The sequence below is a fragment of the Fundulus heteroclitus genome, chromosome 21 (genome assembly GCF_011125445.2).
Source record: "Fundulus heteroclitus isolate FHET01 chromosome 21, MU-UCD_Fhet_4.1, whole genome shotgun sequence".
NCBI lineage: Eukaryota > Metazoa > Chordata > Actinopteri > Cyprinodontiformes > Fundulidae > Fundulus > Fundulus heteroclitus.
The window spans coordinates 40,728,724-40,800,812 of NC_046381.1; the positions used below are offsets into that span (position 1 = coordinate 40,728,724).

General features: G+C 40.9%; 1 protein-coding gene and 1 long non-coding RNA gene across 2 annotated transcripts; both read left to right on the forward strand.

Moving 5' to 3' along the window:
* The first annotated feature begins 9,935 nt into the window (after positions 1-9,935).
* LOC118556769 lies at positions 9,936-17,356 on the forward strand. Its single transcript, XR_004927351.1, has 4 exons — positions 9,936-10,034; positions 15,150-15,290; positions 16,780-16,926; positions 17,323-17,356. It is a non-coding gene; the product is annotated as an uncharacterized LOC118556769 (long non-coding RNA).
* A 1,256-nt stretch (positions 17,357-18,612) lies between these two features.
* Positions 18,613-45,760, forward strand: LOC105920567 (protein NLRC3; the record flags this gene model as incomplete). Its single annotated transcript, XM_036124976.1, has 6 exons — positions 18,613-20,396; positions 21,883-22,071; positions 29,863-30,039; positions 33,241-33,417; positions 44,621-44,791; positions 45,474-45,760. Coding segments are annotated over 6 exons (2,511 nt in total), but the record flags the coding sequence as incomplete, so codon positions are not given.
* Between the last annotated feature and the right edge of the window lie 26,329 nt (positions 45,761-72,089).

Here is a 72,089-nt window from a genome sequence, read left to right on the forward strand (position 1 = left end):
CACTTATATTTTAAAAGTGTTTTCATGTAGTTTTCTCGTATTTATTTTATCATCTAAGAATTAAGGCTAGGCTCAAAAATTGTGTGATTTCCTTTTTTTTTGTTTAATCATCTATAAATCAAGACATGGTGACATTTACAGTAGAGGTTCCACCTAAAAAATATGTTATTTAATGCCTTTGTGTTACACAACTACTAACATTTACACTCTATAAGTTTGGAGCTGTACTTGATTTATATCCAATATATTTTCAGGCAAAAAATGCTCCTAAAACCCTCTGGGCTTAAGGGGCTAATTGTATGGCAGTAAATCTATTCATATAAACCCACCGACTGACTGATGTTCTCTGCACCATGAATGGCGATTGATTATCTAAAGGCAGCTCTAATCCTCAGCCTGGAAATCTGGGCTGATTTAGGGACTCCAAAGCTCCACAGTGTTGTTCAGCATCATTACTATTTACTGTTTGTAAAAATGCTCTGGGAGCTCAATTCCTGGTCTGACAGAATAACCTAAAATATAATATCTAAACAGGGCTTGAAAGAAATTCTTGTTAATTTTCCAAATCTTACATTTGATGCATTTTTTCCTGTTGCAGAGACTGAAGTGAGCTGTGTTCTCAGTGAGAGCTCCTCCCTGCTGCTGGGAAGAATGAAGGTCACAGTCATTTGTTAACCTAAACGCAGAAGGTAGGAAGCATTTGTCATTAAAATGTCATACATAATAATAACAGAATAAATTTTCCAACTCCTCATATGCAGAAGTTTTAATTGATGAAAAACCTTCATCCCAGAAGGTAAATGGTCCGATTGCTGTTTCTGTCTTAGTGTCACCAGGACTCATTAGGATTGGTTGTCTACAAAAAAGATGAAATGAAAAAAGGTAAAACCCCTATCTGTCTGTCCATTAGAATTTACTGTAACCTTTTCTGTTGATGCTTTTCTCTGACTGTAAATATTTATCTGTTCCCAAATGAAACAGTCCATGAATTAATTTTCTTCAAGTAAATTCTGTTCAATTAAATTTGGTTATATAGCGCCAAGTCACAACACATCATCTCAAGGCACTTAACAAAGTCAAATTCAAATCATATTGCAATCAAATTTCTTGCTTTGTCCTTACAGGGACAGAATCACAGGCAGAGTAAGTACAACACATCATCAAAAATAACTTGTCTCTGTACAGAAACAAGGAGACAGAATTATCATCAAGGTTTTTCATTTTGCCATGAAGTAAAAACCAGATTTTAAATAATCTCAGTTGATCTTCTAAAGATTTTCTGCAATAATGCAGAAAACTTTTTCTGTGTTAACAAAAAACAACTCTGTTTAAATGGAGTAGTGGGACAATTCAATTAAATTTTAAATTCAATTGTATTTATGTAGCGCCAATTTATGAAACATGTCATCTCAAGGCACTTTCCAAAATCAAATTCAATCAGATTATACAGATTGGGTCAGATTATACAAGGAAACAGAAACACAATTCACCCTCCTTTAATTTACCAACTACATTGATATAATCAGTTTAAGCCTCCTTAGATTAGGATGGAAAGAGAAAATGAGACGAGGTCTTTAGAAGTAAGATTGTTTTCTACATATTTTAACTGATCCATGTCGATAATGGATTTTTGCTGGGAATATTAACCTGTATCAATAAGCCTGGAAACATCATATGTTAAAAGAAAGACATGAAGTATAACAGGGAACACAAGGAGGAACTGTGAAAAAAACAGGAAGAAGAACTTGACAATGACTGAGGCAACCAGAGAAGAGATGAACAGACTCCTGGAAAACACAAGAGACATACAGAGTGCTTGAGCTCTTCATAAACATCCAACCTGGGTAACTCTGCAGAAATGGGAATAATAACAAAAAACAACTAATAATAAAGAGAAAGGACCGGTAAAAATAAAAAAATAGAGGTCCTAAAATAGAGGAGTTTTAGATTAAAAATTTTAAATGAAGGAAATAATGCCTGTTAAAACCTGTTTTTCTGTATAGAGTTTGAATTTCGTGTGGAAACTCTTCTTGCTTTCAACGTTTCTTTTAACTTATTTACTTGAAATTTGCTGCAGCTAAACCTAAAAGCAGGAATTTTATTTACTGTCTTTTCAGCTTGGTTTTTATTTTATACAGATTTTTCTTGATAAACGTACTTTTATTGTTCGGTTTTTCTGGTTAGAGCTATTTACAATAAAAAAGTATTGTATAGTCTTAATATAGTTTTTACTTGGTAAACAAAAAATGTCAGAAACTTCTTTACTTATATTTTTTTGTTTTTATTTAGATATAATTATATTTTTATATTTTATTTCTAGTTTTACTTCTGAGTACCAACCATTTTCTAGATGGAGTGAAGAAGACATGTAACAGGTGCAATAACCCTTTTAAGAAGTACCAAAAAAAAGCAAGTCAAGATTCAAGTCAAGTCAAACACAAGTTATAATTTGATTTAAAAAAAACTATATTCTGCTAAAAACTAAGTTCATCAAATTAACTTACTTAAACAAAACAGTTTTTTTAAATATTAACCCAAAACCTGACATTAAGATCTTGAATCATACATGTTAAAAGGAACTTTTTGTTTTATTTTGCAGGTTTTTGAGTCACGTTTATGTGATTTTATTGATTTATTGTTGAGTCTTGTTATGCCATTATGTAGTGACAAACTGCTACTCCCAGCATGCAACACAGTTGGGACAACTTCTCGGGACATCTACAGCTCCAGTTACCACGGAGCAGGTGAATGTCCACAAGTCAAATAAAACACAAGCACTTCCTTCTTCTGTGCAGCGCCGCTGTGTTCAGAAGAGATTTCATCTGAAATTATGAACCAGCCCTCTCAATCGGAATACAATGTCAATCTGATGGTAATCTGTTGATTAAGCTTTAACTTTTAATTTGCTGACAAAGTCTAAGTGAAGGTGCTGTATGGGAGAGGGGAGCAGCGCTTTAAACTAACTTTGAGAATCAAGAGTCTTTACTGTTGTCATGTAACCATAATGAAATTTTGGTGAGACACTCAAAATGATAAGAGGCAGACCCAAATTAAAAACACTAACAGAAAGACGGGACTTAAACATCCCTAAAGGACACTCCCAAAAAGTTTAAAATTCTCCGAAAAAATAAACAGTATTAAATATCTAACGCCCTTTTTGACACTTCAAAGACATTTTTGAAAACCTTATAGAATAAACATTCTTGGAAGTAAAATATGTAGAAGGACAAATGTAGCATGTAGTGTTTACATAAAATGCAGCTTGTGCTGAAACAGCCTGAAATGGGCTGGTGGTTTATTTGATCGTCAGAAGTGGTGGTTTTGCTCTGGTTTCATTGTCGTGATAGAGCACCTAGGGAAAATAACTGGGCATGAGGGTGAGGTTTAAATCAAACTGCATTTGACACCAGTTCTACAGCTTCACTGTTGTTGTGAAGTCGCTGTTCATGTAGGTAACATTGACTATTAAATAATTGACTTACAATCTAGTCAACATAAACTACTATGTTTGAAGAAAAACATTTATTAACTAATATTATTGTAACAAAACACCTAAGTAGTGTAGTGACTTCTGCTGCTACCACACCTGAATATATGTCAATACACACGCGTATAAGCCACAGTGAATGTACAGAAGACATCCTCTGCCTTATTTCTTTTTGTATTTTTTTTCTTTCTTTTTACTTTTTCTTACCTACTCTTTTTGATCCATGGTATAACAAGGACACACTGTGTATATATTTGATGCACCTCGTCCTACTTGACTCCTCTTTACTATGACTACAGATTACTGAACCGATGTGACAGGTGAATTTCTCCAATGTGAGATCAATAAAGCTTATCTTATCTTATCTTAGATAGTAATACCGGCCTGCTCCTGCTTATCTCTGAAGGCCCATCTTACCCTGGTTTAAGATTTGCCAGTAAAGGAAAAACATTTGATCAGAGGCAAACATTAAAATATGCATATTTAATTCATTGGAATTCCAAAGGAGACAAAAATTACATTACCATTGTTACCTACGTGCTTCTCCCAGGCATTGGAGTTTTTGTCTAATCAAAGGTTCGCAAAGACATCCTTTTAATAGGCTGACTGCCCCTCCTGCTTAGGTCGGGAGGGGGTGGTCTCAGATTTGGGGGCTGTTCTCTGTTCTCAAACAAAGAGATGGGCGAGAAACCAATTTATGGATTATTAAAATAATCATTAGTTACAGCCATACTGGTGGCAAAAGCTGAATGCTATGGTCCGTGGAGAGTCCGCACGACTCACACAGCACATCCAGGTATGTGGGAGCTGTAATACTGTGTATTTATAAGTAAAGCACACTGAGAGACAACTTTAGCTTTACACCTAGTCTATTAGTTCTTCTCCTGGCCTGAGACCTCAGCAGGGCAAAAACAAAACAAAGCGCCACACTCCACCTAGTGGTCGGGGGCATGGATGCAGCATACATTAAAGGAGCCTTCACACTCCAGTCCGGGAGGGAATTTAAAATGTCATATTTTTAATAATGCGCCAGGTTAGTGTATAAAATTCTTTTCATTTTTGGTTTAATAAAGTGTTATTGAACTGAATAGAAATAGCATCTCTGGTGTCTCTGTTTTCTACTTTTGATCTGCTCAGGTTTTCTGTCCCCCAGCATGTTTATGAAAGCAATTGTTTTAACATTCAGGGAGAGGCTTTGGTCCTTACAGCCGCCATTACCTCCTATTACTTTATCAATTTGCAGTTAAATGTTAATATGATGATACTAGTATGAATATGTACATCAGGAGCCGCCACACACAGATGGATCCTCCACCTGAGGATGTTTTATCACCTTGACCTCTATCAGTAGGTCCCTTTACTGTAGAGAGTTAGGATCAATGATCATCTCCTCTGTTTTCCTGGCATTGATACCAAGGTGGTGGTCATCACACCATTGAACAAAGGACTGCACCTCCTTAAAATATAATGAGGTGTCCATATTTTCATGCAGCAAGCCGAGAATAGCGGTATCGTCAGAGAACTTAAAAACATAATTTTCGGGGCAGCAGCTGATGCAGTCATTTGTGTAAAAAATAAAAAGCACCGCATAGGTAACATAACTCTAAAGAACCTCAGTACTGATGGACCTTTGCTCTGACAGGATGCTGTTAACTCTTACAAGCTAAATGCTAAATGGACTGAACTTATGTAGCGCTTTTCCAGTCTGACTGACCACTCAAAGCGCTGTACTCTACAGCCACATTCACCCAGTCACACTCACTAACGCGCACACATTTATACACCAATACGCAGCTCGGTAGGCAGCTTGGGGTTAGGTGCCTTGCCCAGGGGCACATCCACATGTGACAAGGGGAAGCTGGAATCAAACTCAGACCCAGCATTTATCGCTGATTTTAAGAGGGACACAATATATTTCTCTAGGCACTTTATTACTACTGATGTTAGAGCCACTGGCCTAAGTCATTATTATCAGATGGGCTTGATTTCTTTAGAACCGGGATGATTATTGACCTTTTCTAAGGAGAAGGAGCAGTGTGTTGATTCAGTCATTGCTGGAAAATAGGGCACCAGACTGGAGTGAGCTCTTCAGCACAGGTTTTTAAAAGAAAAGGAGAAATACCAACTAGGCCATTTATTTTGACTAACCTCATATAAAAGTGACTGGAATTTGAAAGGATTAACTTTCAGCCTGGGATAGGAATCAGCAGAATCAATGGACTGTAGGAATTTGTCACACTCTTAAGAGAGATCCTGTGTTTCAAAGTTCATAAAAGTTATTGAGCTCATCAGCTCTTTTAAGATAATTTTTGTGTGGTTATTCCTGGCCTCCATCAGCCTTTGGCTGAGTCTTTTTTGCACTATTTTCAAATCTGTACCATTCTTGTTTTTAAAAGCTATTTTTTTTACAGTTAATAAAGTTCTTAATTTCTTTACTGATATACAGTTTGTCGTTTGGATCTACTTTAACCACTTTTTGGGGAACCACACAATCAACACAGAACTTTAGATGGTCTGTTATTGTTTCCAAAGCAATATTAATTTCCAACTTATGAAAAATGTCCCAGTTTCTGCATAAAATGAGTCCTTCAGAGTCTCAATAGTTTCCTCAGACCACGCAGATACTGTGTTGAAGTGTGGTTTGCTCCTTTTAAGCATATCTCTGTGTATGAGGATTAAATGCATGGTGCTGTAGTCAGAATTAGAGAGAGGAGGTTTCGCTTTAGCATTTTTTATGTGTCTGTAGCATTTGTCCAGAACTATGCTGTCACGGTGGCACAGCTGACATATTGTTCATAGCCAGGGAGGATAGCTCCAGTTGAAATCCCCCTTTATGAAAATTGTGGCTCCAAGTGAGCGAGTTAGCGTCACATGATGCTGGACACAGTCAGAAATTTGAGCTGCTGTACTGCAGCGTTGCTGCTTGGAGGGACGTAAACAGGGCAAATTAGAAAACTGTTGAACTGCCTCAGAAGATAATGTGGTGCCAAGGAGAGACACAGCAGCTCCACATCTGAGCTGCATACGGTTTCCCTCACTGAGTAATTCCTACACCAGGATTCACTGATGTACCCAAAAATGCCCGTGTTCATATTAGGCCTGAACAGCAGAGAAGCCATACAGCTCCATAACAGAGTGAGGTACGTCAGAGTTGAGCCAGGTCTCCCTGATCACCAGCATGCTGCACCCCCGGTACTCAAAGCAAACCTTGGCGTTGATACAGAGCTTCTCCACTTTCCACTTCAGAGACAACGCGTTGCAGAGCAAGATGCTGCGCAAAGGTGGACGGTTTCCTCGTCGGTGGATCCGCTGCCGTACTCCTCCCCTTCTACCTGTCCTTGGTCCAAGCCGTCCTGATGATTGTCCTTTCACCAGTTCAGGCAGGTTTGCAGGCGCTATAGTTGAAGCAGGGCCAGGGGAAAGATGTGATCACTGGAATAAGAGAGTAGAAACCCACCTTCTGCATGTGGAAAAGTTTGAGGCGTATGCAGAAATTTTAAGATGATGAGCGCCAGAATCTTTATACAAATCATGCCATAGTGGACCAAAAATACACAAACACAATCACTCCAAAATACTGTCAGGGTTCAGTTTTTTCCTGCCTCACCCTGGACAGTTTTCTGGCACCCTCCTCCTCCCATACAGCCCCAGTCTCACTCCACCACTGATTCCTGTCACCTGCCGCTGCTCATTCGTTGGACTCAATCCACCTGTCAACACACCAATATAGACTCACCTCAGTCTGCTTTTCCCTGCTGGTTCGTCATCGTCCTTCACACGTCTGCTCACGCCTCTTATCTCCCAGCGCCCTTCGTCCCTCATCGTCTTCCTCACCGCCTTCCTCCGCCTCAAGCCAGCTGCTCTTCCCTTCCTCTGTGTCTGCCTACCTGCCTGTGTTCCCTCACATCTGCCAGCTCCAGTCATCACCTCACATCTACTCCCGCTTGGTACAGTTTACGGCTGTCATCCTCCACAATCCATCACCTTCAATTAAAATTCTTGAAACAAAGCTCTGTGTGTGGCTGAATTTGGGCTCAATAACCAACTCCTGCAAAAGACAAGCTGCAAAAACAGCAAAAAATAAAATAAAAAACAATTAAAACAGCAGCAGCAGTAGAACAGGAGTCTGGGTCACCAGCAGAGCAGTGCAATAATTTTGCCTGAACTGCCTGAACTTTTAAACACAAATATCCTCCTTAGCTTTGAACAGATTCAGAACCGATCAGAATAAAAGCAGATTCAGACCCATGAGCTCAGCTTTTAGCTACTTTGTAGACATGATTCTGGGAGGAAGATTTTTTAATAAAGTTCATTTTTTTTCCAGTGTTGCTGCTCATGTGCATTTAAGAAGCTAAATGAGAGACGAGGGGAACCGGTTCTGCTGCTCAGACGGACTCTGGACTCCCCAGCAGAAGAGAAAACAGAGCAATAGTTAGAAAAGCAGTTCTCACTAACTTTACAGCTGCAGACCTTGCAGAGGGAAAAAGTCCAAGTGGTGGAGTGATGAAAAAAGAGGCAAAGCAGCGACTTGTTCCATCCTCTGATGATTAGAAATGAAAGCAGGAAAATCTGCAAAGTGCTTCTTTAGGATCCTGTTCTACGGCTGCAGCTTCTATCTGCTAAATATCTGACAGTTTGGCTTCTAAAGCTTTTGTAGACGAGGTCTAAAGGAAACTTTCTCACTTCTGTGGCTTTATTTTCTGGTTGAACTTTGCTGGTTTTAGGCAGGTTTCTTTCCTCCAACACTTGATGCTCAGACCAGAAGGTTAGCTCTGGTTGCTCAGAGCTCGCTGAGGATCAAGGACGTTTGAAGGTGAAGACGTGACTTTATTGACATGTTGATGGAAATAAATGACTATTCTGAATTAACAAGGAGGAGATGGGTGGTCTTCATTAATCAGCATTTATTGTATCCTTGCAGGGAGAACAGAACCAGTCTGTGGAAGATGTTCAATCTGCTCTAACTAGACAGAGAAATGTTCTTTTCTAGATCTGGCTCACTAGAGGCAGCCTTCAAGAGCGACTCCCCGACGCCTGCAGCTTTCCTTTCTGCCTACCACTATCTGTGCTCCTCAACCTTGGCTCTCTCTCTGAGACTAAACACAATCAGGCCTTCAACCGCGCAACATAGATTGAATCCTTTTGTCAGGCTGTTGGCATTTAGAAAGCAAGGATAGGAGAGAAACTTTACTCAACATAACAGTTTGAACTTTTCTATCTGAGCAACAGATGATTGATTTGCTCGTTTAAATAGTGACAGGGATGGTGGAGAAGATCCTCCAGGCTGGGCTCTGTGAGGTCAAAGGTCAGGTAGGTTACAGCAGGGAAATCATGATCCCCAAGTTGCTGAATATTTGCAGCTTTTCCATCTTTTTCTGACTGCGTTCAGTTCAGATGATCTTTTAGTTCCTTCCTGCAGAGATCTGAACTTTCCACCATGATTCCTGTCTGATTCCAGCAGAGCAGCAGCACAGATGATGGTTTAAAGACAAACTGAAGCAGATGCAGACAGGAAGGATTGATGGCTGCAGTTAGTTGGTGTGGACAGCAGGTGGCGCTGCTGCATGGCACACAGAGGGAGAGCAGCAGCTTCCTGCAGGGACACATGAAGAGCAGCATGAAGCTGAGCTGGGAGACATGAAGCTTTAACATCTGCTGAACTCTTCAGCTCCTCTTTCCCTCACATCTGCCCTGAAGCAGCTTTAAGGTGGAAAACTGCTGCAGCTGGAGGAGATTCAGCAAAACCAACATGTTGCTTTGCTTTCTGTTCCAGAAGCTCCAGAGGAGGGTTGGCAGCATGAAGGTGGATGGAAGAAGAAGTGACAGCAGTCACCTCCACACAGGCTCTGCTTCCTTCCTGAACATCTCCAAGCAACACGTTTCCTCAGCTGTGCTGTTAGGATCCTGCTCTGAAACATCTCAGGAGGACAGGACACTTGGAGACACTTTGGAGAGGAGATCTCCTGGAATCAGACTCACCTAAAGCTGCTGAGAGCCTCAACATCTCCAGATCCTCAGCAGACTGATCTGAGCTGCTTCTCAGTCTGATGACCAGAACTTTACTGGACCTGGAGCTCTGACTGGGATCTGCTTCCAATTTGGATTTCAATAAAAACATCAGGAGAAGATTCCCAGTCAGAGATGAAATTAATCTTTTCTTTGACTCCAAGCTGGGAGAAAGTGAAGCTGACTGTGTGAACATTTGCTGAACACTTCCAGACGATTTCAGGGAGAAAATGATCCACGTAGAAACAGGACTGAATGTTTTACAGCGTAGAAATAAAGAAAGATTAGAGTCCAGCTAAAGCTGTCAGATCTCCTCCCAGAGTTTCTGCTGATCACTTCCTGGTTTACAGAGAACAAAACTACTGAATGCAATAAAATGTTGACTGGAAATTAGCTGAAAACTGAGAAGAAACCTGAATCTCATGACTCACCTGAGGCGGAGCCTCAGGTGAGTCAGTTACAGTCAGGTATCAGATCAGGAGAAACAGGTTTTGACTCCATTTAGCAGCAGAACAGAACAAAGAGAAGACTCTGGATCAGGGTGAGTGTTAACTTGTTCTGGTTTTCCCCTCAGTGGGTTTTCTCTCTGTGGACTGTGAACAGAACCAGCAGCAGAACTCAGTCTGGTTCTCCTTCAGAACCAAGCTGCTGCTTCATGTAACCGTGGTGCTGGTCAGGCTCTGATTTCCTGGTTATCAGCACCAACAAATGCTCAGTTTCCTTCGTTTGTTTCTTTTCTTCAGACAAAAACTGAATTTAAAAAAATGGGAGAAAATAATTCTAAAAACTATTTTAAAGCTGCTTGTGTTCTAGTTGAATAGTCACTGGTTCTGTTACTGCTCTGCTGTTTTATACTCTAATAATAATAATAATAATAATAATAATAATAATAATAAAAATAAAAAAACAATATTGCATTTTATTTAGAAGCGCCTTTCAAAACACTCAAGGTCACTTTACAAATGAAGATAGAACAACAACAATAAAGCAAATAAAATATCATCAATAAAAGTTAAAATCACAGAGAATAGCAATAAAGCCACTGGGTTGGATGGAGTCTCAGCAGAGCATTTAAAGTATGCAAGTGCAAGGCTAGCTCCTCTACTTTCTATTTGTTTCACAGCCTTTCTTATACATGGTATTTTACCTGAATCTATTTTAAGTGTCCTGTTAGTACCCGTGTTCAAACATAAAACTGGGAAGATTGGCAGTTCTGATAATTACCGTCCGATAGCACTGGCCAGTACAGTTTCAAAAATTATTGAGTCAATCCTGCTGGACAGGATTTTAGAGGTTGTCAAATCTACAAATAACCAGTTTGGTTTTAAGGCTAGGTTAGGGCACAGATATGTGTATATATGCTCTAAAAGATATTATTTATAAATATAATAAGCAGAACTCTTCAGTTTTTATGTGTTTCCTGGATGCGTCAAAAGCATTTGATGGAGTAAATCACAGAAAACTATTCATGAAACTGACACAAAAAGGTGTACCAGAGTATATTGTTCGTATTTTGAATTATTGGTATGCTCAGCAAACACTGCAGATTTAATGGGGGGACTGTATCTCAGCTCCATTCAAAGTTAGTAATGGGGTGAGGCAGGGCGGGATTTTATCCCCAGTTCTCTTTAATTTGTATCTGGACGAACTGTCAACCAAGTTGAGAGCTTGTAACACTGGTTGTGTGGCTGGTAACTCTGTACGTAATCACCTGATGTGTGCAGATGATTTAGTAATATTTATTCCAAGTACCACTGGGTTACAGCCACTACTTAACATATGTTCTGAGTATGGTCTGGAACACGACATTAAGTACAATCCATCTAAAAGTGTGGTCATAATCTGTAGGAGTAAAGAAGATAAATCTATTCAGTTTCCAGATTTTCAGCTGTCAAATACTGTGCTGGGTGTTACAAACAAAACCAAGAATCTTAGGCACATCATCACAGAAAATCTGTCAGACGATGATGATATCTGTAGACAATGTAGAATGTTGAATGCTCAAGCTGATACCCTTCCTCGTAAATTTGGTGCATGTACTGAAAAAGTCAAAGTGGAACTGTTTAATGCATATTGTACCTCTCTGTACATTGCTGACCTGTGGTCTACTTATACAAAAAACAACCTGCAAAGGCTGCAGGTGACCTATAATAATGCTTTGTGGGTACTTTTGAAACGGCCAAGATGGACTAATGCGAGTGAGATGTTTGTCACAGCAAGAGTCAATACCCTACAAGCTGTTTTAAGAAAGTTAATGTATATGTTTATCTGTAGGTTAAATGCATCTGACAATGATATTAATTGTCACTTATTGACACCACGCATAGTGCAATCCGATACCAGTCTAAGCTGTGGAGACACTGGTACTCCTGTCTTCTTAAAGCGCCTATTTACTGGATAATGGTACTTGTATTGTGTTTTTATTCTTATGTATTTATTTATTTATCTTATGTATGTATGTATGTATGTATGTATGTATGTATGTATGTATGTATGTATGTATGTATGTATCTATCTATCTATCTATCTATCTATCTATCTATCTATCTATCTATCTATCTATCTATCTATCTATCTATCCTATCTATCTATCTATCTATCTATCTATCTATCTATCTATCTATCTATCTATCTATCTATCTATCTATCTATCTATCTATCTATCTATCTATCTATCTATCTATCTATCTATCTATCTATCTATCTATCTATCTATCTATCTATCTATCTATCTATCTATCTATCTATCTATCTATCTATCTATCTATCTATCTATCTATCTATCTATCTATCTATCTATCTATCTATCTATCTATCTATCTAATAAGGTCTTGAAGAGGTGTGTTGTGAGTCTGGATTTAAACAGGTGTAGAGAGTAAACATTATGGATGTCAGATGGGAGAGAATTCCAGAGTTTGGGACGCTCTGCTCCCAAAGGAACTGAGGAGAAAAAGATGGAACAAAGAGATGGATGGAGGAGGAAAATCTGAGGGAGTGGGAGGCTGAGATGAAGATCAGATAAGTAAGGAGGGACAAGGTTGTGGACGGCCTTGAATGGAATCAGAAGAATTTCTGCAGGAGCCATTGAAGTTGCTGTAAAACAGGTGATGTGATATAATCAGCACGTGCCTGTAATGATTGGAGCAGCTGAGTTCTGGACCAGTTGGAGCTTATGGAGAGTTTTTTGGAGGAGACCAAACAGAAGGGAGTTGCAATAATAAATACAGGAAGTGACAAGATTGCAAAAAAGTATGGAGGCAGAGTGAGGGGAAAGGGAAGGACGCAAGTGTTTAATATTGTGCAGTTGGAAATATGCAGACCAACTGATATTATTGATTTGAGATGTGAAGGATGGAGAGCTATCAAGGATGATACCAAGAGTCTTGACCTGAGGGCAGAACTGTGGAGCTGTTGAAGGAAAGAGAGACACTGTGTATTTTGGATAATATTTATTTAGTTCCTACAAGGAGGAGCTTACTGTCAGAGACTCAGATCCTGTTCAAGATGAATAATTGAACCGAATCAGGAAAACTGGTTCTGATTTAGAATGCTTTACAGCGTAGAAATAAAGAAAGATTAGAGTCCAGCTAAAGCTGTCAGATCTCCTCCCAGAGTTTCTGCTGATCAGTTCCTGGTTTACAGAGAACAAAACTACTGAATGCAATAAAATGTTGACTGGAAATGAACTGAAAACTGAGAAGAAACCTGAAAAACACACAAGTTTCATCATGACCATTTTACAGTTCAGGTTACTGCTGATGCAAAGAGAAGAACTGAAAGGAAATGTGTTTAAACTCAGGTAAACACACCTTGACAGGGGGTGGAGCCTCAGGTGAGTCAGTTATGTATCTGATCAGGAGAAACAGGTTCTGACTCCATTTAGTGGCAGGGCAGAACAAAGAGAAGACTCTGGATCAGGGTGAGTGTTTAATTGTTCTGGTTTTCCCCTCTGTGGGTTTTCTCTCTGTGGACTGTGAACAGAACCAGCAGCAGAACTCAGTCTGGTTCTTCTTCAGAACCAAGATTCTGCTTCATGTAACCATGATGTTAGTCAGGGTCTGATTTCCTTGTTATCAACACCAACAAACGCTCAGTTTCTTTCATTTGTCTCTTCTCTTCAGACAAAAACTGAGTTTAAGAAAATGGGAGAAAATATTTATAAAAAACATTTTAAAGCTGCTGTGCATTAGTTGAACAGGCACTGGTTCTGTTACTTCTCTGCTGTTTCATACCTTCATAATAATAATAATAATAATGCATTTTATTTCAAAACACTCAAGGTCACTTTACAAATTAAGAAAATACATCTCTGCTGTTTTTCTGGAGAATGACCTGCAGGATGGTCCAAGAGAAGAGTTAAATGCTGCAGCATCTTTGTTCATCTTTGCTACACATCCCACCTAGAAACTATAGAGTTAGCAAACATAATGGTCCTTAAGACTTTCAAAGTGATAAATGCAAATTAAAATTGGGCTGCACAAACCAGCTGTGATGCTTCACCTGACAGAGAACCAGAAAATCCAGCAAGACACATTATTGTTCTTCAAAGGTTTATTGAAAAGATGAAGCAACCAAAAGTTCAGGCAGGAGAATCTCCAGGGTGAGCAGGAGACAGCAAGGCAGCAAGAGATCACAGCGGGAATAGACAGGCTGAAAGGGCTGAAGACGAAGGGCTGGTCCATGGTCGTAAATGAAGAAGACTGCTCAAGGTGGACTAAATTCGATAAAAGATATTTTTTATTTCTAAAAGGAGGACAATTGATTCAAGAATTAATGGGGCATTTCTCCAATGACGTCACGTTTTTCCCAAGACAGCATGGTTTCCAGGCTGGTTGGACAGGGATAGAGCAAATTACTATGGCAACAATGACAGAATTTTTAAAATTTTGTAATTTAAAGGAATAGTGGATGTTTTTTTTTTTTTTTGAAATCTTACCACGGTAGCAGCACCACGATAACTGCTGCTGCTCACCTATCAACATTTTACATGGATTTCCTGCTTGATCACTGTGAGAGAAAAACTCTGTTTGATCCATGAAAAGAAGTGGAAGACCAGCAAGAATACCGTCACACGCTGCTTCATCACAAACGCACGTATTTATCTGGTATTTATACATGCCAGGATTTTTACTGATCGTAAAGTACTTGTCGCAGGGGAGGTGGCTGAGCCCCGTTCTCCTACTGTGGCATGAAAACCAGAAAAAGGCGTTGTGTTGGAATAAAGTAAAGCCCAAAAAAGACTTCACATTCAAAAAAAGAAACTGCAGACTCACGAAAATTACAGGTGACTTTAGGGAAAAACAAGCCCAGTCGCTTATAATAAGAAAATTTGATGTAACACTAAAGCTCACATGAACGACCCTAATGGAATTCATGAAGCTTTAAAGCTGCTGAGCAAAAGCCAAATAACTGTTGCCTACCTGCCCAGATGTTGCAGTCGCTACTTTTCGGTCTGGATGTTCAAGTGTTGGCTCCATACAACTGACCAAATGTAGAGACCACATTTAGGTGTCTTTGGTCAGATTCCACAGTAATGTCCTCTTGGTTACAGGCTTGTATGAAACACTGACATTTCTCTGTAATCAGCTTTCTGCTTTACAGGACACTGACTGGACCTGAGTCACTGGGAACTGACTGGTTCTGGTTTCTCTCTCAGGCTGACTGAAGTCCAGAAGATGGAGGATTGTGATCTAAAGGAGAACAGAGCAGATCCTCCAGGATCCAGCTGTCCATCTTTGAGGAGTGACTGGTCCAAAGAATACCCTCCAGACTTCAGTGAAGAACCTGGACCCTCAGAGTAAGAACTAAGTTTGTAGATGATCCATGTGACTCCACAGAGATATAATATCTAGAATATTAACTGATTGATCTTCGGCGTTTCTCTGGTTTGGACCATATTCAGCTTGTGGTTCTGCTGATGCATCAGGAGGTTACCAAGTCCAGATGCATCAGAAGAGCCACAAACATCCTGAAAGACTGCTCCCACCCAGCTCATCACTGTTCAGACTGGTGCCTTTGGACCAGCGTTACCATCACATTCAACCACTTCCATTGCTCCTTTCATAGACATCAGCCAGCTGTTATCAGCAGGTCAAAGGTCAGAATGGAGACTAAAGTCTGATAAAACTCTATTTGGCTCATAACAAGTCCTACAGTCTCCACAACGGGTCAGATATTAAATTCCAGAAAATGTCATCATGTCCAAGACAGACTGTGAGGCTTAATTCACTGAAGAAATTTCAGCTTTCATCCACATTAACTGTCCTTTATAAATTGTTACTAAGCATTTGAAGCATTAAAAAACGACATTTCTGCTAATTTTTACCAACAGCTGGAAGGACTCAGTATCTCAAGTCTGTTTGCCATGAACCCAGATCAGAAAGATATTAGAACTGTTTAGTTATTAGTTTATTTATTGTAAGTCATGTCGGCAAAACAGCATTCACCAATATTATGGCATATCTCATGTTTTCCTGTGTTCACGGAGCCCTAAAAATGTATCCAGTTAAATAGAGTATGGGGGTTCTGGGTGGCTCAGCTAATGGAGTAAATGCTCCATGAGCAGAGGTTCTGGTTCTTTTTTGAGGTTTTATTGCACTATTTGAAAAAATAAAAAAATAAAAAAACAACTGGACTTGTTTTCCATAGTTTGAAGACGTTTCGCTTCTTATATAGGAAGCTTTCTCAATTCAAAAAGTCTGGAGTAATGTGAAGTATCAAGCTTTATACTGCTGCCCAACAAAGGCCTTGTATTGGCTTAGATAACATGCAAATTCAACAGAAACAGGTCCACCCCTTAGTAATGGGCAGTTGTTAAAGCCATTAAGACAGCAGATTGAACCGAAACTGGTCCACTCCTCTATAACTGGGAGTCGTTAGGGTCGTTATTGGCCTGGCTTGCAGGAACGATGTTTTGATCACCCGAATGAGGGTGAGAATTGAGGTGATGATTGGCCAGAATTAATCCAATAGCTGTATTATACATTTTTGAGAGTTCAATTCAATTCAATTTAATTTTATTTATATAGCGCCAATTCAAGAAACATGTCATTTCAAGGCACTTTACAAAGTCAAGTTCAATCATATTATACAGATTGGGTCAGATTATACAAATTGGTCAAAAATGTCCTATATAAGGGAACCAGTTGATTGCATCAAAGTCCCGACAAGCAGCATTCACTCCTGGAGAAGCGTAGAGCCACAGGGAGAGTCGTCTGCATTGTCCATGGCTTTGCAGCAATCCCTCATACTGAGCAAGCATGAAGCGACAGTGGTTTCTCTCTCAGGCTGACTGAAGTCCAGACGATGGAGGATTGTGATCTAAAGGAGAACAGAGCAGAACCTCCAGGATCCAGCTGTCTGTCTATGAGGAGTGACCTGTCCAAACATTCACCTGAAGACTTCAGTGAAGAACCTGGACCGTCAGACTCAGAGTAGGAAACCAGTTTTTAACTGATGGATGTGACTCTGCAGAGATATAAAAACATAATATTGATTCAGTCTTCATTTTATGAATTAAAAGTAAATTAGTTTTTATTCTAACTTAACTTAAAACTACATAATCAAAAGCTGTTCGTCAATAAACCAGTAGTATTCACTGAAGCAAAGTTGGTCCTGGTTATACACAAATGTAAAATAGTCTTGGTCACGTTGGCTGTAGGTATAATTGTTGGGATGCAAATGTGTGTTTATATGCATATTGATTCTTTTGTTTAAACATTGACTTTAGAGGTTTATAAACTCATAAGTAATGCCAATATTTTGGAAGATTATTTATGTTAAGGATATAGGAAGGAGAAGGGGTGTGATTACATGTTTTACTTCTTCAGACCAGGAGCTGGACTGCTGGCAGCCAATCAGAGCAGCTGTGCTCCAGGTGAGACTGAACATCTCCAATCAGAACTTCCTTCTATCATCTCTGCTGAACTAATTCCACGTCTTTAGTTGGGATTTGGAATTCAAGTGTTAAAAGTCTTTCTGTGATCAAATATTTTTTGAATCTCTGGATTTCCAGCTGCTGTAAATGTAACGCCTGTGTTCAACCTAACAACCCTTTGGGTTTGCTTTGAAGTGGTTCTGTTTTCAGCCCTTTGTGCTAAATGCATTAAAACTGAACATCTCCTTAAAGCTGCTGCTCATTTTGATGCATGAAAAAAAGGAGGAGATAACAACCTGCTGCACTGCTGCTTTACAGAAAGAGGGAAGGAAAGTCTGAGAGACAGAAACTTTATTTACTCTGACAATAGATCCCAGATTAAAGGAGATATATTAGTAGAAACATGGAATATTTCTATCTGCTGTTTATTTCTAACGGGCCAAATCAGTCCCACGTCATTTCCAGTCTGTAATCATTCATTAAAAACATCCAATCCAGTCTCTGAGCAAGAAAAACATCTGAAATGTGTACACTATCTGACCCGATGAGCTGTTTCTCTGGCAGATTATAGCATTTCCTCCAGATTTCCTTTATTAAGGCTGAAAATGTTGCCAGGAAACATTTTCTGTCTCTCTGCCTCTTCTGTAGCTGCTGTGTTTGTGGGAGAAGGTCAGATAGAAACAGAGAAATGAGGACAATGGTGACATGATGCTAAAAAGTTCATGTTGCTGAAAGCAGCTGCATGTTTCTGTCAGCATTTCTTCATCTGGGGGAGTGGTGGCCTGGTGGTTAGATTACAGAGCTTCGATCCCAGAGGTTCTGAGTTCAACTCCCACAAGCTGCCATTCTGGGTCGCTGAGCAAGACCCTTAACCCCCAATTGCTCCCCACGTCCCGCACAGTGGCAGCCCACTGCTCCCCAAGGGGATGGGTTAAGATGCAGAAGTGAATTTCTCCACTGTGAGATCAATAATGTTCAATTATTATTATCTGATCTGCTTTGTGAATCAGATCCTGACAGTGAACAGATACTGGCCACAAAGCAGAGGCAGAACTCTGCTGTCTGACAATCTAACAAGGTTCTGGTTCTAAGGATGGATCCGATTGTTTAGCATCACATAATATGAACTAAGATACCTTCTAATGATAACAACTCCTGATGTTCCAGATGTTTCTGCTCCAACTTCATCACTAAATCTGTTTTTTCCTTCAGTTGTCTTTTCTTCTCTGTTCCAGCAGATGTTGGTCTGCAGGAGGTTCTAGAGGAACATAAGATCAGTCTGAGGAGGAGATGTGAATGTGTGACTGAAGGAAGTGATGAACCAGGAAGTAGAACCCTCCTCAACAGGATCTACACTGATCTCTACATCACAGAGGGACAGAGTGAAGAGGTTAATACCCAACATGAGGTGAAGCAGCTGGAGATAGCTTCCAAGATCCAGAACCTCCATGACTCTCCAATCAGGTGCCACGACATCTTTAAAGCCTTACCTGACCAACATGAACCCATCAGAGTGGTTCTGACCAACGGCGTCGCTGGTGCTGGAAAAACCTTCTCAGTGCAGAAGTTCACTCTGGACTGGGCCGAGGGCTTGGAGAACCAAGATGTCCGTGTGGTGGTTCTGCTGTCGTTCAGGGAGCTGAACCTGATCAGAGATGAGCAGCACAGTCTTCTCACGCTGCTCCATGTTTTCCATCCAACCCTCCAGAAGCTCCCAGCAGAGCAGCTGGCTGGCCAGAAACTTCTCTTCATCTTTGACGGCCTGGATGAAAGCAGACTTTCTCTGGACTTCAACCACAGTCGGCTTGTTTCTGACGTCACACAGAAGTCATCAGTCTACGTTTTGCTGACAAACCTCATCAAGGGGAACCTGCTTCCCTCGGCTCTCGTCTGGATCACCTCCAGACCTGCAGCGGCCAATCAGATCCCTCCTTCATGTGTTGCCAGGGTAACAGAGGTACGAGGCTTCACCGACGCCCAGAAGGAGGAGTACTTCAGGAGGAGGTTCAGTGATGAAGAGCTGTCCAGCAGAATCATCTCCCACATCAAGACCTCCAGGAGCCTCCACATCATGTGTGGAATCCCAGTCTTCTGCTGGATCACTGCTACGGTTCTGGAGGACATGTTGACCACAGAGCAGAGAGGAGAGCTGCCTAAGACCATGACTGACATGTACTCTCACTTCCTGCTGGTCCAGACCAGGAGGAAGAAGAACAAATACCATGAAGGACATGAGAGGAGTCCACAGGAGCTGATGGAGGCTGACAGGGAAGTTCTCCTGAAGCTGGGGAGGCTGGCTTTTGAACATCTGGAGAAAGGAAACATCATGTTCTACCAAGAAGACCTGGAGCAGTGTGGTCTGGATGTCACAGACGCCTCGGTGTACTCAGGAGTTTGTACAGAGATCTTCAAGAGAGAGAGCGTGATCTTCCAGAAAGCAGTCTACTGCTTTGTTCATCTTAGCATTCAGGAGTTTCTGGCTGCAGTCTACATGTTCCACTGCTTCACCAGCAGGAACACAGAGGTGGTGGAGAACTTCCTGGGACAAAAATACAGTGAAACATCTCTGGAGGACTTCTTGAAGAAAATCATGGATAAATCCCTCTTCAGTAAAAATGGCCACCTGGACCTGTTTGCTCGCTTCCTTCATGGCCTCTCTGTGGAGTCCAACCAGAGACTCTTAGGAGGCCTGCTGGGTCAGACAGAGAACAGTCCAGAAACCATCCAGAGAGTCATCAATAATCTGAAGGAGATGAACACTTACTATATCTCTCCAGACAGAAGCATCAACATCTTCCACTGTCTGATGGAGATGAAGGACCTCTCTGTTTATCAGGAGATCCAACAGTTCCTGAAATCAGAGAACAAATCAGAGAAGGAGCTCTCAGAGATCCAGTGCTCAGCTCTGGCCTACATGCTGCAGATGGCAGAGGAGGTTCTGGATGAGTTGGACCTGGAGAAGTACAACACATCAGCAGCAGGAAGACGGAGACTGATTCCAGCTGTGAGGAACTGCAGAAAGGCTCAGTGAGTCCAGACGTCTTGGTTGAGTGATGCTGATTCAGCACTATTGTCATCAGAATCAGAATCAGACGTACTTTAATAATCCCATGCCATCCAGTTTATTCTTCATTTTTCATGTCGGTTCTGGACGTTTTTGGACCTTTAACTACTTCTTTCATACTTTCGGCCATTCAGATGTCTAAAACTTCAGCTGTCCCAAAAATATTCAAGTTCAAATGTCAGATATAAAATGCATAAAAATGAATAAATTATGAATGGAGCATAAATCTGAAAACAATGTCCACTAATCTACCATTTTAGTGTGTGGCAGCACAAGTGAGTCAAGACATCTAACACATCTAATTGCAACATAATTAGGTAGATATGATGATCATCATTATACTCAATGTTATCTTAGATGAGCAAATAAACCAAATGTTTTTTTTACCTGATAATTATTGCACATTAACATGCTGCTACCAGCTATAAAATGGCTGTAACAAAATATTCTCATCAAGCACTGTATCAAACTAAAACACACTGTAGAAAATTAAATAGGGGTCCCACCACTGTAGATAGCAGCCAGGTAGAATGAACTTCAGGTATTATACCACTGAAGTAGAAAAGTGCAAAACTAAGTCACCAACCTGTAAACTCCTGTAGCAGAGAACATAATTTTAGAATAAGGTGCTTTATTGATCAAGCAAATAGTTATAGATTATTTGTAAGAGAGATGAAGCCAAAACAACCATAGTGTATCATCACCAAACTCAAATATGTCTATGTAATAATCATGGCACTAGTGCTAGTCTGATTCTCCACCTGACACACCTGCACGGCTCCACCCCGTTCTCATTATCTCATGATCTTCCTGCACCTCTAACTAAAGAACCAGCACTCAGACCAGTCACTAGTGCCAGATTATTGAAAGACGCTGGTGGCTGTTAACTGACCTGTTTTTGCCTTCTGATTCTCTGAGCCTGCATTATCCCTGTCAGACCTGATTGCTGGTCAGATCACCTGACCTGTTTCTTGGCCCTTACCGTGCCTTTGGATTCTCCTTTCGTCTATCGCTGGATCCAGGATGAGAAACGGCGAAAAACTTGTATTGTCTGGTCGAATTCTGGGTCTTCTGGTTCATTGCATTACAGTCTAGAGAATTATCTGGTGATGATTTACACACAGGAGACGGCCAAATCCTAACCTGAACACCCAGATATATTTAATCAGTTTTGCTGATTTACTCTGGATGATCTTGTTTATATTTTTAGTTAAATTAAGATTTTAACAAAACCAGAGACACAACATTTCTCCAGCAGGACCAAGACCTGAAGAGACTGAAGAGATTACCTGTGTCGAGTCAAACAGGACATTTATGTGAAGAGCAGATCACATAAATGATGATCTGATGATGACATCACTGTTTAGGCATAATGTTTGAGTCTGTTCAATATCATTGTTTATTTGTCTGATTTAACCAGAACTAATGTTATTGTTTCTTTATTCACAGACTAGTGGGCTTGAGTCTCTCAGAGCCTGAATGTGGACTTGTGGCCTCGGCTCTGAAGTCCAACCACTCCCATCTGATTGATATGGAAATAGGTGAGATCCACAATGGAGGGAGAGCCTTTGGAGACTCTGAAATGAAACATCTCTGTGAGATCTTGGAGACTCCAGTCTGTAAAGTAAAGGAACTGAGGTTGGTTTTATCTTCATTGCTACTTTAATACTTATTTTAATTTACAATCTTATTTTGACATAATTTTCAAAAAACAACCTGCTGTCCAAATGCTTTGCCTTGTAAATGATATAGTTTCTTATGTGATTATTGTAAGTATTGAAAGTGTGACTATTGAAAAGTTCACACAATGTTTTGGACAGATTAACAAAAATTATTCAAATGATTTGCATTATTGAGGGAGCTATTTCAGTTTGATTTCAGATGACAAGATAAGATAGTTTAACTTTATTTTTAATTTCTTTGTCACATCTTAACATCATACGTTAATTTTTGTTCCACAAGAGTAGTAGGACCATATAGACACATAAACAAGTTAAATGAAAAGAAAAAACTAGCATTACCTCAAAACAAATGACTGAGAAGAACAAAAAACAGAAAATCTGAAATAAATATATAATAGCACCACAAGGTTCCACCATCTCAGCTTTGTCCTGAAACTGCTGTTCTGTTCGTCCAGGTCAGAGAGGAACCTCTCTAATATCACAGCTCAATCAGACAAAGCCAGAACAAACTCAAGCCTGCCAGGACCCAGACGCGTGGTTATTGAAACTACACCACAATATTGAAAAGTAAAAACCTCTACTTCAGCAGATGTCTCTGTACTCAGAGGAACTGTTTGGCAGCAACCCAACAAGTTTGAGCAACATGAATTAAAACAGAAAAACTAAAACAAACTGTTTATAGTACGCAGGCCAATATCATCAAATATATTGTAAAAATGTGGATAGAGCAGGGTGCTTTTGTCCTGGGAAGTGATGAGGATGCCTCTAGCTCCTTCTGCTTCATTCACTAAGGTCCACCTCACCCTCAGGCAGGCATCACGGAAGGCGACCCTGGTGTTACAGAGTCTCAGGTGGGTGTCGGGGAAGGCGACCCGGCTCCACATGAACCAGGAGTTTCTGGGTGCTGGTCATAAAAGTCTTGAATAAGAGACTTGGGAGGGACCACATCCCTCCCAATCGACCAGGAACTGGTGACCACCACCCCGAAGCCTCACAGCCAGCAGTTTGTTAAAAGGATTTACTGGTTCACTGTTAATAATCTAGGGGGCAGGAGGTGCCTTGGTGGCAGGGAACAACTTGCTCTCTCTAGCTGGTTTACTGTGGCTGACATGAAACATGGGGTGACATACCATGGTCCTGGGGAGCTTAAGTCTTACAGCCACACCGCTAATAACCTTAGATACAGGAAATGGTCTGGTAAATCTTTGAGATAGCTTATGTGAGTCTGTCCAAAGGGCAACCAAACTCTTTGGTAGATAGGTGCCGCCCTTTTGTAGTTTAGGGTCTGTTTCAGGACAGTATGACGTGCCAAAGTCCAGGTCCTACGACAGTGGCAGATAAGTGAAAGGGCAGAAGGTGCACTAACCTCTTTCTCCAGGGCTGGAGACGGAGTCAGACCAGTGGAGGAACAGGGTAGGGTGTTTTGGGCAAACTCTACCGACATAAGTTGCTTACTCCAAGAAGGACACCTAGAGGCCAGGATGCACAGACTAGTCTCTAATTCCTGATTTAGCCGTTGACTGCCCATTGGTTTGAGAATGGTAACCTCATGAGAGACTGACAGAAGCTCCTAACAGGGAACAAAAGGCCTTCTAAAATTGGGAAATAAACTGAGGACCTCTATCAGATACTATGTTCGACAGGAAACCATAAATCTTAAACACATGTGACATCAAAACCTTGGCAGTCTCCTTGCTAAAGGCAATTTACCAAGAGGGATGAAGTGAGCCATCGTTGAAAATCTGGCAACCACAGTGAGAAGGTTGTTATTACATTCTGAAATAGGCAGTCCAGTGACGAAATCCAGAGAGATGTGAGACCAAGGTCGAGCAGGGAATGGCAGCCAGCAATAGTCACGGAGAGCAGGTGTTGGAAGGCTTGTGCTGGGCACAGACAGGACAAGCCACTACATACTCAGAGACTTCACTCTTCATGGTCGACCACCAGAACTTCTGTTGTATGATAAAAAGTGTGCGTTCGACCATTGGGTGACAAGAGAAACTGGAAGCATGTGCCCAATGGATTACCTAGGACCTAAGCTCTGGTCAAAGAAAAAGTTGGTTTGGAGGACACCCATCTGGAGGTTGAACCCCAGCTGTTGCTTGCTTGACCCTCTTCTCCAGGCTCCAAGTCAGTACTCCCACAACACAGAAGACAGAATGATATTAGAAGGAGCTTCAAGAGAGGAGGAAGTGAGGCCATCCAAGCGAGACAGGGCATCTGGTCTGGTGATGAATGGCAAACGGCAGTTCAGACCCCTTCAGCAAGTGACGGCATTCTTCTAGCCTCACCTTAATGGGCAACAATTGCCGATCCCCAATAGTTTGTAGTTAATCCCTCATAGTTTCTCTGGCTAGGAGATAGTTAGCAAGAGAGGAAGGCACATGGGTAAATCCGGTTAGCTCCTGCTGAGCGCTGAGAGAGAACTGCCCCTACTTTAGAGTCTGAGGCATCCACTTCAACAAAACACTGAAGTTGAGAATCTGGTATGGTGAGGATTGGGGCAGAGGTGAAACTGTTGTTGAGTTCCTGGAAGGCATGAAGGCAGGATGAAGCCAAGGATGAACACTCTGGGAACATGAATGTCACACCTTTTTTGCTTTCACATAGAGCTTGTGTAGAAGAAGATGCTGGAGAACCTTGCAAACATGTGCAGTATGGGACTGCTCAGCAAACAAGAAGATCAGAATGTCATCCAACTAAACAAAATTGAATTTGTTGAGCATGTCCTGGATCACGTCATTTGTCAGGGCTTGACAAATCTCTCTCTCTAATCTTCACCAGGTGATAAGCATGTCTTAAAGGAGAAGTCCGATCAACAAGAAAAAATCAGGGGATCATTAGCTATACCTATAGCTAATACATCCGTGGTGATTTAATGAATTTAACGTTAATCAATAAGAAAATAAATGGCTGCCCGACATCACATCCGGCCGCCCGACATCACATCCTGTGACGTAATGTTGCGGTAAGGCACTGCGCTCTACAAGCTAAATCAATAGGAACTGTTATACACAACTGCGATCAACAACAATTATTTCGGATTTCGAGAGGACTTCACCATTGAAATTGCGAGAGCTATTGTTAAAGCAACAATCCCCATGTGCATGGCAGTTGGATGTTCCAATACATTGGGTAAAAGTGGAAAAAGCATTCGTTTTTTCACCTTTCCAATTCATGATCCACCACGGGCTCTTTTGTGCGATTGCCTACTTGAAGAGAAAGGATTTACTATCAAACTTCTGGTCAGAGAGAAAACACGTAGTCTGTAGCCAACATTTTGAAGAAGAATGTCTTCAAGATGACATGAGAGCGAGACTTTTTGGTAGGTTTTTCTTTTTATAATGTAGAATTTGCTGGGACATTTGTTTACCCGACCAGAGGGGCGGAGTTTTTTGTGCTTGTTTCTGAAAGTGAAGTGGCTTGTTTGGGCTCTAAACTAAGTGACGCCGAAATATCCCTCCGCCTCATAACGCACTGGAGCTTATCCTGACAATAGAGTGAATAAACTCAGAAGGCATCACTCTGCCCGTATTTTCTGCAGTTTACGTTTGCAATTACTGATAATAACTGCGGAAAGTAGATTAGGCGGTGCAGATCACCATTTTGAGCAGAGATTGATTCTATAGATGAGTTATATACTCATCTTATAAAATAAGATCCCAACCCATAAACCGTACTTTAATGCTTATTTGTTGTCTTTTTATGTCTCTAAAATGTACAATTAGTACTACTTTAAATTGAAATGCTTAATACCATGTCTAGCTTTGTCTAAGAGGTTAAAAAAATATTTCGGCATGAAAATGGATATTTATTTACAAGGGGACAGATAGGGCATTGGGACTTGCTCAGCAGCTGATCCTGCAACCTGATGTCACAAACTGGGAGGTGACAGTACTTTTCTTCTCCAAGATGGCTTCCCCCACTACAGGACATTCAAATGAACATTACTCTTAATTAAAAAAAGCTTATCATTTATTTAACTTTATATTTTTTTTTGTTTAACGTACTTTCAGCAGCTTGAATTCTGATTTTGACTGGACTTCTCCTTTAAGTCAAACTTTGAAAAAATCTTTGCACCTTGCAGAATCTCAAAAGCTGAATGGATCAGAGGGAGAGGGTACCTGTTCTTTATGGCAAAGGCAAGGCAAATTTATTTGTATAGCACATTTCAGTAGAGATACAATGCAAAGTGCCTTACATGATTAAAATTTCAGGAAAATAAAACAGAATAAAAGCAAGAGGGAATAAAATCCAGAAACAAAATAGAACATGGGAGAGTAAAAATTAAAAGCAAACAAGTAAAAACAGTTGAACTATAAAGTGAAGTTTCTGTAATACAGTTCAATGAGAACAGCTGAAGGCAATCCTTAACAGATGTGTTTTTAATCTTGATATAAAGGAACTCAGGCTTTCCACACTTTTACAGTTTTATGGAAGTATGTTCCAGAAAAGTGGAGCATATGAACTAAATGCTGCGTCTCCGTGTTTAGTTCTGGTTCTAGGCATGCAGAGTAGGCTGGAGCCAGAAGACCTTAATGGTCTGGAGGGTTGATACACTGATAACAAGTCTGTGATATATTTAGGTGCTAATCCAGGGATTTATAGACTAACAGGAGGATTTTAAAGTCTATTCTCTGAGATACAAGGAGCCAGTGGAATGATTTTAGAACTGGGGTGATGTACTCTATGTTCTTAGTCTTAGTGAGGACTTCAGAACTGGGTCCATGTTCTCTACGTTCTTAGTTTTAGTAAGGACTTCAGAACCGGGTCCATGTTCTCTACTTTCTTAGTCTTAGTGAGGACGTGGGCAGCAGCGTTCTGGATCAGCTGCATGTGTCTGATCCACTTTTAGGCAGACCTATAGAAACACTGTTTTAGTAATCAATTCTACTAAATATAAACGCATGGATTAGTTTTTCCAGATCCTGCTGAGACATCAGTCCTTTAATCCTGGAAATGTTCTTGAGGTGATATAAAGCCGACCTTGTAATTGTCTTTAGATGCTTTTGGAGGTTCAGGTTTGAGTCCATCACTACTCCAAAATTCAGACCTTGCGTTATGCTGTTATCATTAAAGCCCCCAGAAGTCGATACATGTTTGAGGCTGACAGAAAAAGAGGAATGACTCAACAGGGTTGTCTTCTTCTGAGGATCCCTAAAACGGTGTTGATGCTTCTCAGTGGGAAGACGGGCCCTGCTGAGTTCCATGGGTACCTCGGACAAAACTGATGGATCAAAAAAAGAGACTCTGGAGTGAGAGGTTGCCAGGAAGTAGCAGCAGTGGCCGCATTGTCCCTCTGACTTTCATAAAGTCTTTTGTCAATCTTTATCACCAAAGCGATTAAAGAGCGCAAATCTCAGCTCCTCTTACATTGTTTATTTCAATAGGACAGCCTGTGTTTCTGAGTGCAGTCACAGTTTAGCTTTCTGAATTTACAAGCCACCGAACCATGAGTTGTCAACATAAAACGTATGTCCCATAACTAAATGAGTAGTCTTTTGAATCCATCTGGTTATTCCTGCTGCATGTTGTGTGCATTTGGGTGATGTTCTTCCATATTATCCAACATCCCTGATGTACATTAGCACTCTGATTTCTCTATGCCTTTTTCTGAAATAAAACACAATTTACTGCTAGTTTTCTTATGGAAACATCAAGGAAAAATTGTAAAGAATAGTCAGGGAGAGTCAGTTCAGCTTCAAATGCCTTTGTTTTAAGCAGGACAAATGCTTCGCCAGCTTCCTGATTCCAAATCAAAACATTTTCTCCATACCTTGCATCTTCACAAGGTCCCTCAAAGGTTGTATGAGATCAGTTTACCAGGGAATGTAGTTGTGACTTTGGTCTTTTGTGACTCTTTCATGCACTAGGGTTTAGGGTTCAAATGCCCTGATTGTGGCTGGAGGACATACTGGTTGTTCCAGCAGAAATAACAAGGCCCAGAAAAGACACCTTTTTCCCAGCAAGTTGCAACTCATCTTTACTGACCTTAAAACCATGTTGATGGAGATGTCTCAAAACTTTCTCCATGACCTGAAGTCAGATCTCAGCAGTAGGAGAAACCAACAGCAGGTCATCAACGCACTGAATGAGAGTGGTGTTTCCGGGCAGAGGACATGTCTGTTAAACATCTTTCAAAATCTGATAAAAGTAACTGGTGATAGAATAATGCTGGTAAGAGGCCAATTGGTGGCCTGAAGGAAATGTTGTACCATGCCCCCTAATTCCTTTGCCTGGTTCTCAACATGGAGAGAAAGAGAAATACGAGGAAACGCTTGATCTGATATCATATTCCATTGTAGTTGTTCATAAATTAGCTTCACAGCAGCTGCCACACCCTTAGGTGCCACATATATATTCCTAGAAGTCACTGTCCATGTTTTACCTTCAAGTTCTGTTGCAAAAGATTTTTGATACCCGTCTGTGTGGTTCCTGTCGTAGAAAAGAGTGATGTATGGTGGGTCAGGTGGGGATGGGTTAGAACTCAGACTTTGTATCCAGGGCTTTTATAGCTGAAACACAGAAAATAATAGTTGTAGTAGGCTCTCCTGACAGTCTCCAATAGATGTCAGGAAACTCTTGCCCACGGGTTGCAACAGCAGATGCTGTTCCTTCCTTGAGATGCTCATCAGTGACCCAATCTTGGTCCACAACCCAGAGGTTGATTGTTGTCTGGTAATATTGGAATATGTGGCTCCAGTGTCCACTAAAAATTATTGCAGTCATTTCCCACCTTCACTGGCAGCATAGGGTCAGCTCGGGTGCATCCTCGAGGTGTGTCAATACTGTCCATAGGAAGCGTTATCCCAAAGATTATACATTTCCAGAATAGAAGGCTGCAAGTTCACAAGTTCAAATCCCACATACTGCTGCACTTGGTCTGAGCAAAACCCTTAACCCCCAGAATACTCCCCGGCGCCGACCAGTGGCAGCCGATTGCTCCCTAAGGGACAGGTTAAATGCAGAGGACACATTTCATTGGTTTGTACGGAGATGCAATGAAAAATCTAGATGATTATTATTTAGTTCAAGCCATCTGAGCTGCCCTCAGGTCTTCAGGAAGGCTGATCCACAGCTGAAGCTTGGAGGTGGAGATTTAGTAGGTAGGTTTTAGTTCTCAGAATGACCCACCAGACACACAGAGATCACTGAAAACAACTGACCAAGTATGATGGCACACATATGAGCCTCGCAGAAGAACATCGGACCAACGTTCAGTGATCAGGGACTGAATGAGCATAACTTTAAACAGACACCATGTTTCCTTAGAGAAAATCCTCGATGCAAGCTGCTGGTTTAAAATAAAAAAAATCCAGAACAATCTGAGCTGAAACTCTGTTAGGTTATCCATGTTCAGAACATTATTAGTCCGAGAACCACTGTTCTAGCAGAACCCTGCCACAGACTAGAAGACAACAGCATTTTAAAAAAGACACCAGACCGATCATACTTTCTGCCTCATCTGCCATTATTCATCCCTTCAATAAACTCTTTTAAAACGTAACTCTGTGTTCTTTCTGAAAATCGTGTTTACCTGCATTAAAGTGTGACATGTTCTGGTTCTGCTTGGTTTAACTGTTTAAATCCGTTTTACTGGATCAAAGATCAGATATCAGTTCATATTTTCGGGACTTTTACATTTAGGGAAATTTTTTTTGACTTATTATTATTTATTTGTTCACATTTCAGTTTTAAGATGCATCTTTTTGGCTTCAGCTCACATCTTCCCCACATCTTTATTCAGATTGAAGAACTGCATGTTGTCAAAAATCAGCTGTGCTTCTCTGATCTTGGCTCTGAAGTCCAACCCGTCCCATCTGACAGAACTGGACCTGAGCTGGAATGAAGACCTGAAAGATGCTGGAGTGAAGGAGCTCTGTGGTTTTCTCCAGACTCCCCTCTGCAAACTACAGAGATTGAGGTAAGACTCCATGTTTTAGTTCTGATATTTGTGATGCAAAAGTTGTGTTGAAACTAAACTGCATACACGTGGCTGACATTCTACTGATCCACACTGACGAGCTTCATGATAAAGTCTGCTTTCTTCACTAATTTGGCCTAGTTAAAGTTTCCTTCTTTTCCCAACTTCCTGCCAGGATTTAATGCCTAAAACTGCAACTCCTAAATGTCATGTTGCTCATCTAAGAGTCTCCAGGATTGTCAAAGACTCCTAGATCAGTAAATGTGCTAACCTTGAATTTAATCCTGTTGTAGTTGCCATGTCTCTGATGATTTAGAATATGCACAGGCATGAGCAGACAAGCCAAACAGCCTGGTGTGGAGCAGAATTATAATTATGAGAGACCAAAACTGTTTACTAATGAGGTTAATGCAAAGTTGCAGACAAGTAACAAACTTCTAGAAGCAAACCAAAGATAAAAGAATTTGTTTTATCTGCTGCTTCAGAAAGATGCATTGAGCTAAAGTTAGCAATGCTAAGCACTGCTGGCATGTATTTCAATGAGCTATCACCTGGTTTTATTGAATGTACTTTTGAAGATTATTGGCCAGTTAAACTCTTACTGACTCGATATGAGAAGAAAATGAGTTGTGTAAACAATTGAATAGGAGCTAAGAGCTCTTGATGTCCAGAGTGGACCAGGATCCAATCTTTGGACCCGCTGGAAGAGCAGACGTTGGTTATTCAGCTACTTTGGATTCACATATTGCTGCCCTGGACGACCTTGAGAGTTGATCTTTACCTTCACCTGCCTCCACATGTGGACCAGCTGCACATTAAACGGATCCCCCATCTACCTTTCCCCACCCAGTCCAAACTCTAAATGATTTGGGTTCCATGAACCTAAAAAATTCACTTGATTTTAGTTGATTTGCTCAGCAGGTGAATTGGATGTTAGTTTTTAGCTACAACGAAGCCAAACATTGACTCAGGCCTGCCACGCTTTTATTCTGGCTTTAATTATCCATATTTGAGTCAATATTACCTGACCTGATAAGTGATGTTTTGGACTGAGAGCAGTCTGAACTGATAGAGGTGAATATGGTTAGAAACTATTGTGACACTGCTGAGATCACATTTGGTGTGTCATGGATCTAACAGCTTTGACCCACATGCAGAACACACACGACGTAAGGAAGGAGTCTGAACTAGCCTGAAAAGACCTCAATGGTTGCTCAGGAGAAGTGCTGGCAGGAAACTACTGATATACTCCTCTCCTGATGAACAGTGTTGCCAAATTTTGTGAGTGAAAATAGGAACCAGCGCTATAAAAACAAGCTCAAAGCAGGCAGCAAAGGGGGGGGGGGGGCTTGTTGGAGAGGTTGAACTTTAAAAAAAGACTCAAAAAAGACAACGCAAGACAAAGCAGCTCCTTCTTAGAAAACACCAGGGGCATCTTTTACAGTCACATCTTCATTCAGCAGTATCCCAACAATATTGGGTAACTGTCATCCTTTCATAGGAATGACAGTTACCGCAAATGCGGGATGACATATTTTACTGTGCATAGGGACCACTCAACTGAGACCCAAGAGTCTCCCCTAACATTCCTAGATGGACCAAAGCCAGAGAAGCTGGGAGGAAAAGAGTGTGGTGGATGTGGCTGAATGCAGAAAGCTTCATGGAAATACTGCCCAGCTAGAGATGTTCAGTGTTGGAGCTGTTAGAAGCAGCTTCTTGCTGGTGTTTGTTGGTTCGGCCCAGCAGCCAAACTACAGGAGGTCCCAGAACCCCAAGATGACCCAAAAAGGCAGGATGATGGATTTCTAGGAGGCAGAGGGTCAAGGAGGTCAGAACCATGGGGAGAAAAGGTCCAGATGAACCACCATGACAGATATGGGAGTGGTGAAGGGGTTTTTGGGAAGTTGAAGTAAAAATGTTCCTAACCAGAGTCCGGTGGGTCCAGTCTGCTCGTTGTACAGCCATGTTCTCCTGATATTGTTCAGCTCTACTTTCTAGGAGCCCTTTTCAGTGAGCCAGGATCTAAACAATGGGAGGACTTGTTGAAATGCCTGCAGACTCTCTGTAAATATCCTCACCATGAATCCAGCATCATCTAATATACCCGACAGTAAAGGAGTCAGAGACACAAGCAGGAAAGTCAAGGAAAAAATAACCAGCATTTTTCCTGAAGAGTCTGAATGTGGTCCAGATGTTCTGCAGAGTAAAAACTGGAAAAGGTCCGTTTTTTATGGGCTCCACCTTCTGGACTGAAGCAACATTGAGCTCTGAACTGTTGGCCTCCAGTTAAATCTCAGCTTGGATGGTTGGATTAAGAAATCTGATGTTTGTTGGGAATTTGTTCTGCTTTCTTTGCTCATAACATTGATATCAGACTGGTTCTGTTTGTGATGCAGCATCCTGTCTGAACAGGTAGAAGCACTTCTGTTCTCAGTCATGTATTCATTTGTTTAGAAATGATTGAAGAGTAATTATTGCAGCTATTGATCCTTCAGATAATTCCCTCAGTTCCCCTCAATAGAAGGTAACTGTCACTGTGAAAATGAGCTGCTCCCATTCAATCAGGGCAGCATTAATTAACAGCTCTGATGTCACATTTGGGTAATTAAAGTCCAGTTTAGCCCATCTGAAATATTCTAACTACACGTCATGATAACATGTTCTGGTTCTGCTTGGTTTAACTCTTTAAATCAGTTTACTGGATCAAATATCAGACATCAGTTCACCATGTTTCTGGGACTTGTATAGTTAGGGAAATTAAGTTTCAACATTTTATCGTTTGTATATTCATATTTCTTTTTCAACCGACATTGTGCTGGCTTCAAGTCACATCTTTTATTAGTTTGACGGTTTTGCATTAGGGCGATGGTGGCACAGAGGTTAAGGAGTTCATCCTGATATTGGTGGGTTGCTGGTTCAAACCCCCGCTCTTACTGTCCCCGCTCTGACTGTCTCTCTTGTTGTGTCCTTCACCTGCATTGCCTGCTCAAAGGGCCTGGTGGTGCAGGTGCATGTCAGCCTCGCCTCTGTCAGCCTGCCCCAGGGCAGCTGTAGTTACTAACATAGCTCACCACTGTCAGGGTGTGAATGTGTGTGTGAACGGATGAATGACTGATTGTAGTGTGAAGCACTTTGGAGGTCGTCAAGACTGGTTAAAGCACTATACAAGTATAAGCCATTTACCATTTATTCTTTATTCAGATTGAAGGACTGCAGGTCGTCAGAGATCAGCTGTGCTTCTCTGGTCTCAGCTCTTGAGTCCAACCCGTCCCATTTGACAGAACTGGACCTGAGCTGGAACTATGACCTGAAAGATGCTGGAGTGAAAGAGCTCTGTGGTTTTCTCAAGACTCCCCTCTGCAAACTACAAAAATTGAGGTCAGACTCCATGTTTTAGTTCTGATATTTGTAATGTGCAAGTTGTGTTGATACTGAACTCCACAAATCTGGCTGATATTCTACTGCTCCACACTGAGGATCTTCATGGTAAAATATGTTTTCGTCTTCACTGCTTTGTTCCAGTTAAAGTTTCTTTCTTTTTCTAACATCATGCCAGGATTTATTAAATAATCAGCAGGAAACCTGAAACAATGAGTTGAATTTCAGTTTAGGATTGCAGCTTTTAGAAAGAGGAAAATAGAAGAAATTAAAAATACTGATGTTTCATGTTTTGAAGGCTTTTAATCTCTTTTAACCTTCATCAGATCAGTTTTTCTATATTTACTACAGGATGATTTTAATATATTTGATATGATTTGATATTTCTGTGAATAATTGGATACATTTTTGCTGAAAAACAAAGCTCAGATCTTCTATTCTAGAAATGTGAATTTCAGCTCCTGGAATCTATCTGACAGGAACAAATATATAATAACCGATTGATGCTTCAGCACTTTTCGAAGTTCTGGATGGATTTTACTGACTAAAACACATTTCACAGTACCAGATTCTGATTCTTGGGTCCTCAGCTTTTACTGTCAGTTTTACATTTAATATTCTCCATGCTAAATAAAATAGTTTATTAATATAAATCAATCTACATTTGTTAATTTTTCCTTCCCATTTCCTGCCGACTTGTTTGTTTTCTGTGAAACTTGAATAATTTGGGTGCAGTTATTGGAATTCTAAACAATTAGAACTGAGTTCCCATCTTTACTAAATGAAGAGACAGCGGTGATGAAGTTCCAGCACTTTTATTGAGAAACAGAGCAGAGATCACATAGATGGAAAGTAATTGCACCCCATGGTCCCATTGCAGTCTGCATCTGCCCTGTCTCTGCCTGTCTCGCTTTTCATCTCTCCCTAATACTGCACAGTGGCCTTGGCATGAGACAAAACAGAGACAATCTATCCTTGACAATAATCATCCCACACAGTATTTACGCAGCATTTGGCCTTGCAATCAGTAAACAGTGAATCTTATACACAGCCACCATGTCTTCATGCCTCCTATGTCTGAGCGATGTGAGGCCATAGTGACTTCAGAATAATATTTTTATAATATTCCTCTTTTTCTTTTGATGATGGCGTTGTCGACAGGATCTGTGTGATCAGACACAAAACAAGATAACCCATCACATGAAAATGTAAACAAAACACAAAGGACCCATTTCTGTAAGCTCATAATGTGGGATTCAAAGGGTTTCCGTGTTGGAACCGGGAAGTGCTGGAACTTTTAGTGCTGCTCAACAATGCTTCATAGGGTTTTAACACACAAGATCAAATGTTTAGCTTTTATCTACAATTTAGGGTTCATCAAATCAATTAAGGTCTGTTTTAGGTCCCTATGTGCACATTATTTTAATTTACATTAGACTAGGTAAGCTAAACCTGTTCAGTAACCAAGGTCAAATCCGTCTACTCTTCCCCAACCCTGTAAAACCCCTTACTTGGTTCTCTATTCTCCATTCCCATGGATAAACATCCATCACTTTCATACCTTACAAATGCAGGAGTACCAGTGTGGGGCATCAGAGGGCAGGCTGGGCCTTTATTCACCAGAAAAAACTCATCCTTTCTTAAAGATGATAAAAACTGATGTGACCCCAGGTGAAATCCCACTCTCGGCCAATCCTGAGCAAGAAGTCCCTATATTGAAACTGGTTATGAAAGTTATGAAATGCAACCACACTGCATGAGGTCTGGCTGCAAGTCTGATATGGAGTGAAATTGAACTCTCAGATGTTCAATTTCACTCCATATCAGACTTTAACATTATATCATCTTGATCAGAATAATTCAAAACAGTAGTATTATTCATTCTTGTGCTATCAGAATCAGAATCAGCTTTATTGCCAAGTAGGTTTGCACTTACAAGGAATTTGACTTGGTGTTGATGGTGCAGACAAAGCAAAATAAAATAGAATATATATACAGAAGCTATATACATAGTAGACTGTGGGTTAATGTAATGCAGAAGCTTGTAAGTCCGGGAGGGAGAGGCAGTGTCCAGTGTCATGGGCAGCTCTTGGCCTTGTTCATAAGGCCGATAGCCGATGGGAAAAAAACTGTTCAAGTGGTGTGAGGTTTTGGTCCTGATGGACCAAAACCTCCTGCCAGAGGGAAGTGTCTGAAATAGTATGTGACTAGGGTGAAGAGAGCAAAGGAAGAAAACAATTATCAGAGATGAAACACTTATAATATGGATATATTACAACTGGAATTCTAAAGGGAGACAAACACTTCAAACATTACTATAAAGTTTAATTAGTATATTACCGAAGTCCCCCTCCACAGAAATTGTAAGCATTCGCAACCTGGAGCATAATTTTAATAGACTAACTGGCCCCTCTTGGAGTGTCCACAAACTTTTTTTTAATAGCTTAGCTGGTTTTAAGATTTTACAAGGAAAAGCATTAAAAACAATATAAAAAAACTTTCAAACTGTATGCCATTTTGAAAGCTACCTCGTAAAACTTCTGGTGCCTCTTAGTGCCTGGTATCTACAGGAGCTTGAATGAATCTATTGCTGCAAACCTCCCCCTCTGTAGACTCCAAGCCACACAGTTTTAGTGATTAGAAGGTAAATATTTGTGCAGAAAAATAGAAAAATACATCCATCCATCCATTTTCTGACCCACTTAAACCCTCATGGGGTTGCTGGTGCCTATCTCCAGTGTTCACTGGGCGAGAGGCAGGGTACACCCTGAACAGGTCGCCAGTCTGTCGCAGTAGAAAAATACATGTTTAACGCAAACATGATTATGATAGTGATAACAATTCCCCCTTTTTATCTCTAATAAGAGATCACCTACAAAAATTGAGCTGAAACCATCACGTCTCTTTGGTCCCCCAATGAAATCGCACATCTGATAAGGTATAATCTTTAAATTTACGCACCCCTTCTTAATTTGGTAAGTGATGTAGCAGACAAAAATTATGAATTTGACAAAGAATTGATTTTGGCTTTTCCCTAAAGAGTAAGAAATCACCTATCGACCTATAAATTGGAAATTTACCCCCCAAATTGTCATAAAAAATGTCCCGGATAGGTCTTCAACACATATAAGGTGAACTGTCTTGTCAGGAACCAGAGAGGGGTATTCTGCCCCTGTATCCAGTTCTGCCTGCTGCTGATTGAGCACATTCAGATGACCCTTAGGCCATCCTGGACCTCCTCTAGTCACTGCTGGGATTCTGGTGCTGCTGCACACTGTCTCCAATGAAACTAAGTACCAGTTTTTCCTTTCAACCTCACTGAATGTGAAGCCCTTTCCACCACCTACACTGAGTAGGCAGATTAGGTAGTTTTAACAAGAATTTATTCAGCAGAGCAAAAGAGAGATGCAGGAGGGAGTTCTTAGTAGCGTCCGGGATAGTAACGACCGTGGGAAGCTCTGTAACAGGGAGAGAGAGAGTTACCGGGTGCCACAAGAGTGACGGTCTGCTGATACCGTCTACTTACCATGCAAGCAAAGAACGAACCACAGGGGAGTGTGAGTGGGTGCTGTGGAGGCCAGGAGGCGGAGTTCGCATTTCGGTGCTCTACAGAGAGTTGCAGGTTAACAAAGGTTACAAAGAGAAGGTTTCATTGTGAGACGCTGACCACTGAGCTCCTACCACATATGGCTAACACTCTGGCATCAATGTGCTGACAGCCGTCTCCTTTTAAGCCGTCCCCGCAGCAATGAAAATGCCCAACACCTGTGTTCAGCACCTCCCTGCTCGACAGCAGTCACCCTGACAATGACCTTAAGCCAAACCCAGTCAGCATTTGGGGGTGGTGCACCTCCTTCTCCTTCCCTAGGATCTCATTGTAGTCTGTTGTTTCCCTCCAATACAGTCTGTAACTGAGAGAAACTCCTTAATCCTTTCTAAAATCAATTCCTTTCTCAGCTTCCCGTCCATAGTAACCATCATCATGTGAAAAATCCTGCTCTCAGCCCTTTATGTTGTAGTCCACCACAACATATGCAGTTTTCAGTCCTTGACTATCATGTCTGAAACAACAACCGTCTGTAAACCGCTGTGTCACCTGGTCTTCAATTAAATTAAATTTAATTCAATTCAATTCAATTTTATTTACCCGTTGATTGCTTCAAAGTCCCGACAAGCAGCATTCCCTCCTGACGAAGCGTAGAGCCACAGGGAGAGTTGTCTGCATTGTCCATTGCTTTGCAGCGATCCCTCATACTGAGTAAGCATGAAGCGACAGTGGAAAGAAAAACTCCCCATTATTTGGGAAGGAAAACATCTAGCGGAACCAGGCTCAGTATGAACGGTCATCTGCCTCGACCGACTGGGGGCTACAGAAGAAAGAGCAGAGACACAACAAGACAGACAAAAAAGCACAGAAGCACACATTCATCCAATTCAATTCACTTTTATTTATATTGCACCAATTCATGAAACATGTCATCTCAAGGCACTTTACAAAGTCAAGTTCAATCATATTATACATATTGGGTCAGATTATACAAATTGGTCAAAGATTTCCTATATAAGGGAACCAGTTGATTGCATCAAAGCCCCAACAAGTAGTATTCACTCCTGGAGAAGCGTAGAGCCACAGGAAGAGTTGTCTGCATTGTCCATGGCTTTGCAGCAATCCCTCATACTGAGCAAGCATGAAGCGACATTAATGGGAAGAAAAACTCCCCATTAACGGGAAGGAAAACCTCCGGCACAACTGGGCTCAGTATGAACGGTCATTTGCCTTGACCGACGGGGGGTTACAGAAGACAGAGCAGAGACACAGCAAGACACACAAAAAGCACAGAAGCACACATTGATCCAGTAATCTGTTCTACATTAGATGGTAATAGCGGGTGATCTGTCTTCCCTAGTTGATGCCACAGATAACAGAATGCCAGGCGAGGTGTACCTACTATGAAGAAACAAAGAGAGAGAACAAAAGTTAAAAGCTGAAATGACAACAGTCATGCAAAACTGGAGAACAATAGAACTTAGTAGACTGAGAAATATAGGCCCTGATGTCCTCCAGTAGCCTAAGCCTATAGCAGCATAACTAAAGAGGTAGCTCAGGGTAACATGAGCCACTGTAACTATAAGCTTTGTCAAAAAGGAAAGTTTTAAGATTAGTCCTAAAAGTAGACAGGGTGTCGGCCTCATGGACCAAAACTGGGAGTTGGTTCCACAGGAGAGGAGCCTGATAGCTAAAGGATCTGCCTCCCATTCTGGTTTTACAGACTCTAGGAACCACCAGCAGACCTGCAGTCTGAGAGCGAAGTGCTCTGTTAGGAACATGCGGGGTAATCAGAGCTGTGATATATGATGGAACTTGATTATTAAGGGGTGCATACATTAGAATTGACTAGTTTTTCAGCATCGCTCCTGGGACAGAATGTTTCTAATTTTGGCGATATTCCGGAGGTAAAAAAAGGAAACTCGGGAAACCTGTTTAATATGGGATTTAAATGACATGTCTTGGTCAAAAATAACACCAAGATTTTTTACTTTATAATCAGAGGCCAAGTTAATGCCATCCAGATGAAGTGATTGGTTAAGAAGTTTATTTTTTCAGGACTCTGTTCCAAAGATTACAACTTCTGTCTTGTCAGAATTTAAATGCAGAAAATTTAAAGTCATCCAGCTTTTGATGCCATCAAGACATGTCTGTAGTTTAAGTAATTGATTGGATTCATCAGGATTTATGGATAAATACAACTGAGTATCATCAGCATAACAGTGAAAATTAATCCCATGTTGTCTGATGATTTTGCCAATCGGAAGCATATATATAGTAAAGAGAATTGGTCCAAGGACTGAACCCTGTGTTACTCCACAAGTGACTTTAGAGTTTGAAGAAGATTTACTATTGACATGAACAAACTGGAATCTGTCCGACAGATAATATTTGAACCAGTCTAATGCTTTACCCTTAATCCCTACAGTATGCTCAAGTCTGTGTAGGAGAATATTCTGATCAACTGTATCAAATGCAGCACTGAGATCTAACAGGACAAGTACAGACACAAGTCCATTATCTGAGGCCATGAGAATATCATTAGTGACCTTCACCAGAGCCGTTTCAGTGCTATGATGAGCTCTAAAGCCTGACTGAAACTCCTCAAGTAGGTCATTACTTTGTAAATGTTCACAAAATTGATAAGCAACTACTTTCTCAAGAATTTTAGATAAGAAAAGAAGATTAGATATAGGTCTGTAATTTACTAACTCATCTTGATCGAGAGAAGGTTTCTTAAGTAAAGGTTTAATAACAGCTACGTTAAAAGCCTGTGGTACATATCTATTTACTAAGGATAGATTAATCATGTGTAAAATAGTGCCACTGATCAAAAGCAATATCTTCTTAAACAACCTAGTTTGGATTAGGTCTAACATACAGGTTGAAGGTTTAGATGAAGCTAAAATTTTAGATAGCTCAGAACGCTCTACTGCTTCTAAACAGTTCAAACACTGTGCATGTCTAAAGATTCCTTCAGCACTGCCTCACTTACTGAGGATGAAGTAATCATGTTTGGGAGGATGCCAATTATTTTATTTTTAATGGAGTCAATTTTATTTATGAAGATTCCCATAAAGTCACTAGTGCTAAGAGCTAAGGGAATGGATGGATCAACAGAGCTGTGACTGAGTAAGTTTGGCAACCGTACTAAAGAGAAATCAAGGATTATTTTTATTCTCCTCAATTAATGATGAAAAATATGCTGCTCTAACTCTGCAAAGGCTCTTTTTATACAACAATAGACTGTCTTTCCAGATTAGGTAGGATTCCTCTTGGTGTGTAGAGCGCCATTTTCACTCCAATTTCCTAACATTGTGCTTCAAGGAACGCAGCTCTGAATAAAACCAGGGAGCCAGCTTCCTGTGAATAATCACCTTCTTTTTCAAGGGAGCTACATTGTCTAATGCAGAATGCAATGAGGAAGTCACACAGTTAACAAATGTGTCTATTTGTGAATGGGAAGAAACAACATTGCTGCCATCTGCAGGGTATTTCTGCAATACTGAGGATATTAAAAGGGGGACAGACTCTTTGAAGTTTGATACAGCATTTTTCCGATAAAGATCTACTATAATGGAATCCTCTTTTGGGGGTGGAGAACTCAATTAGATTAAACTCAAATGTTATTAAAAAAAGATCAGATAGGACAGGGAGGTGAGGAAATACTGTTAAGGTCTAAAGTGTGGAGCCAAGAGTGCATCGGTGTATGCACATTTTGAGCAAAACCAATTGAATCTAGGATAGTTTTAAAGGCTACACTAAGGTTATCACATTCTGTGTCAACATGAATGTTAAAATCACTTACTAAAATAACCTTGTCAGTGTTTAACACCAAATCAGATAAGAAGTCTGACAACTGATCCAAAAACTGAGAGCAAGGATCTGGTGGATGATACAAAACAACAAACAGAAGAGGTTTTATTGCTTTGCAATTTGGATGAGGGAAACTGAGGGTTAAATGTGCAAAAGAACTGTAGTTATTAATTGGCCTGGGACTAATTAATAAATCAGACTGAAAGATTGTTGCCACTCCTCCTCCTCTTCCCACAGATCTTGGAATATGTAATTTTAGATAACTGGAGGGAGTTGCCTCATTTATACTAATGTAGTCCTCTTGTAGCCAGGTTTCTGTGAGACAAAATCAATCAATCTGATTATTGGAAATCAATTCATTAACTAACAGAGTCTTTGGAGGGAGAGACTTTATATTTAATAGACCACATTTAATAGTTTTATTTTTTTTTGTTCAAGGTGAGCTGTATTGATTTTAATTAGATCTTTATGATTTGTTCCTTTTAGATCAGTTTTTGATCTATTCAGTTTTGGCTGTGGGAAAGACACAGTCTCAATAGGATAATAGGTGGGTAACAGTACAGAAGCTGCAGAGAGGTGTGTTAACTACTGCTCTGCTTCCTGGTCTGGACCCTGGGTTGTCAGCATTTAGTTAACTGGATTCCAAATCTGGTCTCACCTTTTCCATTCTGGACACCCGCTCCTCACATTGATGAGGTTCACCTTCAGTATTACAGTCTGCCATGTTTATGCCTTCATGTGAATGTGATGTTGTGTGACTCCAAGACTTTTGACAGCCTGAAATATCTGAGTGCGGTCATAGTGAAGCTTTGTGAATTTACATAAGGCACCACACTGTGAGTTGGCAAAACATGTAAAGTATATCACATGACTAAATGAGCATTATTTTGAATCATTCCGGCTATTCATGCTGCATGTTCTGTGTATTTGCGTTGATGTTTTTCCATGTTATCCAGCATCACCTGACACTTGACACTGCCTCTTTCCCTCCCCCGTTCAGGACCTACAAGTTACACCAACCTAGCATCTCCGTACCTTCTGCATTACATTAACGCACAGTCTACCGTGTATATAGCTGTCTGTCTGTATATATATATATATATATATATATATATATATATATATATATATATATATATACATATCTTTCATTATATAGATTTTTTTTTGTCTGCACCGTCAATACCAAGTCAAATTCCGTGTAAGTGCAAACCTACTTGGCAATAAACATGATTCTGATTCTGATATTTAAAGAAAATCACTAATATGTACATTAGCATCTTCTGTCTCCCCCTTTGCCTAAAACAAACTCCATTTACTGCTAGTTTTGTCACAGAAACATTAAGGAAAGGGGTAAAGAGCAGTCATTGAAAGTAAATTCAGCTGCAGACGCTACTCTTTGTTTGAACAGGATGAAGAAGTCTTTATCTTTATGAGGTCCCTCAAAAGCTTGTGTGAGATCAGTGTAACCGGGAATGTTAGTCCCAGACATGAAAGCATATCTTTCATTAGCAGTGGTTAGGGGTGTATTAAAAGGCTCTGCATGTGGTTGGAGGACATACTGGTTGTTCCTATGGAAATAGCACGACCCAGGAAACATGCCTGTTTCCTAGCAACTTGCAACTCATCTTTACTGACCTTAAAACCATGTTGATGGAGGTGTCTCAAAACTAACTCCGTGACCTGAAGTCAGATCTCAACGGTAGGAGAAGCCAACAGCTGGTCATCGACATACTGAGTGAGAGTGGTGTTTCTGGGCAGAGAACATGTCTGTAAAACATCTTTTAAAACCTGGGTAAAAACACCTGGTGAAAGAGCAAATCTCTGTGGTAGTCAGAAGAAGACAGAAGAAAGCATTACCCAGATCAATACATATATACCACTGGTGGGTGGGCTCCAAACTGGAAGGGCCAAATATGGATTAGGCACAGAAATTGTGTTTTTAAAACAGAATTTATGGCTCTGAAATCATGTACTATGCGATATTTACCAGTACCTTTATCTTCCACTGGAAGAATGGGTGTGTTCCATCATGTGGCAGAGGGTTCTAAAACACCAGCTGCAAGGAGACCAGCAATGGTATCAGCAGTCATTTCCTCTGCTTAAGATTTAGGTGGGTACTGGTTCACCCAGACAGGAGAGTCAGTAGTGACCTGAAATTAAACTGGAGCACATGAAATTAATCCCACCTCCATTGGACTTTCTGCCCATAATTGTGATGGTAAAGTAGCCAACATCTCTGCTGCTTTATGATGATCAGTACGTTCCCGACCATGGTAACAACTTTAAAGCTCATGGTGTAAAAGAAACACCAGTTACATCACAAGCAATATGATAGGTATTACCAGATTTTGAAAACAGTAAGCCTGCTGTTCAACTGCATAACAGTTTCATTGCTTTTTCTCCATGGCTGCCATATCACCATGATGAAAAAAATTATCAGCTGACACATTTTTATAAACATTAACATTCATGTGTTGCTTTGCATCAACTGTTTATAGGTGAATATGGGCATGTAGAGAGCAAAACCTGAGCCAGGACCTGGTACCAAATGTATATGTACAGCTGTGATCTATAAAGGAAAATGCCGTGCTGATGTGCATGCACACGGTTTTATAAATCTGAATAATTTCTGCCAAATGCCATTTTGTTTAACTTGGTGTATATACACCTTTTGTAATGAACAGAAATGGAGGACCCAAAATTCAGCCAGTCAAGAATTAGATCATGTAAGAAAACAGTTCATTTAGGAGTTAACTGCTGCAGGTTGTGGGTGAATCATCTGCATCAAGGACAATTGGCTGGGAGGGTGAGTGCAGATTCCTGAGAGTGGGGTATGTTGCTGCAAATGCTGTATTACAAGTCTGATCAGGGAAGTTCTCAGGGTTTTAGCCCTGGGACTGAAAGGTCCTCGGTGGTCAGCCACCAGGCACAGGGTCAGAACCGAGAAAGCAGAGTCAGGCAGGAAGATCAGGTGGTAATACCAGAGTCCGAAATCCGAGGGCAGGTCCAGAGTCAGAGCCGGTGGCCAGACATCCAAAAACAGTCCAAAACAGAATCCTTGGGCAGAGTCAGGGCACAAAAACAGGTCAGAACAGGTGTGTCATATGGATAATCACATGAGCACTAGTACCGAGACTGTCACACTTTTAGTACGGATTCGACTCAAAGTTTTATAAATCAGACCCCAGGGCTGAAAAAACTGCTTGTTAGGGTTATTAAAGATAACCCCTTTTATCCTAGAATGAAAAGCACACAACACAAGTTTAGACTGTTCTATAGAAGAGGACAGAGTATAAACCCAAACGGAAAACTTTTACTCCCTGACAGTTTGGGATCATCTGCGCCAGGTCATCTCTGTCCTTTTTTCCTTTGGCCACCCATCAAAAAAGGGTCAGGAAGGTTGGGTCAGGAGGATTCAGGAATTTACAACATGGGGGTTGAAAACAAAGAAGGGAGCAAGTTTTATTGCGGATGGTGATCAGTCACCAGTTTCATGCACAGCTGGATAAGGCAAAGCATTCCTTATCTGGGAGGACCATTTGTTCTCCCTGTCTAAGGTTAAAAACAACAGAGCCTTCCTGAAAGCAAACTATTAAAACAAACCAAATACCTGTAACTTGACAGGAATAAAATTATTACATCCATATTTCTTCAAAACTGCTAAACAAGTTTTACATTATAATATTGGTGATTGTTGAAGAGCAAAAGTCAGCAGGTCTTTATTGAAGCAGCAGTTTGTTGTCATTAACATTAACAATAGCTCTTTAACTGGTTCTGTTGTACTGTTAGAACCTGCATCCTGTTGGCTACAGCTCACTTCTTTTATTCTTTACTCAGATTGAAGAAGTGCAGGTTGTCAAAGATCAGCTGTGATTCTCTGTGTTCGGCTCTGAAGTCCAACACGTCCCATCTGTCAGAATTGGACCTTAGAGGAAACTACCTGAAAGAGTCAGATGTTCAGCAGCTGGAGGATCTTGTAAAGAGTCCAGACTACAAACTGAAGATTCTGTAAGTAGATGGTTTGAGTGAGTCCCGCTGCTGTCAGCAGAACTGTTCTGAACCCAGTTGGTACCAAAGCAAAGATCCAGTGTTTACAGTAAAGCTGCAGCTTCTCAGTGGGAGGAGAATGTTGTCAGGCTTCCTGATTGGACACAAAGACAACAATCAGCCAATCAGAGGAGCCAGCAGCTTGTTGTGTTCCTGTGTTTGTGTCCATGTGAAGATGACTGTTGTTGTTGTGTTCATGTCTCCAGGAAATCCAGCTGGATTCTAGCTGACAGCCTTCCACCATGTCTAGAGACAGTGGTCCTCGTTCATCAAGCTGTGGGAGCATTAGATCTGATCTCAGACTCTTTGTTCTCTCATTTCAACAGAAAATAGCTGATCAGTTTCATCTTAGTCACAGCTCTGAGATCAGTCTGACTGCAGCCTGCAAATCACTGATTTCACAGCCCATCATTACATTTAGTCACCATGTGGTCTTTCTACAGAGCAGAAGTTCTGCTGAGGTCCACTCAGCACATTTGGACATGTGTCCTTCTGTCATTAGTTTCATCCAGATGTGTTCAGGGACAGCCTCCATGTTTCTTAGTCAGCTGATGTTTCAGAAACAGATGAAATGTTCATGTTCAGCTTCCAGAGGCTGGAAACACTCACTGATATCCTCCGTTGCTCCTTCTTCTCTTTGCAGGAAGTGGATCTGATGATCTTTGTAGAGGAGAGGAGCTGAGCTGTCCTGATGATCCAGAGGTTAAGCTGCAGCAGGTTGAGTTTAAAGAGACTCTGACTGGATCCTCATGATGAACTCTCAGTTTAGAGATGTTGATACTGTTTATCTGATCATGTCTGTCATTTAGTATCTGATATTGTTTGTCTCTTTGGACCAATGAGGATGAAATAAAAAATAAGCTGTGTTTAGTGGCTCCATGTAGTTTTGATCTAAATCTGATGAAACTGTAATGCTGATCTTTATCTCTGATTCATTTTCAGCCTTTAACCAATACATTTGAAATAAAGCTCAACTCTAAAGTTTTCAGACTGCTTGTTTGCTTCATTGTGATGCAGTTTCTGGAGGTTTTTCAGGATATTTTAGATGTTTTCTGCAAATGTTTGGGCAGCTCTGGTCGTTTTATCTGTTGCTGCAAACAGCTCAGTGAGTAAATGATGGTTTCTTCAATCAGATGATGAAGCTTTTCTTGATGATTTTAAATCAAATGTTTTTTATTGCCTTCTTTCTGAAGGTAAAATCTAAAACTGAGTAAAGATAAAGTTTTATCTGCTGGACATTTCAGATGGACCAGAGGCAGAAGCTGCTCTACAGAACTTGGATCCTCAGATCATCTCCCTGTTACATAAATAACTTTCTAACCTGAGAAAGACAACATCTGGCATCCAAGCAGACAGGTAAAAATATAGAAATTTTTTTTTTTTTTTAGAAGTATTGCCTTTTAAAGTTGGGGTTAAAATTAGGAGTTATTAAAATGTACATACACCTGACAGGGATTACTAAATTTAGTCAAAACTGAGTTTAAACCAAAAGTTTAACAAGTTATCTTGATTCTTTGGTTCTGTTTCTAGCTTTAAAACATCCATTAGAGTAGGACATCAGTAGGTTATGTCTCACCTGATTCCAACTTAAAATCCCTGAGTGGAAATGAAAAGCTGGACTGTCAGTGTGGTTCAGTCAGAGCAGCTTTAGAGAACATTTTTCTGATGAAAATGTGGAAACCCTAGAGGAACATTTCTCTTTCTGTTCAATTGGGAAAAATTTGTTCTCTTTGCATGTTTCCTCTTTTTTTCAGCCTTCATTCTGTCTCCATCAGGATAGGAGACCAGCAGGTGGCGCTGCTGAGCAGCTTCAGGTTTCTATGGAGCCACATTTGCAGAATCTGAAATGGATCCAAACTGTTTGGCATCCAGGCAGCCGTTGCCTGATCAGAGATAAAGAGAAAAGCACGGAGCCCATTGTGGGAAACTATGCGCACAAATAATGGAGTTAATTATTTATTCCTGTGTAGGTATGTACCTAGGATGAAAAATCTGCCATAATTTGGCTAAATAGCTTTGGTCCCACAAATAAAACAATAACCCGTCCCAGTAGTTTACATCCGTAAACATGAAATGCCGGTACAGCCATGGAGAGACCTTTAGGAAGAGCTTCTTTAGTTTTCTAATCAACATAATAGATTGAGATATTAATATGAACAGAAATATTGTTTCAAACATTTAGGAAGATGCTAAAAAGTCCCACGCAATGTCGTCTATAAAATGCAGATGAATGTTTTTGTTCTGGATATGCAAGCCTGTTTCAAGAGAAACCTCTTATAAATAAATGAGGCAATCTGCAAAAAACAGAGAATTCAGCATTTCTGGAAAGCATTTGAGGGTTTTCCATTTTTAACTACAGTTAATGACTTCTGCACAGATTATTCAACGCACCTTTCTCCACCATGTTCAACAACATTAATGGTATTTCATGGCGGCAGCACCTCCACGTACACCGGTTATGTCACGTTTGCTTTGCTGGTTTTGGATCAAAGTAAATTTCCAACTTTGAAGTTGCTACAGTCCTGATCAATGGAGAAAACAGAGGTCGTCAGTCAAGCTATTATAACTGGAACAAAATCCAGATTATCTCACAGAAACTCAGGATCCCAACACTTAACATTTGCAAATGCAGAAATCAGTTTGTTATCTACCAGAAACATCATTTAGAGGCAATGAGGACTCATGATCCAGGAATGACAGGAGAAATATGACAATATTTTCTCCCTTCAGTAGGTTTGGAGCCATCAGGATGGGACAGGAGATCTTCTTCTCCATCTTCATCCCTCACAAACATGCTGCTACCATCAAGGCCTCTGTCACACTTCTTCCAGAGCTCCTTTTTCTCACAAGGCCAGAGTTGGCATCCATTGTCACCATCATGATGCCATCAGTCTGAAACAGAAACAGCAACAATCATTGATGAATTTCTGATTTGTCAGTACATTTTCTAAGGAGATAATAAAGAACTTGGATGTAATCTAAGAGAATATTCAACATGAGCCTTGCATGATGCTTTAATAGAAATCGCTGGTGAAGATTCTCAGTCATCCAGGTCATGGTCGTTCCAAAAAAAGATAAAAAACAAAACAACTGGACTTGTTTTCCGTAGTTTTAAGACATTTCGCTTCCTATCCAGGAAGCTTTCTCAATTCAAAAAGTCTGGAGTAATGTGGAGCATCAAGCTTTATACTACTGCCAAACAAAGGCCTTGTAATGGCTTAGATAACATGCAAATTCAACCGAAACAGGTCCACCCCTTAGTATGAAGGTTGTTAAAGCCATTAAGACAGCAGAATGGACAGAAACTGGTCCACTCCTCTGTAACAGGGAGTCGTTAGGGTTATTATTGGCCTGGTTTGTAGGAACAATGTTTTGATCACCCGTATGATGGTGCGAATCGAGGTGATGATTGGTCGGAATTAATCCTATAGCTGCATCATAAGTTTTTGAGAGTTGGAACCTAAGGCCTCCTTCTCTGTTTAAGGTTGTTTTTTTCTCTCTTAACATAGATGGCTTCCTTCATATCCCTTTCAAACCATCTGTCTTCTTTGTCCAAAATGTGAACATTTTGTCCTCAAAAGAGTGTCCTTTGTCCTTAAGGTGTAGGTGGACAGGAGATCCCTTGGAGAGGTTGTTTGGTTCCTCCACCATAAAGATCAGAACATTCCTCACTTCACTGAACTGCATACACCACTCCACTCATCTTAGGTTTGGGGGTTTTTATCCTTGGGATGCACCAGCCTCTGTCTGAGGGTCCTGTTTGGTTTGAAATATACTGGGATTTTGTGTTTGGAGAAAATACTCTTGAGTTTTCCAGAGACTCCAGCAACATATGGGATGACAATGTTTTTGAGTTTATTCTTCTCACCATTATGTTCTGCAGCGGGTCTTTTGGATTTTCTTGCTGATTTGACAAAACCCCAGTTAGGGTACCCACAGGTTTGGAGGGCATCTTTGATGTGTTTCTGTTTTAGCAGGGACATGCTCGGCCCGGTGTTGTGAGGTTCTGATGACCGAAGGTTTGTGCTCCAGTGGATGGTGTGAGTCAAAAAGCAGATATTGGTCTGTGTGAGTGTTATGAGAATTCTGAACAGATAACTGACTCCCCTGAGTTACTGAAGAAGGAGATGGTGGAGTTCCAGCACTTTATTGAAAAACAGAGCAGAGATTACATGGACGGGGTATTCGCACCCCGCAGCTGCAGCCTAGCGTCTGCCCCTGTCTCCGCCCGACCTCGCTTTCTGCTCTCCCTAATACTGCACAGTGGCCTTGGTAGGAGACAAAACAAAGACAGTCTATCCTAGACAATCACCAGCCGTACAGTATTTACGCAGCATTCGGCCTTGCACTCAGTAACAGTGGATTACATACACAGACATCTTGTCTCCTGGCCCTGCGTCCAAGAGTTTGACTGTAGGGCAAAGATTAATACAACATCCCACCCCTTGATCGCATAGAATATGTATAATCTATGTGATCACCCACAAAGAGAAAACAAGATGACCCGTAACATGAACATGCAAGTACAACACCAAGGACTATGGCAGTTACAAATCATGTGTGTTGGAACTTTAGTGATGATCAACAAAATGCTTTAGAGAGTTTTAACACACAAGATCAAGGTTTAGCATTTGCCTACAATTTAGGGTTAATCTAATTAACGTAAGATCTTTAGAGCCAATCAGAAAACAGTCCCTTTTCTTTCAACAAACAGTGAGAACAACTAAGAATCATATTGGGTTAAACATTCAAAACTCCAATATCAAAAAAGTAGTTAAGCATAACCGAGGTAACACATCAAAACTTGAATATATGCCTAAATCAAAGGTGACAATAAACAAAACCCATGAAAAGGAAAAGAGGGAAAAACCCATCTGACATTATGACTGTGGAATAGCTCATGATAAAAGGGATTGAATCAAATGAATCATTGTCATTGTCAAGAATATTTTAAAAGCTTTTCCCAGAACAGTCAATAAGAAAGAAAAAGTAACTCATGTTAACAGGTAGTATCATTAACATCACAATCATTATTATCATAATCATCATCGTCATAATCACTCAGATCGGAAATATCATCATTACTCAGATCAGAAATTTCAACTCCTTGGGCATGGTTTTTGGGGAAATCACCAGTCTCTGCATCCATTTGACCCTTGAAGAAGCTAACTGATACTGCAGAAATTAGCATCCGTCTAACCAAAGGGATTAAGCAGCCTGACAAAACAACTAGCACGACAACGACCACTAGGACTGGGGTGAGAATACGAACCAAGATCGACTGCCATCCACTCCCTGTAAGCCACACCCATCTGTCATATTCAGCTGAGGGAGAATCAGCTTTAACCATGGAGTTAAATAAATCATGTAAGTGTTGCTGGACAGAGGTTATGTTTGATGAAGAGTCTGGGATAAAAGTACAGCACTCTGAGTCAATGACCTTACAGACGCCCCCTTGTATTGCCAGTAACATGACCAAAGCAATGCGGTTCTGTAGGGAAGTTAATCTTAGAGCCTTCAATTCCGGGGTGTAGCTTTGAAATCCCTCATCCACTAAAGCTGTCAAGTTCTCTAAATCTGCAGCCAATCTGTTAATGGCTTCAGCATTACTAACAGCACCATACCCAGGAAGAATTGCTGAGGCTTTCTCGCGTCCCGTTGATATCCTGGTTCCCCTCTTCCTGCGATTCTGGGCACCCACTGGTATGGACGCAACAGTCCTAACAGAAGGAATAAGATAAGCCAAATAACAGGAACCACACCAATTACTTGGGAGATACAGGTAGGAACGATGACCACAAACCCAAACCGTATTAGTAGGACACGGATAAACATCAGGAGATGGAGTATACACCTGGAGGGAAAAAAAGGCACCACTGCTTAAACCAATTTGGTCACATTAAAAAGTCTTAGCCATGGTTTCAATGGGTTATGTGGGTCTGCACATATAGGTCTATTATCCGTAAGCGCACAAGAAGCTGACACAGTATTGTCACAGTTAACTGCATTGCCCAAATTAAAGCTTGGTCCGACGCAGGGAAGAACAAAACACAGGGGTGCTGACCGCATATGTGATGACACTAAATGGGTCATAACAAAACCTGCAACACTAACATTCGTAGCATTTGAGAAACCATAAGGAAAGCGCACAGAATGATGAGAAAAATTAATTGCCCAGGGAAAATATTTCAGGGGTTTAGAAGCCTCCATGATATGGGTCTTGTTACGGGGCGCTATTGTACAGGCAGAAAAAAATGATAACACAGTGGTGATGTTAACTGGCCATGGTTGGAGTAAAGATGTCCCCTGAGTTGCATGCGGCAAGCGGGTGCAAACATAACAACTACTATTTGTAACCTTTCAAGCAGTAGTAGCTGCTAATTGCCACCACAGATTGTCAGTCACGCCATGATGAGCAATAACATGTCGTTTTACCCCTCCTTTCAAATGAGGTGTCTTAAAAGCCTGAGTGACAGTTGGATCAGCTGAATTTAACACAGTAACAGTAGAAACATGCTTAAGCACATTAGAATAATTTTGATCACAAAACCATGTAATTAATATAAGTAGAAATGCAACCATAAGGCAACATATTGCCAGCTTTTGTCTCTGGAGACAAGCAACTTAAATCACTGCCCGGGATGTTATTGTGATTCCGTTGGAGCAGTGTTCTTCACCCACCTCTTCTTTGCTAGAAACAAAACTTGTGGTGGGCCGCTGTCCTCACAGCCAGCTCGGTGGCTCAGGTGGATGATGACGATCCCAGCGCTTGATCCTTCTTGTCCTGTGATTGGTCGGTCCCCGGGGGCAGCGGCACCTTCCTGCAATAAGATGCGTGGATCCAAGGAACTCGCTGTTCGACCTTCACTGTCGTGTATGTCATGAGGAACACCTGGAATGGACCCAGCTAGTGTTTGGATCTCCAATGCTTCCTGCGGAAGTCCCGAATCAGAACCCAGTCTCCTGGACGGAACGAATGGAGGGCTCTGTCGGCCGCCACAAGCAACGCTTCCTTCACTGTCTGAGAGATTTCAGAAAGCACCTTTGAGAGCCTAACACAATAGGATAACATGTCATCATCACACAAAGAAGTGGAAGGAAAGTGACGGTTTGTAGGTCCAAAGCCCAAGTCTGGAGGCCTACCAAAGAGAAATTCAAATGGACTGAGGTTAACCTTTGTCCTTTTACTCATCTTCACATAAGTGAGGACAATAGGCAAAGCTTTGGGCCAGGAAATACCTTTTTCTTCACAGCATTTTGCCAACTTCAACTTCAGAGTTCCATTCTTACGTTCAACCGCACAGAAGCTCTGAGGATGATATGCACAGTGTGTCTGTAAGTCACAGCCCAAGACCTTACCCACCTCAGTCACGGCCTCATTGACAAAGTGGGATCCATTGTCACTTGAAATCCTAGCCAGAATCCCCCAATGAGGAATAATCTCAGTCAAAAAGGCTTTTGTGACAGCATGGCTGTCAGCCTTTTTAGAAGCGAAAGCCTCAGTCCATTTACTGAACATATCCACAATGACAAGGACAAACTTCTTACCTTCAGAAGCAGTCAGTTCAATGAAGTCCATCATTATGTGGTCAAATGGCTTACCAGGAGGAGGGTGTGCACCTAGAGTCCTCTGAGGGGCACGCCCTGCATTGAATGAACAGCAGATCATGCATGATTGACAAAACTTTTTTGCTTAAGAGCTGAAGCCTTTATTGAACCACTGAGATGTTAAAGCAGCAGCCATGCCGGTGTATGAGGAATGGTCTAAGCCATGAGTTAGCTTTGCACAGTGTGGGAAAAAGTGTTTTGGCAAGCATGGTGACTCATTCGGTCCATACCAAATGTTATTTCTGCACTTCACTCCAGAAGAAGCCCACAGTCGCCTCTCACCTGCAGATGCAAAACTCTGCATTACACTCAAGTCTATGAGTGAAGAAGAACACGGGGAAGTATCATCCCCCTCGCCCTCAGAAGAGGAGAAGGCAGTGAACAGAGAAGCTTTTCCAGCCGCACATTTCACAGCTACATCTGTCCCCCTGTTTCCTTGCGAGATAACATCACGAGACAAGGAGTGAGCTGCGCACCGGCACACTGAAATGACCTTGGGCAACAAGATGGCCTCTAACAAGTGTGCAACTGTTATGGGAGTTCTGGTGGAATTCTAAACAATAGTAACTGAGTTCCCATCTTTACTAAATGAAGAGACGGTGGTAATGACGTCCCAGCACTTTTATTGAGAAACAGAGCAGAGATCACATAGATGGAAAGTAATCGCACCCCACGGTTCCCCTGCAATCGGCGTCTGCCCTGTCTCTGTCTGCCTCACTTTTCGGGCTTCCCCTAATACTGCACTGTGGCCTTGGTTTGAGACATAACAAAGACAGTCTATCATAGACAATAATCATTCTACGCAGCATTAAGCCTTGCACTCGGCAAACAGTGGATCTTATACACAGCCATCAGGTCTCCAGGCCTCCTCTGTCCGAGAGGTGTGAGGCCATAGTGACTTCAGAATAATAATTCTTATAACATTCCTCTCTTTTTTTGATGATGGCGTCGTCAGCATCAAGACAAAACAAGATGACCCATCACTTGAAAATGTGAACAAAGCACAGAGGAACCATTTCTGCAAACTCGTAAATTTACATTAGACTAGATAAGCTAAACCTGTTCAGTAACCAAGGTCGAATCCGTCTACTCTTCCCCACCCAGAATACCCTCCTACTCCTTTCTCCACTCACCCCTCCGATGGACAATAATCCACCACTCCAAACTTACAACACCAGGAGCGAAGGCAGGAGAGGTTCAGTGCGGGCAGGGGAACCGCAGAAAATGCTCCCCCCCCCCCCCCCCAAGGGTTAGTAAAAACTGGTAAGGCCCCCCTCCCAGGGAGATCGGCTCTCTCATAACAAAAAAAAATCAAACATGTGAGTCAGTGGAACAGAGCAGTTAAACAAACAGCAACACAATATGAGAAGAGTCCGAAACGTCAAGAACGCAAAGTTAAGAAAGCCTTCAGGCCTTTTTAATGGCACAAGGCAGAAAATAATCTAATCGCGCTTAGGGTCTCTTCAGGCAACTCCTTCCGTTGAAGAATAAGGAATCAGAGTTCTATGGCTTCTTCATCCCCAGTCTTCTTCTTGGTTCCCCCTCACAGGCTGGACGATTGAGCTGGATGGTAATAAGCGTTCAGTTCTGGATGGGCACTGAGCATTTTATTTTGCATTTCTCTCTAATAAAATACTTTGTGAAGATGGTCTGCAGACACGAGTCATACTTTGTGAAGATGGTCTGCAGACACGAGAACAGAAACAAGGTGTAATTAGTGTTCTTATCAAAACCCCATTCATGTGTCATTTATTAAAAACATCCTCCAAGCACTTTCACATTCAAGATATTTCTGTTCACAATTATTAACTCTAAGAATTCTGCAATTTAATTGTTAGTTAAAAAAGTAATCTTAAGTTCAAATGTATCTGCAGTAAATTCATAATAATTCTTAACAGAATGCTTTTAATGTGTGTCTTAACTGTTGTTGTCTGACAGTTGAACTTCTCTGCAACATACCATGCTGTTACTGTTCAAGGATGCCAAGGTTCTACAAAAGAAAACAAAGCAGTGAGCAGGAGAGAACAGGAGCTTTTGAAAACGTTCTAACATTGTTGAACAACCAAAGCTACTTAAGCAAATCAGAATTAGTTCCCAAATTAATCCTAAAAATAAAGTAAACCTTACATTGTGTTCATTGTGATTATTTATTTATTTATTTATCTTCTTAAACTGAGGATTAAGGACTTTGATTAAGAAGTTCTTGGATGAACGCGTCTCTGCGTTCCTATTAGTCTAGGTCTTGGTAATCTGATCTATGTGCTTTGAGTGCCTGGTCAGGAAAGGTTAAGGTTCTCTGAAGCTTTCTGTTTTCAGCAACCCTGAAAACCCAGAACCCTTTACAGTTAGTGTTAGGTGTCAGGTAACCTGTGGGACCACCTCGTCGTCTCTCTGGTTCCACCAGCTGTGTCAAGTTCACAACAGCTCCAAACCACAGCAGCTCGTCCCTGGGTGCCATGCCCCAAGGGTCTCCACACCCCCCTGTGTGGAACGTCTCTCATTGTAAGGATCTCACCTTATGTCCCGTTCAAGATGTTCTTTACACGACAGGAATTCCAATGTGGGGTGTCTTTGCTGCTTTGATGTTCCTCAGAGAAAACCTTCATTCATTGATATCACTTTCAAGCTGTTACCCTTTTATCATCACAGCCCCTAACCATCCTGACCAGATCCAAAATGTCCCCATAATTTAATCTAATTGAAGTAATCTTACTTATTTTCTGTATGTAAGACGATAACCATTAAATTATCCCGATCTGAAAGCCCTCAGGTTAACAATTAGCTAAAACCCAGTGTTATGTGTTTTTTTCCCTTAGGATGTTTAACTGGTTAAAAAGACTATTGAGTGTTTTGTGTTCTAGTTGAAAGATATTAAATCTCCATAAATATTGTAACCATTGTACACTGATGCTTTGATCCTAAATTTACCCATGTTAGTTAGTCGGATGTGTCATTATGCTAATTTTATTGCAACCTTACCCATTTTAGCCAGTAACCTTTTCTTTGCATGTTATTGATGCCTGCCAGAGTAGCAGAAATCAGCTTACTCTAAGATGTTCATTAAATGAAATGCTATTTAAAAGTTCACATTACTCTGCTTATATAGTGAAAACTAATTCATTAATTTATTTATTTAACTGTTGATATAATACCCACTTTATTAGGTTGCTCTATGATTCCCATCAAGTTACTTCTTTAAAAGTTTTCCACCTTTACATAATCTTAATGTGTTTCGTAATGTGTGTTTTGTTTTAATTGTGTACAACAAAATCTGAAGTGAAATGCATGAAGTCGTGTCTGCAGAACTCATCTGTGTTTTTGTCGAAGGTTGTCCGATGCCTCAGTCATAGTCCTTCATTGTCCATTTTCAGTCCAATGTCTGAGATCAACTGCACAACATTCTCCTTTCCTTCAAGAGTCCATCCTCCAGTCCTCACGCCTGCAAACAGAATGAATTCTGCCAGCATTTTTTGCCAAAGAAAACGCTCCATAGGTTGAAACGAAATTACAGCAAAGCAGGCACAAACATTTTAACTACAGTGTTCCCTCTAAAATGACAACCATAAAAGAAATAAAAGGATAAAAAAACAAATAAATAAAACTTTGTCTCCGACAAAATAAAACTCAAAACTCGATCAGGCTGAAGTCAATGACATCAGCTTTTCTCCTTGTCCCAAGGATCAGCCCCCATGTATGGAGGACCAAGTCTTCCATATCTAAAAATAAATACAGAAATAAATAAATGCTCAATAAATAAATAAGAATACAATTAATTGCCACCAAATTAATAAATGTAGGTAGAAATTAAATTATACAGTGAGACATAAATGTATATATCTCTTTTAATTAGCTTATTTATTTATTTGCCTTTGTAATAATTACCTTATTTATTTATTGTGCGTTATAATCTTCAACTTTATTTATTAATTACTTATATTTTTAAGTATTTATTTATGTGCATGTTATAATATTTTTGTCTGTTTTATTCTTCCTTTGTATTTTTTTACCCTATATATTTCTGTGATGCTATTTATTTCTGCCTGTCCTTTTTACATTTCTGCCTGTCATTTTTACATTTCTGTATGCATTTCTGCCTCATTATGCAAATGAGGAGGGGTGTGTCTTAAGTGCTCAACTTCTTCCCATTGGTTGGTTAGCATTTTACTGCATCGGTCAAATCTACATGGCTTTTCCCCGCACTAAAGAATTGTTTAGTAATGTCAGACTCAGCAGGTAGACGTTCAGTGGCCGACCTCTTAATCTGCTAATAGACCGGAAGAATTAGAACGCTGTACATTTGGGATCTGAATGTTTTTTTATGGTTTCAGATTCGGTTTTTCCAGATGAGTAACTCATCGGCGGATGATTTCTTCTACAAAACAGACACCTGTCCGCAACCACAGCAAGGCAGACACTGAGCTACAACCATAGTTTTACATTGGACCCTATGCAGAGCTCGCTTGATAAGAAAATACTGTAGTTGATTATAAAAGTCCCGTTGACTCCACGGAGTCATCAGGATCTAGCTCATGGTTGATCCGGTTGAGGGGCTCCGATTTCGGCCAGCGTCTCTCAGCTGCTCCCTCCTCCAACACGCGGTGGTGCATTTAGGGACCGTCAAAAAACATTTGAACCAAGCACTGTTGAGAAACAAAAGTCAATAAATTCCGTATCTTGTGACCACCTATGACAAAACTAATATAAAATCAAGCCACTAAAAAACATCTGTAAGGAAAAGTCCCAATTTTTGTCTTGAAAATTGAAAATAGCTTAAAAATGAATAAAAACAAATGTGCCTTACAGATTTTATCTATTGACATCAATTTATATTAGTTTATCTTAGCTGGTCACAAGATAATACATTTATTGGTTTTTATTTCTCAAGAGAGCTTGGTTCAAAAGTTTTTTGACGGTCTCTAACTGCACCACCGCGTGTGGGAGGAGGGAGCAGCTGAGAGACGCTGGCCGAAATCGGAGTCCCTCAATCGGATTAACCATGAGCTAGATCCCGCTGACTGCGCGGAGCTGTAATGTCCAATATCCAACTTCAAACCAACTTCACTGCGGTGCTGGATCATGCGTAAAGACGCAGCGTGAACCCAAGTGTTGCAGCTGAGGGGGAAATGTTGGATCGGCTTGATGAAACTCCGCCTCCTTCACAAATTAGACCAATATGGATAGAATAATGATAATATGTAGTGCTTTTTATTGCCTGGATGTGAATCTGATAATTCATATTGTGCCTTTTATAATCAACTACAGTATTTTCTTATCAAGCGAGCTCTGCATAGGGTCCAATGTAATTCACCCAGCGCGATGGGAGACTCGTTTTGAGGAAACTACGGTTGTAGCTCAGTGTCTGCCTTGCTGTGGTTGCGGAGAGGTGTCTGTTTTGTAGAAGAAATCATCCGCCGATGAGTTATTGATCTGGAAAAACCGAATCTGAAACCTCAGAAAAACATTCAAATCCCAAATGTACAGCGTTCTAATTCTTCCAGTCTATTAGCAGCTTTCCTTAAGAGGTTGGACACTGAACGTCTGCCTGATGAGTTTGACATTATTAAACAATGCTTCATGTCGGGGAAAAGCCATGTAGATTTGACCGACGCAGTAAAATGCTAACCAACCAATGGGAAGAAGTTGAGCCCTTAAGACACAGCCCCTCCTCATTTGCATAATGAGGCAGAAATGCATACAGAAATGTAAAAAGGACAGGCAGAAATGTAAAAACGACAGGCAGAAATAAATAGCATCACAGAAATATATAGGGTAAAAAAATACAAAGGAAGAATAAAACAGACAAAAATATTATAACATGCACAAAAATAAATACTTAAAAAAATAAGTAATTAATAAATAAAGTTCAAGATTATAACGCACAATAAATAAATAAGGTCATTATTACAAAGGCGAATAAAAGAATAAGCTAATTAAAAGAGATATATACATTTATGTCTCACTGTATAATTTAATTTCTACCTACATTTATTAATTTGGTGGCAATTAATTGTATGCTTATTTATTTATTGAGCATTTATTTATTTCTGTATTTATTTTTAGATCTGGAAGACTTGGTCCTCCATACCCATGGCACTGCGGCACTGTTTCTGTATTCTCTCGCATCTGAGAATGTCTAAAATGAGACTAAATCTCCATGTTATCACATTCCTATCATATTGACCAGGTTTCTTTGCAAAGAAAAAGAAGCAGAAAGATAGAGCTGTTAATAGCAGAAAGCAACAAACATCATTAAGACACCACCTTTCCCGCTGGAAGATCTCCTGGCATAACTTGGTTAAAACTAAGTATAATTTAGTGTCCAAATCTGATTATGACTCCTTACCGCACTGCTAGCACTGTCTTCTCACAGTCTTCTGTTGGCAGAAAGGTGGCGTCTCCTTTAATCTGAAAGCAATAACTCAGAGAAAAACAAGAGTGTTAATAGCATGCAGTTAAAACCCCTGGTCCCCTTAGTGTCCCTTTAACGTGATGTTGTTCTGCTTTTTCTTGCTGATCCTGGGAAGGTATCTATTCTTTGGTTCCGATTCCGTTTTCTGTTTTTATTCTTTTTATTAAAGTTTCACTTTTCTTTTTTTTCTCTTAATTTTATTTTTATCATTTAGTAGCAGTACTGCAATAAAATAAAATAAATAAATAATAATAATAATAATAATAATAATAATAATAATAATAATAATAATAATAATAATAATAATAATAATGCATGTTTAATCAAATCATTTCAAATAAGTTATGCATGTCATGCTTCTGGGCCCCTACTTTTTCAGCATGAAATCAAACCTCCCACCCTGGGGAAAGGCTGGACCCTGAGAAATCTGCCTTTTACCCATTACACGGACTCTTCTGCATCCAGACTTTTTTTTTGTTTGTTTTTATTTATTTTATCCTTTTTTTTGTTTTTATTATTATTTTCTACTTGTCCTTAGCACGTTCGACCAACTAAAGTGAAAGGCCTCACATCTGATGGTCGGCTTTTTGGTATAATGGTCGGGGTCCCCACTTATCAAAGCTGCGAACGTCTTCGCAACAGTCAAGGACTTAAGCATCCCTGCCGCCTTCATCCACAACAGAAGTGGACAGCCTCTTGTACAAAACCAAGACAAGAGGACTTTAATTGACCAGCTGCAAACTGCTCAGCCGGTCACCCGTTCTCCAGGTGAAAATCACTCTGCCCCTCCCCCTCCCAGCATGAGAGTCCGTATTTCAGCTGAAAACGTATTTTAATTAAATTTTGAATTTAAGTTTAATGTTAAAACCTTAGTCACTGTTCAGTATTGCAAATCCTGTTTTAAATGCCTTAAGGATTAAATATAATTTATTATTTCTACCGGTTTTTACTTTTACTACCTATTAGGTTTACAGTTTTAAATTTCTTGAGGTATTCTTTAAATGGGGTTTAAATTTAAAAGCTTGCAAGCATTTTTGAGCAATTGCGTTTGTTTTTAAAAGAGCTGGAAAATAATCCCCTTACCGTCTCATGAAAGAAAGGTTCGGATCTTCGCGCTGACGCCCAGAGACCCTCCGAGACCAGGAGCTCCTCCACGTCCCTTGAAAATCCATTCGGGGTACCAGAGGCCGGATAACCTCTCCGGGCTGGCCAAAGCAGCTCCTGTCCTCGGACTCCGCCGCTCGTCGGTTGTAGATCTTGTTCGTTTACGCCAAATTGTTATGGGAGTTTTGGGTGGAATATTAAACTATAGTAAGAGTTCCCATCTTTACTAGCTTAGCCTAAAGATGGGAACTCAGTTACTATAGTTTAATATTCCACCCAAAACTCCCATAACAGCAACATGCTTAGAGTTCAGAATTGGCTTTCCATCTGATTTCAAAAATTTCCTATGTTTCCATAGGGCACCAAAGTCATGAACCACACCAAATCCGTACCGGGAATCAGTAAAGGTGTTCACCGTCTTCCTCTTTGCCAACTTGCAGGCCTCCGTCAGAGCCACCAGTTCAGCCACATGCACTGAAAAGTGTTTTGGAAGAGAACCAGAAAACAGGGTCTCATGCGATGAGCAAACAGCGAATCCCACACGATTTACACCAGTGGTGGGATCCCTGTAAGCTGAAACATCAACAAACAACTGCATATCTGGGTTCTCCACTGGAACATCAGAAAGATCAGGTCAGGGTGTGCAAACTTCCTCCAGCACCGACACACAGTTATGCGGCTCCCCATCCTCAGGAGTGGGAAGAAGTGTCGCTGGATTTAACACATTGCACCTCTTCACATTGATGTTTGGCAAATCCAGCAAGATTGAAGTGTACCTCAGCCAGTGCGCTGCAGAAAGATGTGAAGTCTTTTGTTCTACAAGAATGATGGCAATGTTGTGAGGCACCAGCACTGTTAGTTCAGAATAGCCCACAATGTCACGTGATGCTAAAACAGCCCGCTTAGCTGCAGCCACTGCCCTAATATAGCCCGGCAGTCCAGCCGCACCTGGATCCAGTTTTCCAGAATAATAGGCTATTGGTCTCAACTTCCCACCATGGTAATGCATGAGGACAGAGGTCATGCATCCATGTTTCTCATCAACAGCCTGAACAAAGGGTTTTCTGGGGTCCGGAAGACCCAAAGTAGGGGCCTGCTGTACAGCTAATTTAAGATGAGAAAAAGCAGACTCAGCTTCAGATGTCCAAGTAAGCTTATTAGCAGGCTGAAGAACTTTACCGTGCATGATGGCACTCAGAGAAGCTTCCAGCAATTAGTAGTTTGGAACAAAGTTTCTGCAGTAAGATGTTATTCCCAAGAAAGACAGAAGCTGCTTCTTTGTGACAGGCTTAGGCATGTTTTGAACTGAAGCCTCACATTTAGGTGATAATGCCCTGCCCTCTGAAGAGATGTGATGACCCGAAAAGGTCACTTGAGGCTGCACAAACTGCAGCTTAGATAGAGAAGCTTTGTGTCTCTCAGAATGGAGGTGTTTCAAAAGAGCAACTGTGTCCTCCTCACATTGCTGTTTTGTGGGACTACAGAGAAGAATGTCATCAACATACTGGACCAGCGTTGAACCTGGATACAGTTGCAGAGAGTCCAGACTAGCTTTCAGAGCTGCATTAAAGATAGTCGGACTCTCTGTGTAGCCTTGGACCAGACGTGTGAAAGTGTAAAGTTTACCCTCGAATTGGAAACCAAACCAGTACTGCAAATCCTTGTGGACTGGTAAACTGAAAAAAGCGTTGGACAAGTCAACGACAGAGAAAAATGCAGCATCCAAATTATAGCTGAATTCAACCTTTGCAAATCTAGGATGAATCTCCACTCATCAGGCTTGCCCTGGTCTCTCAACTTTTACACAGGGAATAAAGGCGAGCTCACGGGTGAATTTGGACATTCGACGATCACCCCTTCTTTTAAAAGGGATTCGAAAACAGGTCTGATGCCCTCTACTGCTTCCTGCTTTAGAGGGTACTGTTTCTGACAGGGTCTGTAATCTGATTTAGGGGTCACGATGACAGGTTCACACCCTTTGATGAGACCAACATCATATTTACTTTTTGCCCACAGTTCAGAAGGAACCTGGGACAGCAGGGGATGTGAAGTGACGTCAACTTCTGGAAACAAACCATGAGAAAAAAAATTTTTATTTTCTGGAACCAAATAAACTGTTCTTTGACAGTGAACAGTACCGTTAAATGGCCTTTTGTAAGCAAATAGTCTCTGTGAAAACAGAATTTTAGGATGTTGTGGTACAACAGTCCAATCACAAATCGTTTGACATTGTGAGACAAAATTTGGCAAATCACTCCATTTCCCTTTAACGGGCTTTGACAATGGAGTGTATGGAATTCCATCTTCTCTGAAAAATGTTAGCTGTTGAGGTAGCAAATTGATCGCAAGCGCAGCGTATTGGGAACTCCAATACAGTGTGGAAAAGGTTAGTTTCTCAGATGACACTTGGAACCACGCCTACTCAAAGTCCGCGTCCGGGCCCCGTGACGTGTGTGCTGTGCAGCTCAAATCAGTGGAGCTCTTAGTCTCTGAAAAAGGATTTACAAGCTTTTTGACTTCCTCCATCAACTGCCCGCTACACAGAGAGTTCTGAAATTTCCACTCGTAAGCATAAAGCAAGTTCTGTGGGCTGTATTTCAAAGAACTGACCACTGTCCAATCTCCGGTGCTCACCAGAACACCTTCTGGTGTGGAGATCAGCACGATTTCCATCTCAATCATCAAATCTCTTCCAAGCAGATTCACATGGCACAGAGACGATAGCAGAAAACTGTGTTTGAAAGAACTCCCCTCCAGAGTTACGCAGGTCTGGGGTTTTATAAATTGCTCCTTTGTCACCTGACCCGAGGCAGACAATGAGAAAACATGGTTTCCACTGACCCGTGGAGGAATTTCAGACTCCTCTGCTCTGATCACTGATGATCAGTGTTGGGGAGTAACGGATTACATGTAACGACGTTACGTAATTTAATTACAAAAAAAGAGTAACTGTAATTCGTTACAGTTACAATGAGAAAATATGTAATTCAGTTACAGTTAAATCCGAAAATATTAAGAATTACAAATTTAGTTAAATTTTTTTTTAAAATACAAAGAAAAACCTTTTGCGAAATATGTAATGATATTTTTATTGCTTCGCGCCCTGTATCGCCGTTTCCCGCTACGGCTCCTTGTCTCTATCACTCTGATGATCCATCCTGTGCTGGTGGAGCCCTCTGAAAGAACAGCAAGCGAGCGGACGTTTCATGGTTTTATTTCAGCCCAAGCAGCGCATCAAAAATGATAGCCTTCAAGCTTGTTGACAGCCACCTCTTGTTATTCACACAACAATAAACCGTGAGAGCCGACGTGTGTTGTGAAACTGCAAAACTTTGTCTTAAGCGGAAAATCAAACGCGCGTCTACACAGCTCAGCGTTCACAGTGTTGCGTTCGTGAGCGTCGGAAAGCTATGGTGCATTCAGGAGCATGGGACATTTCAGCGAAAAAGGCAGAAAACGGAACAGAACTTAACTCATACAATAATGTATTTATCCAGAAACAGTGTGGGCTTTCTTACAATACTGAATGCTCTATAATTATATTTCTGTTATTTTTGATTATGCACATCTACTTCCTTTTTATTCTAAAAAATCTATAATATTACAGCAGCAAATTATCAAAGTTTTTCAAAGCCAGTTTAAAAGCTCCAAATGGGGCTTCAGATCATACAGCAACAATTGTGCTGTCATTGTTTTACAGGGCAGAATTTGCATTTGCTGACTCTTGTCCTTTAACTACTGATGGATATACAGGAATAGAGTCATACAAGTGTCAATTCCCAATTCCGATTTTTTAAGGTTCACATTCAGTTCTCAAAAATTAAATGTTGAACATGGGTCAATAGTCATTAAAGCCTTAAAGTAATCAAAAAGTAATCAAAGTAATTAGTTACATTACTTTTTAAAAGTAATCGAAAAAGTTACACTACAATTACATTTTAAACAAAGTAACTTGTAACTGTAACGGTTTACATTTTTAAAGTAACTTACCCAACACTGCTGATGATGTCGCTCCAGAATCAACCATAAAGGATATTCTGTGTCCATCAACCACAAGTTCCAGAGTTGGAAAAGCCCTATATGCTTCAGATCTTAAGTGAGCATAAGTCAGAACCACTTCCCCAAACCTTTTCTCCAAACACTCATTTTCTGCACTTTCAAGATCCCACACAACTGCCAAAGATTTCAAAGCAGGTACTTCATTGCGAACAGCAGAAGATTTGTGTTGACATTGTCAGGCGAGTGTGTCTCTGTATCAGGCAGAGAGGCAACACTCCCAGCTGTGTCTGTGTCTGCAAGAGCTTGCAGCTTATCTGCATGTGTGTGTGTGTGTGTGTGTGTGTGTGTGTGTGTGTGTGTGTGTGTGTGTGTGTGTGTGTGTGTGTGTGTTCTCAGTGTTGCTATGTTTGGAAGCAGTGTGAAAGAAAGGAGGAGAGGGACAGACCGTTGAAAAAGAAAGATAATTTTCAGATCCCCTATGGGGTACATTAACAATCTGTTGACCCCGAAGCGTGACGGCTCGGCCCCCTCCAGCTTACAGCGCCAATCTGCTTCCTGACGCTGCAAAGGGTGACCCTTACAAAGTGGACAGTTTCTCTGCCAATGGCCTCTTTTCCCACAGTGATGACAGACATCCTCTTCCCCTGGGTTCCCACGTTCTGGCCAGGATCTTTCTCGGCCTTTTCCCCCTCTGCTTCTCCCTCCTTGTCCTCTTCCCCCTCTGCCAATATATTGGTACGTGGAGATGGCAGCCAGATGCAGTTCTTTATCAGTCTTATCCTTTTTTGTTCTTCTTTGTTCATCCACCAGACTGGCTGCATGTCCGGCATGTTTCCGGACATCGGACAGTTTCGGTTCCTCAGCCCACCCCACGTAGGCTGCTTTGAATGCCTCGGCAACTTCTGGGAGAAGTCCTTTAATGACCGCATCACAGACCAGGGTTTCCCAAACTGTGATGTTACCATCCACTCCCAGTGTGGAAGGTTTTGGCTTTCCACTGTGATGTGTGACACACGCTGTCACTCTTTTGATGAAGTCGTCTGTGGACTCGTCAGCCCTCTGCTTGCAGGTGTAAATGCTTGTCATGTTGATTTTTGTGGGGAAACTCTGCCTTTGACCCATTATACTGACTACTCCGCTTCCAGACTTTTTTTGTTTTTTATTATTATTATTTTTGTCCGACCAACCAGCTGATCGACCAACTAAAATAAAAGGCCTCACATCTGATGATCGTTTGGGTATAATGATCGAGATCTCCTTTCAAATCTGCGTACGTCTACTCAGAAGTCAGGAATTTAAGCATCCATGCCGCTTTCACCCACTACACTAGTGGGCAGCCTCTGCCCAACTGGACAGAAGGACTTCCATTGACCAGCTGCAAATCGCTTAGCCCGGTCTTGTTTCCCAGGTGAAAATCGTTCTGCCCCTTCTCCACCCAGCGGAAGAGTCCGTATTTAAGCTGAAAACGTATTTTAATTAAAATTAGAATTTTGGTTTAATGTTAAAACATTAGTCAACTGGCCTGTATTGCGAGTCCTGTTTTATTTTCCCTAAGGATTCAATATAATTGATTATTTCTATAGGTTTTCTTTATTTCTTTTTTGTAGGGTATAGTTTTCCAATATTTGCACTGTTATTGAAAAAAAAAATTCTGTATTTTTAAATGGGTTTTAAATTTTAAGCTAACCAAGTGATTTTTTTTTTCTCAAGCAGTTGCATTTAAAGAAAATGCTGGAAAATAACTCTCTTACCGTCTCATGAAAAGAAAGGTTCGAATCTGATCCCGCGCCGACGCTCCAGAGCCGCCCAAGACCAGGAGCTCCTCCTCGTCCATTGAAAATCCATTCGGGGTAACAGAAGCTGGATAAACCTATCCAGGCCGGCCAAAGCTGCTCCTGTCCCCGGACTCCCCTGGCCCGCCGGTCGGAGATCTTGTTCGTTGATGCCAAAATGATATGGGAATTCTGAACAGATAACTGACTCCCCTGAGTTGCTGAAGAAGGAGACGGTGGAGTTCCAGCACTTTATTGAGAAACAGAGCAGAGATTACATGGACGGAGTATTCGCACCCCGCAGCTGCAGTCTAGCGTCTGGCCCTGTCTCTGCCCGACCTCGCTTTCGGCTCTCCCTAATACTGCACAGTGGCCTTGGCAGGAGACAAAACAAAGACAGTCTATCCTAGACAATCATCAGCCGTACAGTATTTATGCAGCATTCGGCCTTGCACTCAGTAACAGTGGATTACATACACAGACATCTTGTCTCCTGGCCCTGCGTCCGAGAGGCAACCGGTCACTTTGACTGTAGGACAAAGATTAATACAACAGTGAGTGGGTTTCCTGTATACTTAGGTTTCCATCTCATTCCATGTTCATCAAACAGTCAAGAAAAGGTAGCTTGTTGTTGTTGGCATCCTCTCTGGTAAACTTGATGTTGTTGTCCACCAAGTTGATGTGTCTTGTGAAAGCTTCCACTTCTTTTAACTGGAATTTGAAAACTCAGCCCTAACTGGGCTTTTCTCAAATCAGCAAGAAAATCCAAAAGACCCCCTGCTGAACATAACGGTGCAAAATATAAACGCAAAAACATCGTCATCCCATACGTTGCTGGAGTCTCTGACAAACTCAAGAGGATTTTCTCCAAACACAAAATCCCAGTACATTTCAAACCAAACAGGACCCTCAGACAGAGGCTGGTCCATCCCAAGGACAAACCCCCAAACCTAAGATGAGCGGAGTGGTGTATCCAGTTCAGTGGAGTGAGGAATGTTCTGATCTTTATATTGGAGAAACCAAACAACCTCTCCACAGACGCATGGCTCAACATAGGAGAGCTACGTCCTCAGGACAAGACTCTGCTGTCCACCTACACCTTAAGGACAAAGGACACTCTTTAGGGACCAAAATGTTCACATGTTGGACAAAGAAGACAGATGGTTTGAAAGGGGTGTGAAGTAAACCATCTATGTTAAGAGAGAAAAAACAACCTTAAACAGAGAAGGGGGCCTTAGGTTCCAGCTCTCAAAAAATTATAATACAGCAATAGGATTAATTCTGACCAATCATCACCTCAATTCTCACCCTCATCACCCTCACCTTCAGGTGATCAAAACATCGTTCCTACAAACCAGGCCAATAACGAACCTAACGACTCCCCATTACAGAGGAGTGGACCAGTTCCGCATCAGTCTGCAAGCTTAATGACTTCAACGACTGCCCTTTAATAGAAATCCTTTCTAAGAAATCTGCTCTGCAGTTTCTATCATGATGTCCAACCTTTGGACCTGCTGGGCCTGCTGTCGCATCATCACACTGGTCCCAAAGACCCGCTAAGGTTCTTGGTCAGGAGTAGTAGTGACCAAACTGAGAAATGGATTCTCCACCAGGGCACTGTAGAGCACGTTAACCTCTGGTAAAAACAGCAGGAGGGTTTAAAAAGGTTGATTTAGTGTTGGGTCATTACACGGGTTTTTAAGGTATTTAATGTTTATTAAATAACCCTCCACCTGTTAGGTATTGTCTGATGTGAAAATACTTTAAAATGTCCATCATTGTAACATGACTTCAGTTTCTCCAAGTTAGACCAAACATCTGAATATTTTTTATATTAACCATCTAATTTCAACTACATGTGATATTTTTATTTTTCTGCAGAAAATATTCATTTAAAAAAGCATGTGAGAAAATGTATTGACAATTAGAATTGTAAAAAATAAAATGCACAAATTTACAAGTATATTAAAAAAATCATATTGTGAAAAATACATTTGTTACACAGAGTGAAATATTTCAAGCCTTTATTCCTAGAAAGTTGAGTGGAAGGAAGAAGTGTGGCACAAAAAGGTGCAGCAGCAGCAGGGAGAACCGCAACCTTGAGAGGATTGAAGCAGAATCCATCCAAGAATCTAGGAGTTTCATAAGGAGTGGACTGAGGCTGGAGTCGGTGCATCAGGAGCTGCCACACACAGACGGATCCTCCACATGGGCTACAAATGTCTGAGCTGGACTGAGGAGAGAAACAGCTGGACTGTTGCTCAGTATCTGAAGTCCTCTGTTCTGATGGAAGGAAAGTTTGCACTTAAGTGGAATGAATCTATATAATACATGGGTTTAATTTTCTGATATGAGGAAAACTCTTTTACTTTTTCATGATATTCTAATTATTTAGAATTTATTTAAAAATACTACAGTCATCATATTTAATAAACTATTAATATTACCCATCTAATCAAGTGTATATGTCAACATTGACAATAATTCACATACATATTTTATATACCAGACACAGAATCACAAATTTATTATAATGTTCAGATAATTGGTTGGAATTACATTACAATACATCACCTCCATGATAATCAAATTGTTTTTCCACCTTAACGTGTTGCTAAATCCTTCAACAGAGACCTGGTGCTCTAAAGAGAAATGATGAAACAGCTGGAGAAGAGCGACTGAAAAGGCTGAGGCTTCTCAGCTGTGGCCCCTCCTTCACCACATTCATGAATCTTTCACATGGGCTTTTGTCTCATCACCTGTCAAGCAACTCCATCTTAATTATCTTTAGCAAGGTAAATCTATCCCTTCTCTACATGTGTCCAAACCGTCTCAACCTTGCTGCTCTAACTTGGTCTCCAAACCTGAGCTTCTCTCTCCTCTGATCTACTAATATAGAAGCAAGCTTTTTCGTCCTCACCACTTTCAGTAGAAATAACGAACTCCAGAGATGAACTAGTAATCCCAAATATCTTGCAGCAATAAAAATACATCCTGAACAAGACTTCAGGTGGGATGAGGTAAATACAATCATTAAAAGAACAACTAAATTTAACTAAGAACAGCACCTTATTAAGAAATACATTTTAAAAGATAAAAAAAATTTCACAAAAATTTTGGTTTCCCTGGAGTCCACTGGATGGCGTTGTCATCCCCAGTTGAATGCAGAACTAATAACCTTATAATCGGTTTTCTGGAGACAAGAAGGAAACAAGGAGAAAAAGAGTTTTTGGTGTTATACAGAACTTGTTCAATGAGTCAAATGTAAATGTTTTATAAATAAAAACCATGAAAAATAACTTATATTCCATTTCTCAGGAAGGAGCAAAGAATTTGGGTGTATGTTGTCATGTCAAAATCCACTCGTACTGCTGTGTTCCAGACAGCGATAATCAGCAGGTTCTTTGTAAATATTGCAGATGTTAGAGGAAGGTGCTGAGGTTTTCTATGACTGCGGTGAATAGGCATAGTTTTGATCACGTGGTGTCTGTAGTGATTGTAAGATCACCTATTTGGTCACCTGATGAGTTTTAGTCAGTGGGTGATGGGTGAAGTCTAGTATTTGCTGACAGTTTTAAGCTTTAGATGATTTTTTGCCTTTGATCACTGCTTGAACCTGTGGATCTGTTTTTTTATACTTCTGCACTGGAACTGGTGTTTTGGAACTTGAAGATTTCAATACCAATAAAAGAATCTTAATGGGGTACCGCGCGCGAGCTATTTTTAGAAACACAACGTCACGATGACGTCACATCACATGGTACGCAGTGGGGCAAACTCCGGAAACCCGTCGCTGTTTCGCTGTAAAAGAGACGTGCGTTAGCCTAGGTTTTACTCGGTAAACGACTGCTTTTTCCAAATCTAAGACCATGGTTTTTAAACATTGTTGCTATGGAACGTGCAACAGCGACTCGAGGTACGCTGATCGGCCGCATATGAAGGATGTTTTCTTCAAGACTGCCAAGGAGAAATGTGTGCGCTTGGTACACCGGGGCGGTCGGCCTACACAACAGTTCAACCCGGAAAAAGTTACCAAATTCAAGTACATATGTAGCAAGCATTTTGTCGGAGGAAGGGGCACAACCGAAGAACATCCTGACCCAATTCCAGCGACATCAAGTCAAGGTAAGAGTATTTTGGTGGCCGACATGTTAATAAAGTAGCGCCTGCTACCATGACAGCATATAGGCTATCATGGTAGCAGGCGCTAACATGATAGCCTGCTACCAGGATAGCTTACTCAAAAACATTTCAAATGAGACAAACATTAAACATATACCCATTCCTGGACGGTGATTGCAAACAACAACAAAAAAAAAACGGCCGACGCCGCCATGATCGCCGCGCAGGAAAAAAAAACAAAGCTTACCGTTCATCAACTCGGCCAGTTTTCCAGTCTTTTTTAACCCTCGAACCTCAAGCCATCGTTTGAGCTGAAGGTTGGTGTGTTCTTCGACAGTGCGACCAGTAAACCGTGTGCCTGGGACATCGTCTTGGGAAAGTTTAACGGCTGTAAAGTCGGTCATATCGCTGGTTCTGTTGCGCTTGTAATAGCTGGGTTATCCGTGCGTTCTCTCCTGTGTGCCCTACCTAAGCGGCAAAAGGGGCGTTGCTCTTGAGACGGTGACGTCACGTGCGCGGTACCCCATTGCAGCTTGGATTTACGTTTTGAACAGCGGGCGCATCAACAATAATTCCCATATTCAGCCGCACAACGACTCAGTTTGTTCGACAGTTGCCAATAATGACACTGCATTAATTCATTTTAGAGAATCCCACCAGCTCAGTTCTTTCTCTTTATCTGACTAGATGCTGTCTCTTGGTCAAAATAGTTACAAATGGTATTATTTGTGTTTTCAGGGAAACGTGTAGTTGGTGGGGACAAAAGGGAGTCTGGATGACTTGAGCTGGGATTTGATGAGAGAGAGGAAGATTTAACGCCACCACCGATGGTTTTCTGCACCACTTTTATCCTGTTTGTTCTTTAGCAGACACCGATCTGGAGTTTTGGCTCTAAAGTGAGAGAGAAGAGAAAAAATTACTCAGTTCCAGTTCCACTAAGCAGCTGAGCAGATTAGTAGATTTTTAATTCCTGTAAAATCTAGACATCCATAGACAAATCAACAGAATGAGAACGACAATTGTTTAATGCAAAATACGAGACACTAGCCTTAACCAGCACAGCAGTCATTTTAAGACGTGGGGGATTAAAAATCACAATTCTCCATGTGGTCAGTTGTCTTTAGTTTGAAATCTAGAATCATAAAAATGCTTTGAACTGAATCGTGGAATGAAGTGAAAAAAGCCGAGCTAAAAAACGAGCCGGTGGAACGAAGCACATCTAGCATAAAAATCTGAGTAAAATCTAAATCACTGAGTGATTTAGATTCCTATTTGAATATAAATAAGACTCTCAATTTTTCTTTGATCCATTGTACATATGAAGACACACTGTATATAACTGATGAACCTTTCCTACTTTTGCACCTTCTTCTGATTATTGTCTAATGAGCCGATGTGGCAAGTTCATTTCTCCAATGTGAGATCAATAAAGCCTATCTTATCTTATCTTATCTTATCTTATCTTATCTTATCTTATCTTATCTTATCTTATTTAACAAAGACTCACCCAGGAGGTGAGAACAACATCCGAAGCTCTGCAGGACTCACTGCCTCTGTTAAGGTCAGAGGTCAGGATTGAACAATTAGAGAGAAACTGGGAAAAATGGCCTCCATGGGAGAGGTCCAAGACCAGATCCACTGCTGACCCAAAAGAACCCATCTTGATGATTATCAAGACTTTTGGGAAAATATTCTGTGGACTGATGAGACAAACTGGACCTTTCTGGAAGGTGTGGGTCTGTTACATCTGATGAAGAACTAGGACACCATTTCAGAACCAGGACATCAGGCCTACGTTCAAACATGGTGGGGGCAGTGTGATGGTCTTGGTGGTTCTGCTTCTTCTGGATGACTTGCTAAAATTGAAGGAACCATGAATTCTGCTCTTTGACAGAAAATCCTGGAGAAGAAAGTCCTGCAACCAGTTATGGACCTTAAGACTCAAGCTCACCCAGGTTCTGCAGCAGGACAATGATCCAAAGCTCACCAGTAAACCCAGCTCTGAATGGCTTAAAGGGAGGAAGATTCTGGCGTGGCCTAGTCAAATTCTGGACATAAACCTGACAGATACTGTGGCCTGACCTTAAACAGGCTGTTTTGCTGGAAAACCTTTCAATGTGTCTTAATTAAAACAATTCTGCAAATCAGAGCGGGTCCAAATTCGTTCACTTGATGGAAAAGACTCATCAGCAGTTATCACAACCATTTGATGGCAGCTACTGCTGCTAAGGGTTGAATGATAATG